At 40.1% G+C, this 60,948-nt stretch overlaps 4 protein-coding genes across 5 annotated transcripts; 2 read left to right on the top strand and 2 right to left on the bottom strand.

The window, feature by feature from the left end:
• Positions 1 to 1,511: 1,511 nt before the first annotated feature.
• On the bottom strand, positions 1,512 to 28,978 carry LOC309691003 (MAGUK p55 subfamily member 4-like). 2 transcript variants are annotated; one of them, XM_082508528.1, is made up of 21 exons: positions 27,606 to 28,978; positions 26,098 to 26,155; positions 25,027 to 25,148; positions 24,862 to 24,939; positions 23,969 to 24,052; positions 17,304 to 17,435; positions 13,647 to 13,728; positions 13,113 to 13,198; positions 12,729 to 12,800; positions 12,279 to 12,475; positions 11,915 to 11,973; positions 11,556 to 11,573; positions 10,718 to 10,759; positions 10,585 to 10,605; positions 5,547 to 5,585; positions 5,086 to 5,253; positions 4,465 to 4,545; positions 2,936 to 3,029; positions 2,648 to 2,756; positions 2,387 to 2,521; positions 1,512 to 2,246 (listed from the first exon to the last, which is right to left on the bottom strand). In XM_082508528.1, the coding sequence occupies exons 2-21, from the start codon at positions 26,117 to 26,119 to the stop codon at positions 2,061 to 2,063; spliced, it is 1,827 nt and encodes a 608-aa protein (XP_082364654.1). In that variant the 5' UTR covers positions 26,120 to 26,155; positions 27,606 to 28,978; the 3' UTR covers positions 1,512 to 2,060. The 2 variants fall into 2 exon arrangements, 1 of the variants encoding a protein (XP_082364654.1); XR_014271847.1 differs by lacking the exons at positions 1,512 to 2,246; positions 2,387 to 2,521; positions 2,648 to 2,756; ... (9 more) ...; positions 12,729 to 12,800; positions 13,113 to 13,198 and adding exons at positions 14,775 to 16,025; positions 16,472 to 16,766 and having other exon boundaries at positions 13,650 to 13,728.
• A 3,588-nt stretch (positions 28,979 to 32,566) lies between these two features.
• On the bottom strand, positions 32,567 to 33,496 carry LOC309691218 (olfactory receptor 52D1-like; the record flags this gene model as incomplete). Its single annotated transcript, XM_082508811.1, has 1 exon — positions 32,567 to 33,496. The coding sequence occupies one exon, from the start codon at positions 33,494 to 33,496 to the stop codon at positions 32,567 to 32,569; it is 930 nt and encodes a 309-aa protein (XP_082364937.1).
• A 9,540-nt stretch (positions 33,497 to 43,036) lies between these two features.
• On the top strand, positions 43,037 to 43,996 carry LOC309691216 (olfactory receptor 6N2-like; the record flags this gene model as incomplete). The annotated part of the gene is made up of 1 exon (XM_082508809.1): positions 43,037 to 43,996. The coding sequence occupies one exon, from the start codon at positions 43,037 to 43,039 to the stop codon at positions 43,994 to 43,996; it is 960 nt and encodes a 319-aa protein (XP_082364935.1).
• Positions 43,997 to 50,315: 6,319 nt separating this feature from the next.
• LOC309691215 (olfactory receptor 6N2-like) lies at positions 50,316 to 51,275 on the top strand (the record flags this gene model as incomplete). Its single annotated transcript, XM_082508808.1, has 1 exon — positions 50,316 to 51,275. The coding sequence occupies one exon, from the start codon at positions 50,316 to 50,318 to the stop codon at positions 51,273 to 51,275; it is 960 nt and encodes a 319-aa protein (XP_082364934.1).
• Positions 51,276 to 60,948: the final 9,673 nt, after the last annotated feature.

The following is a 60,948-nucleotide window of genomic DNA, read 5'->3' as shown; positions in this document are numbered from 1 at the left end:
ACCGATTGTGCAAGTTCCCCCACCTAAAATGATGACAGAGGTCAGTAATTTGCACCAGAGGTACACTTCAACTGTGAGAGACAGAATGTGAAAAAAAAATCCATGAATCCACATGGTAGGATTTGTAAAGAATTTATTCGTAAATCAGGGTGGAAAATAAGTATTTGGTCAATAACAAAAATACAACTCAATACTTTGTAACATAACCTTTGTTGGCAATAACAGAGGTCAAACGTTTACTATAGGTCTTTACCAGGTTTGCACACACAGTAGCTGGTATTTTGGCCCATTCCTCCATGCAGATCTTCTCGAGAGCAGTGATGTTTTGGGGCTGTCGCCGAGCAACACGGACTTTCAACTCCCGCCACAGATTTTCTATGGGGTTGAGGTCTGGAGACTGGCTAGGCCACTCCAGGACTTTCAAATGCTTCTTACGGAGCCACTCCTTTGTTGCCCGGGCGGTGTGTTTTGGATCATTGTCATGTTGGAAGACCCAGCCTCGTTTCATCTTCAAAGTTCTCACTGATGGAAGGAGGTTTTGGCTCAAAATCTCACGATACATGGCCCCATTCATTCTGTCCTTAACACGGATCAGTCGTCCTGTCCCCTTGGCAGAAAAACAGCCCCATAGCATGATGTTTCCACCCCCATGCTTCACAGTAGGTATGGTGTTCTTGGGATGCAACTCAGTATTCTTCTTCCTCCAAACACGACGAGTTGAGTTTATACCAAAAAGTTCTACTTTGGTTTCATCTGACCACATGACATTCTCCCAATCCTCTGCTGTATCATCCATGTGCTCTCTGGCAAACTTCAGACGGGCCTGGACATGCACTGGCTTCAGCAGCGGAACACGTCTGGCACTGCGGGATTTGATTCCCTGCCGTTGTAGTGTGTTACTGATGGTGACCTTTGTTACTTTGGTCCCAGCTCTCTGCAGGTCATTCACCAGGTCCCCCCGTGTGGTTCTGGGATCTTTGCTCACCGTTCTCATGATCATTTTGACCCCACGGGATGAGATCTTGCGTGGAGCCCCAGATCGAGGGAGATTATCAGTGGTCTTGTATGTCTTCCATTTTCTGATGATTGCTCCCACAGTTGATTTTTTCACACCAAGCTGCTTGCCTATTGTAGATTCACTCTTCCCAGTCTGGTGCAGGTCTACAATACTTTTCCTGGTGTCCTTCGAAAGCTCTTTGGTCTTGGCCATGGCGGAGTTTGGAGTCTGACTGTTTGAGGCTGTGGACAGGTGTCTTTTATACAGATGATGAGTTCAAACAGGTGCCATTCATACAGGTAACGAGTGGGGGACAGAAAAGCTTCTTACAGAAGACGTTACAGGTCTGTGAGAGCCAGAGATTTTCCTTGTTTGAGGTGACCAAATACTTATTTTCCACCCTAATTTACGAATAAATTCTTTACAAATCCTACCATGTGGATTCATGGATTTTTTTTTCACATTCTGTCTCTCACAGTTGAAGTGTACCTCTGGTGCAAATTACTGACCTCTGTCATAATTTTAAGTGGGGGAACTTGCACAATCGGTGGCTGACTACATACTTTTTTGCCCACTGTACATTTCAAATTAAAAATGCAGCCTACTTAGCCTCTAAACCACAACATACCAATAACATACCAATAAGATATCACTACAGCACAGAGAGGCAAAGACTGAAAGACTGAAAGTAAATACATTGAACAGCTGTCACTGAAAAAAACAGCATCAAAAGTGGGAGTGATTATATGAAATATAATTAAAGTGTAGTGTTCAACACCATGTAACAGCATGTAACATGAAACAACAAACTGTTGCTAGGGTTACCAACCACTGGATACAAATAAAGAGTTTTGTTCCCAAATTGCAAAGATATGACATCATGGATAGTGTCACATCATAATCATATGACTGATTATCTGTTCATCCCTTATAAATGTATTATCCTTATGTTCTGCTCTGAGGATTTCACCGTGTCTTTAAATACTTATTTCTGCCTGTTTCTTCTTATTTCACTTTCACGTTGTCATTTTGTATCTCTTTAGTATTTTATTCTTCCCCTGTGCTAATCCTCTGCTCTTCCCCAGCTTACAGGTATCCACTGTGGTTCATCCTGTGCCTGCTGAATGATGGAACAGAGCTCTATGCAAGCGTCCTGTAGGTCCTCGTTCACCAGGACACTGTCAAAAAACTGCTTGTACTTTGCTTCAATCGGCTTTGATGTCTCTTCAAGCTCTGCAAAGTCTTCCTCCTAAAACGACATTATTATTATTGTCAGTTTTAAATAACATTCATGCTTTTGCTTTTCTTTTTCATAAGCAGCTGCTCTCTCTCTCTCTCTCACTCACTCACACTCACACACACATATAATTTTTTTTTTTATGCTCTTACTGAGAAAACTCTGTTGATGGCATAATTGGTGATGATTCGAGCATCTCTGCGAGTTTCCCTGAGTCTGTCTGGGCTGGGTGGTTTGATGAAAATTACATAGGGTTTAAATTTCTTTGTTCGCAACAGCTGGATGCTCTGGAAATAAAATACTATATTAACACCAAAGCTTTTTCAATCATATGCAAACAAAAAGCTTCACAGAAAACTTAGAGACTGTTCAGAATACATGAAATAAGTGAATCTGTGTTACATGAGACTCACGTGGGGCTCGGCGTCAATGATACACATCCGCCCTCGTTTTAGCACCTCATCAATGGCATCAGTGCTAATTCCATACAGCTGACCTTTACTCTCCCCATATTCCAAAAATCTGAACACATGTACACACACACATTCATACATCCACACGTGCAAAAACAGCATACAATTATAGTTAAATAAATAATAAACTTATATAATTCCCTAAAATTTGAACAAAAAGCCCCAAAAATCATGACAATCAACACCAAGAACATTAGCAAAATTTATAGTAAAGGAATAAAATCTTGCCTGTGGTTGCAGACCATGTACTCAAACAGTTCTTTGGTAACAAAGTGGTACTCTCTACCGTTCTGCTCCCCTGCTCTGATTGAGCGAGTGGTGTCTAGAAGAACAGACCAATCAGAACGTTTATATTAATAATTAGTCACAGTGAAAACAGCAGTATAAATATTAGGGGTGCAACGATACTCGTATCGATATTGAACCGTTCGATACAGTGCTTTCAGTTCGGTACGCATATGTATCGAACAATACAAAATTATTTAATTTATTTTATCAACTTTTCTTCTGACGATGCTGTCTGTGTTGAGAGCTCAGTGGATCTGCGTTAGACTACTCCGCCTAGGTTGCACTGTTGAGCGCAGATCCACTGAGCGCTGCACAAGCTAGCAAGACAGAAGTTAAGCTCGTTGCAACATGGCAAATTTAACCTCCCCCACCCTCATTCATATCTGGCGTTTGGAACTATTTTGGTCTTCATGTGACGTATGACCCTGAAGGTAAGCGCGTCATGGACAAAAGTAAAACAGTATGTCGGATGTGCCACGCAATGCTCAATTACATGGGTGGGAACCACTGCGTTAGTGCAGTTTGCTTGTTAACGTGTTGACGCCGTCCAGCCCCACGCACGGGGCGATCCGCGGTAGCTCGTTAACGGAGATTTGGCGTGTTGTGACGTTAACGTCATTTCAGATTAACGCTGACAGCACTAGTGGGAACACAATGAATATGACTGCACATTTACTCCGACATCATCCTAGTGCAAAGACAAGTGGAAGCAGACAAAAACAACAAGCACGCATGCTACAAACTTTACCCGAGTCATTTAGACAGAAGTTAGCACATGATTCTCCTTATGGGGACCTGATATGTTTAATATGCTGCTGAGAATATAGCCCAGAAGAAGCGTATAGTATAGCTTTTATTTTGGAAAGAGCCATTCCTCTGTAATAAACTCTCTTTTCCAAAGATGAGTGATTTCTCGATCAGATAGATTTATTATTTTATCCCTTTGTTGTTCCAGTAACATTAAATTTAAAAACTGTACATTTGAGTTAAAATATATATTTATAATTTTAATAAATGACAAATTAAAAAAGCATGAACATTTTTTTGTATCGAAAAAATATCGAACCGTGAATTTTGTGTATCGTTGCACCCCTAATAATTATGTAAAGCAGGTAAAATCACTTTCATGACTTTACTACCTCCTCCGCTATTGAGCTAAATATTTTTTTTTCAAGAGTGTCAAAGCCAGTAAGTCATGCTTCTTATCTGGAAGTCACAGGACACTTCTCATAAGTAATTATACCAAACTGGGCTCAACTGCAAACCAACAGGTGACTTCAAATCTCACAACCATCCTCACACACAGTCCATGATAATATTCCAGATGTTTAAAAACAAACAAAACAAAAACATATATTTCTTTTTTTTTAAATGTAGAGCCCTCTTTTTATTGTCATTTAAAATGAGAAGAACAGGTTCATTTGATTTCATTAGGAAAACCTCACACGTGTTAAGTAAAAGGCACATACGAGGCACTGGTCCCTGGAATGTCGAAGGATTCAGTTTGATGAGTCTCTTCCTAAGTTCATTTACTCCAACTCCTGAAGCACCTGTGCAGAAGAACAAATAATGAACTGGTAGGAATCTCCTTCAGACTTCCAAAGATATACATACAGAGACGGACAAGAATGCTGGAGAATAAACTTTTTCAAACAAGGAGAAAACAGCAGGTGCTGTTACAGTAGAAGTGAAACGATTTCAAACATTCTCCTGATACAAGGATGAGACCAGTGTGTTGAACAGTACATAAAGTAAAGCATTATTTATTGTATGTATTATAATTAGATAAGTACTTAATTCAAAGGACTACTGTAGTTATGCCAGCAATTCAGTATTCAAGAAACCAGTGAAAAATCTAAGCATACAGAGAGGCTTCTAATACAGAGGGTCTCAAGATCAATTGATAATCTCAGATTTTGTTAATCTTTATTCTGTTCAGCAATTTTGTGCTGCAGTTGTCTTTTGACATGAGGTGGGAGGTCTATTTGAAACACTTTACCGACATTCCATAATTTCAGGGTCAGCTGGGAGGCAGTGATTGATTTCTCATGGAAGCATTCATGTGTTATTAATGCAGTTATTCATCTCACCAACGAGGATGATGAGGCGGTGGTTCTCCTGAGGAGGGCGCTGGTACAAAACCACTTCCTCATAGGGGGTGGACAAAGCATTGGTGTTGGGGGAGCAGGTGGTGCACGACTGTCGTCGCTTCCTGTAGGAAGTCCTCTTCCAGACACGGAAACTTCGACGGAAACCAGCTGGTGAGGTTAAAGAGCACTTTTAGTTTCACTTAATAAACTTGACACACTTCTCACACACACTTCTCCTTATAAGGTGAACGTTACCAAAGTTTAGAGACAGCAGTAAAATGATTTATTATTGATAATATATATTTTCTATAGATATGATTTCATTAGATTGTAGGAATTTATTATTAAATAATAACTTGTCTTATTAAATCCATCCTTCAGTATAGATTTTATTATCAGTGCTACCCACTTAATGACTACTTAAATACTACCTAATTATCTGAATAGCATATATGTCTTACCCAGGTAGATTCCATCAGTAACATCAGATTCAGCTTCATCTGAAGGAAAGAAACATTCAAACTCCTAGATTTATCACCAGGCAGTACATTTCTTCTTTTTATTAAGTACAGAAACAAGTAAGCATTTATTTTTATATGTATTTACTACATTTTATTTTTTGTTTGTAAGCCTGACCTTAATTTTCATGGTCATATTAAAAATGCACCTAAATTACCGCCATTTAAAATTTTCATTAAAATAATTTTATCGAATTATGACTCGGAATAAACAAGTACATATACAAAAAGAGTCTACGCTGTGGGACTGTTTTGATCATGCGGACTGGGAAATGTTTCACGTGGCTGCTAATGATATTGATGAGTACACAGATTCAGTCTGCGGATTCATCAGAAAATGCGTGGAAGATGTCGTCCCATCCAGAACAGTTAAATCCTTCCCAAATCAAAAACCCTGGAGATGTTCGTGCGAACACTATGTCTGAGGAGGATGTGCAGAAGTGCTTCAGGAGGGTGAACGCACGCAAAGCTACTGGTCCGGACGGGATTCCTGGCCGCGTCCTCAATAAGTTCCAGTAGTACAAGTTCAACAAGGTCCGCGTCAGGTGTTGAGGAACCAGGGCACCCTGACGAGAAGTGGGCTACTGGAACAAGAAGGCATCGGTGGGCAAGAGACAAAAACAAGGCGTTGTTGGAATGCTACTACGCAAGTAACCCTGGCGGAAGGGGTTAGATGAATAGGATGAGGGACCTATGGATTCTTCGATACCCAACATCCACAATGACGGCGAAACAACTAGTAGCTCAGTGTTCCAACATTCGAAAGAAGGGACTGCTCTCACAGCTAGAGATTGATGAGGTACAACATAAATGCTACGGCAAGGGGGAACCAGGACGCCAGGTCAGGGGGCCACTCGAGATTGGGTACCATGCCCCAAGTGCGATAGGAGAAGGATCGTTGAGTGCGAGATGAACTGACCTGAAAGATAGGATCATGGCCAAGCTTGAAACCTGGACCCCCCATAGCCGGTTACCAAGATTACGTGAAGTACCCTCAGAAGGTCTGCTAGATGATGTTAATGCAGCACTACGGACGATACCTACAGCCATGATTACCGACACTAACAAGCTGATCTACAATACGGCAGCAGTGATCAGCGAGATGCTTGGCTACAAGTTGAACAGCCACAAGGGGCAGTACCCTCCATGGAGAAGGAGGCTAGAGGCTAAGATCAAAGTAGCACGGAGGGAGGTTAGCCAACTATCGGAGATGCAGAAAGGCGCAATGAGGAAGGTGCCTAAGAAGTACAGGAAACTGTCCATACCGGAGGCCTTGGAAACTGCCAAGCAAAGACTCACAGCCTTGGCCAGCCACTTGAGGAGGTACACCAGAGAGATAGAAGGCAGGAGAATAAACCAGCTGTTCTCCACTAGAGATGGCACGATACCACTTTTTTATGTCCGATACCGATATCATAAATTTTGATATCTGCCGATACCGATATGAATCTGATATAGTGTTTTTTAATCAATAAAACTGTTTTTTTAATATCTTGCTGCATTTTGTATAAGTTCATACTCAAGTTTAAATAAACAACAACACTAAAGCTATTCTGTTATACCTGTATGTAAAAAATACAACAAAATATTTCATAGTTCAGCAATACTGATCAATCTAATAAACTTAAACCTACTCCATCCTCCCTATTCTGGTATTTTAAAGAGTACTTAGCAGAAATATTAAGCAACCTAACTAATAGGGTTCCAACTCCCAGCAAAAAAAATAGGGAACCACCCCCCACCCTCCATCTCATGATGCTTAATCGACGTAATCAACTTTAATTTGATGCAGGTTAGAAAAAAAATGCACAGAAATCAATTCTTTTTCAAGAATAATTAACTAGATTCAACATCTTTCTTCTACAGAATTGCAGACTGCACAAATGGTATCTTCCCAAAGGAAAAGGTAGTATAGCTTATTAGGGTATATTAGACTTAATAGTTACTATATACAGTAATGGACTTCTATATATTTTACACAAGATTACAACTTTGGGTGTAAGATTCAGATAATTATTCATTAAAAGGCAGTCGCTCCATATATCAGTTGTTAAGCTTAACACTGGAATGCTTTACAAACATTCAGAGACGAACTTACACACTTGCTTTACTTCTCTCTGGGATCACTTCATCGGAGATGAAATTCTGGTTTTGTAGCGAGGCTACAAATACACATAGCCGCTCTATCACGTGAACACACTGCTCCGACATGCTACGGTTATGAGTCGAGTTACGCCGTGTTGCAAGTTTTGTGAGGTGCTTTTCTGATATTTAATGGATCGGATTACATTTTTTATTTCTCTCCGATATCCGATCCAGTAATTTAGGTCAGTATCGGACTGATACCGATACTATCGGATCGGTCCATCTCTCTTCTCCACAGAACCAGCAAAGGTGTACTCTCAGTGGCAAGGGAACAATAAGAGAACAGCACCACCAAGTCTGGAGACGGAGCAATACTGGAAGAGCATATAGAAGAAGGACGCAACCCATAACGGCAATGCTCAGTGGCTAGTGGATCTGAAGGCAGACCACAGCGACCTCCCAGAACAGGTTCCAGTAACCATCACAGTGGCAGATATCCAAGAAAGGGTCTCCAGTATTAAGAGTTGGACAGCACCAGGCCCTGACATGGTTCACGCCTACTGGCTGAAGAAGCTGACTGCACTCCACAAGCGCCTGGCAGCACAAATGAACCAGCTGCTAGTTGACGAGAGACACCCGGAATGGCTAACTGAAGGCTGGACAGTCCTGATCCTCAAGGACCCCCAGAAGGCACCGGTCCCCTCCAACTACCGACCAATAACCTGCCTCAGCACCATGTGGAAGCTCCTGTCAGGCATCATAGTGGCTAAGATGAACAGGCACATGGGTCAACACATAAGCGGGGCACAGAAAGGGATGGACAAGAATACCAGAGGCACAAAACAACAGCTACTGGCAGACCAAGCAGTCAGCTGAGACTGCAGGACCAGACTGACCAACCTGTCCTGCCTGGATTGATTACAAGAAGGCCTATGACTCAATGCCCCACACCTGGATCCTGGAATGCCTAGAACTATATAAGATTAACCGGACCCTGAGAGCCTTCATCAGGAACTCAATGGGGATGTGGCGGACAACACTGGAGGCCAACCTCAAGCCCATAGCACAAGTCACCATCAAGTGCGGGATCTACCAAAGAGATGCTCTGTCCCCACTGTTGTTCTGCATAGGCCTGAACCCCCTCAGAGAGATAAATGACAAGACTGGCTATGGATACCGACTACGGAATGGAGCAGTTGTCAGCCACCTCCTGTACATGGATGACATCAAGCTGTATGCCAAGAGTGAACGAGACATTGATTCACTGATCCACACCACCAGGATATACAGCAATGACATCGGAATGTCGTTCGGCTGGAGAAGTGTAGTCGGATGGTAACAAAGAGAGGGAAGGTAGTCAGAATGGAGGGGATCAAACTACCAGAAGGCAACATTGCCGACATAGAGGACAGTTACAAGTACCTGGGGATCCCACAGGTGAATGGGAACCATGAAGAGGCCGCTAGGAAAGCTGCAACCACCAAGTACATGCAGAGGGTCAGGCAAGTCCTGAGGAATCAGCTGAATGGTAATAACAAGATCCGGGCTATCAACACCTACGCCCTGCCCGTGATCAGGTACCCTGCTGGCATAATAAGTTGGCCAAAGGTGGAGATAGAAGCCACTAACATCAAGACAAGAAAGCTCCTTACCATGCATGGAGGGTTTCACCCCAAGTCCAGCACCCTGAGGCTGTACGCTAAGCGGAAGGAAGGGGGCCGGGGACTGGTGAGTGTCAGCACCACAGTCCAGGATGAGACAAGGAACATCCACGAATACATCACGAAGATGGCCCCAACTGACCGAGTGCTCAATGAATACCTCAGGCAGCAGAAACCCAAGAAAGTGGAGGAAGGCGAGGAACCATCATGGAATGACAGGCCCTGCACGGTATGTACCACCGGCAGGTAGAGAAGGTGGCTGATATCCAGAAATCCTACCAGTGGCTGGACAAAGCTGGACTGAAAGACAGCACAGAGGCACTAATCATGGCAGCACAGGAACAAGCACTAAGCGCAAGATCCATTGAGGCTGGGGTCTATCACACCAGGCAAGACCCCAGGTGCGGGCTGTGTAAAGATGCTCCAGAGACAATCCAGCACATAACAGCAGGGTGTAAGATGCTAGCAGGCAAGGCATACATGGAACGCCATAACCAAGTGGCCGGCATAGTGTACAGGAACATCTGTGCCGAGTATAACCTGGAAGTCCCGAGGTCAAAATGGGAGATGCCCCCAAGGGTGATGGAGAATGACCAAGCTAAGATCCTGTGGGACTTCCAGATACAGACATAGTGGTGGTAGACAAACATGAGAAGACGGCCATAGTGATCGATGTAGCGGTTCCGAATGACAGCAACATCAGGAAGAAGGAACACGAGAAGCTCGAGAAATACCAAGGGCTCAGAGAAGAGCTCAAGAAGATGTGGAGGGTGAAGGTGACGGTGGTCCCCGTGGTAATCGGAGCACTAGGTGCGGTGACTCCCAAGCTAGGCGAGTGGCTCCAGCAGATCCCGGGAACAACATCGGAGATCTCTGTCCAGAAGAGCGCAGTCCTGGGAACAGCTAAGATACTGCGCAGGACCCTCAAGCTCCCAGGCCTCTGGTAGAGGACCCGAGCTTGAAGGATTGACTGCCCACAGGGGCGAGTGGGGATTTTTTTTTTTATATTATACATATATTTTTTTGTTTGTTTGTTTTAAATAATTTATCTTTTCAACTTCATGTGTAAAGAATTTGTTGTTTGGTTGTCTGTCACTCTAAAGTATTGATGAGAAACTCAATAGACATAAATATGAGAAAAACCCCCACTAAGAAATAGAAAGGAACAGCAATGAGTGTCATGCAATCAAAAGGTTGCACTTTTTACACATTCATCACTGGACAGACTTACCTACCAAAATTTATTTCCTCCAGATCTGAAAAAAAAAAAAAATAGTGACATTCAATGGGTTGTTGAATAATGCATAGCTTTCGTATATAAAAACTAAATATTTAAAATATATATGAATATGTATTTATTATGTTCACCTGTTATTGCATGTTTCTCATCAGAATTTGCAGGATTTTCCTCTGGAACAAAATAACAGAAAAGTTAGTTAAAGCTTATTTTCACATACATGTAGCTGGGTTTAAATACACCAACAAAGACAACATACTGTATGGCTGAAAGGCACAAAAAGCTATGTTTGGTTGAAAGTGTTAATGTGACAGACTGTAACACAACATAACACACTTCAGTTACTGTGAAAGGAGCAGCCTGGCATGATCTTAGCTCTTGTTTCTACCTTTGAGATCTCTCAGAAGATGAAATAAGCAGCTGCAGAAGCAGCTTAATTAACACTGTAGTTCAATTGGTGATTCATGTGTGCGAATGGTTGTATTTCTCTCTTTGGTAGATTGGTGACCTGTGGATAGATTTCTCATAGAATTCTCATCCTATGAAAGCTGTGATTGACTCTGGATAAGTATGCATGCATGGATAGCTGGTTTTGACTACAAGATATTCCCTAACATGACGAACAAGTGATGTTTGGGAGATATTGTATACCAGTAGTATAGATTATTGTTTCTGTTAATAGTCTCAGAGACCTCAATTATTATAGTTTTATTCAATGATTTAAAAAAAAGTCTTCTGTGGTTTCTTGTTTTTGTTATTGGTGGTTTGTTATTAGCCTAAGCGACACCTCTCTGTGTTAGGAATTGACTGACAGGTTAGTGCAGATAACAGTAATTAGTGCTGAATAATAATAATAAAAAAAGGTGTCATCAAAACAAGCTAACAAACAAGCACACTCAGAAAAATAAAATGAACTAAACTACGACATTAAATGACTATTATGGATGATGTTTCACATGTCACACCCACCGTTAGCAGTCAGGGTCACTAAGGGCAGCAGGGTTAACAGAAAAAATAAACAGCCGTTAAAAGCATTGCTCATTTTATGTCACAGCAGGTAGAGATTTACACACAGGTGAGAAAAAAAAACTTTTATGCACACACCGACTTAAAATAACAAATTATTTTTGTAGTGACTGACTTATCTTTCAAATATTTTAAAGACTAAAAAATACATTAAAAGTGCTTCATGTAATCACACTGGTTTGTAAAACTTTAGGCATTACTGAGAAATATCCAAGTTACAAACAACTCTGCAATAAATGTACATATAATATATAAACCATTAAATAAGCACATGTTTAATAATAACAACCATGATTCCTCACGTGGTCTGATGCAGGTATGAACCTGTAAAGGCTGACACCACCATTGTTCCCTCTGTTTACTGTAGAAAGAGAAATAAATTGTTAAATGCAACCAATGTATTAGAGTCTTAAGCTAAAATCATGGAGCCAAACTGCAAAGATATATTCTTTCTGACATTATTATAAGCTAACTTTACCTAACAGTGTTAAGGCTTTGCCATCAGTTAAATGTGCAGAATAAAAGTGATGTAGCCCTTTAAAGTTACTTAGAATTATGTTATAAATGTTTTCTTACTCTCATAATGTCAGATCTATAAACTAACCGCTTCCTCTGGCTGCGGCCTGTAAGTTCGTCACATCTTCACAGTATGTGAGTGCGTCTCACCTCTTCAGCATGCTGGCCGAGGGAATCAGACCAGCGCAGGATGTAGCACATGGCAGTTTCCTGGCTTGCCACCACTGTCCATCTGACTGGTCAACCACCTGAAGAAGGTCTCCTCTGCTGAATGCCATTCCTGCATCTGGACATGGGATGGAAAAATCCTGCAGAGGGCAGTAGTCTACCATTGCCCTCATACATACCTGGAAGACAGACAGATAAACTTTGTTTTATTGCAGATTAAAAAATAAATTAATCAAAAAGTGAAACATTCACAGATGTACTGAGGGAAATCATGTTTTTAAACCTGGAACACCAGCCTGGAAAATAACAATCAGTGAATCATGTCAGTAATTGTACAGGGATTTTCCTGCTCATAAGTAAGTTTAATGTCAACAAAATGTGCTTTTAATAAAGTGATACTGGAGGTAAAGTGATAAAGTGTGTGTTTCTTACTGGTGTCTGGCTGAGGATGGCCTGAGATGGATTTGGAATGATTTTAAACAGGATAGTGCCTTGGGAATTGGCCTGACAGGGAAAGTCATACACAAGAAGTATACATGGTGAGAATTATTTTTAATAATCAAATGTACACGCTTTCACCAAGCATGTTGTCATACTATCATTTATACATATTATTAATACTATAAAGCTTGTGTTTAACATTTTCGTTTTCTTTTTTTTTCGTTTTCTTTTTTTTTTTTTTTTTACTTTAAATGGCTTTTGAATGAGGTGGTAAAAACTGCCTTTAATATTTCTAAAATGTATACAATAGCATTGATAATAGTATTTTCTTTTAAATAATGTTTTTCTTATTTTTAGCAGATGCTGATAGCATACCAGTATATGGATGACCTGTTCTGGTTCCAGGCCCACCACTGGGTTTCCATTTACCTCCACTAATAGGTCTCCAGGATGTAGAAGTCCTGATACAGGCAAAAACCCATATTTATTAAGACATATTATTGCTAGGCGTGATGTTTTCATCTCTCACACACAGACATAAGCAAAAATGCACATGCAACACACACACACACACACACACACACACACACACACACACACACACACACACACACACACACACACACACACACACACATTTTCATATCTTAGTGAGGACATCTCATTGACATACTGCTTTCTTTAACCCTCAGCCTAAACCTGACCATAACCTAATTGTAACCCTGACACTAAAACCACATTCACCTTCAAACTCGGACGGACATTTTGTTATAAGCGACTGTATAAGTATAGTGGCATGTCAATTTTCTGTCCTCACAAAGCTGTCTAAACATGTAACACACACACACACACACACACACACACACACACACACACACACACACACACACACTTAAAATACTTGTATACCACTGCGGTCAGCCAATCCTCCATGAATCACCCGGGCAATAGAGATATCTCCCGTCGCCTCATCCTTTCTTATAGTTGCACCCTAACAGATAGAGAGTTGTTCAAAATTTAACAACAAAGTAAAAAGCAAGCAAAAATAGTGACAAGAGATCTTAAGGCAAAGGCAATATGTTTTCTAAGATTAGCAAATGGAAAATTTTGACTAAATTAATTTTTAAAAGTACACGATTTTAAAAGTAAATAATAAATACTTTGTTTAAACACATTTTCTCTTCATGAGATCCTCATTAAAAAATCAGCAAATTAAGTAAAAGCTCTTCTTGTACGCCAGTTATTATTATTATTTTTTTTATAAGGCCTTCCATTTTTGTGCCATTTTGTGAGGAATATCAATATACACACTAACATAATACACCCAGCAGCTGAACATACATTCAACTCAAAGCCACACAGTTTAGTGCTGGTGGTAGATCAAAGTTAAATAGATAACTAAAGGGTTTTTTTCTTTATATTTTAATGCTTGGGCATTTGATATTAACTCATTTTGCATTACATCAAAATATCATGGGGACTCTAAAGGTAAACACTATCAACACAATACCATGTCCACTACAGGCCATTGCTAGAAGCAAACTGGTAGCAAGGGATCATGAAAATTAAGGATAACTTTAGTAGTCCTGCAAATTTGCTACCATAGTTTTGGGAAATGAAAATGCTAAATTATTTAAAAAAATGCCAATTACATAAGCTCCAACCAGGCGCTAAAACAGTGCTCATGAAAATTAATTTTGATGTTTCTATATGTGGAATAATGTAAAACTTCTTAGGTGTTTCCACAGGGTTTTATTGCTGTATTTGATGTGCAATAGATACCACGTAAATATACAAACAATAAGTCAAGATGAATGCAGTTCGACATGTACAAAATAATCCATAACAAATATTATTAAAAATAAATTTAACCCTAAACACTTTCCTCCTTTTTTGCTCAATGTATATATTCAGACCATCATAGTCAAGAACCCAAAATAATAAATCAGAGCTGATGAAAAAAATGAAAGCTGTCATACTTTTTAAGAATAGTTGGACTAGATGACGAAAATAAGACAGAAAGAAATTGCTTTGTACCTTTATATTGTTTGCTTTTGTTCCTTTGAGTGATTGTTTGAAAAATCGAAAAAGTCTTCAAATTAAAAAAAAAAAGTCCATATGTTGTTGTAGCTGATATTTCTTTTTAGACTAAAACATTAGGTATTTTTGTCACTGTCACAGCTTTTCCAGTACAAATGCTGGAAAGAGATGAAAAGCTTTGTTTTTAGTCTAGTTACTCTTTCTTCTTCTTCTTCTTTGTTTTTAAGCAGCCTGTACTCTTACAGTCTTGTTGGTCCTCCAGAGGAGCTCTTGAAATGGTTCCAGTGTTGAACCTCACTTGTCCATTATTACCACCCCTACCTGCCCTCTGAGGAGCTGCCACCATCCTTTTGGATCCACCATTAATTTGTGTTGGACTCCTAGATGTTGTAAAGTCATCTGCACAAGAACTTGTGGATGAAGAAGAGGAGAAAGTAGTGGAAGAAGATGGTGAGAGTGGGCCTGGGTATGGTATTGGAGATTTGCGGACAAGTTTTGGAGATAATGAGGAGACCCTTGGAGGAGGTGAGGGTGGATATTGTTGTGTCTTTGTCTGTGAAGGAGATGACTCGAGGTGTTTTTTGGTTACGATTAGCCCCTGAAGCTTGTCCACCACCTCGGCAAGCAGGTTAAGTGCCTGGGCGTTCTCTTCCACGCTGTCTGTGATCATCTCTGATGCTGCCACCATCCTCTCACCAAGTTGGCGTACATCCTGACTATTGTGTTCAATACTGCTGGCCACCATCTGAACAGTGGACCTAAGCTCTTCCACACTGCACTGTTTCTTGAGTTCAGCAGGCTGATTATGGTGTCTTGATTGCTGCTGCTGCGCATTTTGTTTACGTTTTGATATGTTCTGGCATTCATTGTGACGAGGAGCTGTAGCGTAGTGGAACATTAATGGATGATTTAAAGACTCTTCCTGATGTGTGTTATGAGGTCTGGTTTGAGTGGTTTGACAACCATCTCTTCTGGAGATAGTGCTGACCCCTTGTTCCTGAGTACTCCTTCTAGCTGCAGGACTAGAAGGAGCAGTGCGAGATCTAAGAGGGTTCATGCCACGACAAGAGGAGGTCCTTCCAGGTGTGGGGATATTTTTTGACTGTCCTCCTGTAGAATTTTTTTTGTACAACACAGGAGAGTTGGGAAGGCTAAAACTGTAAGCTGGGATTGGAGGAGGTGGGTATGCGTAGTCATCACTGCTCTCTCTGGTTGAAGCACCATCTTTCCCATTGGGTTTGAGTTCCTCTGAAAATGAACCACCAAATAAATTTGCAGTTCAAGAGAACAGAAAGACATTAGCAAACTATGTCTGAAAAGAAATGTAATGGCAGGAAAGCCCAAAAGACTTATAGACTGCCAGATGATGGCAGGTTCATGAAGAAATGAACACTTAGTTGCACTGAGGAATGACACCAAGATAGATGAAGTGGTTGTTGCCTTTCATTGCCATTGCTAGACATATGAAAATATTTGCCCAGAAAGTACCAAATACTAGAATGATTAGATACAAGAAAGAATGAATCCTCGATTATGATTAGTGAAGGTACTGATGGATGGCCTGCGTTTCTATGATATGTTGCCATTGTTTTTTATATTTGATGGCTTAAATACAGACAAAGAATGATCAAATGAAAATGGTCAGATGATTGGTGATTGTATGGACTGTCATCATCTGTTCTTCCTCCTCTTACCAGTGCAGGTAGCAGGGTTCAAAACAGAGGGAGCTGACTGATTGAGTCCTTTGTTCCCAAGTTTTACAGTTGGTGAACACAAATAGCAACTTCCTGTGGATTCATAGCGAGGGAGAAAGGGGTGGGACCTGCCGTCTTTATGAACAAGGGGAAGCTTTGCTTCACTTTCGGGCACTCTGAGCTCCTCCCCTGACTGAGCTCTTCTTGCAGGGATGAGGCGTTCCAATGTAAAGCGGTGCAGGCTGCTCCAGCGGCTGTGAATTTCTCCTACACTCCTTCTACACTCTTCTCCACTCTTAATGAATGAAAGATGAGAAACTTTGAGTTTTTAGGGTTTATTAGAACATTTTAAAGTTAACATAATGTAATTTATATTTAAGCAATTTAAGACTTAACTACTTTATGACTAATCTGAGGGCACCTTGCAAGGCTACCTTCAGATTTGTCATCGAATCAATGAAGTCAACAAGCCATCTTGTTGACTTCATAGATTCTGTTTAACAAAAGTGATCATTTCTGCATCCCTATCTTACAGGAATATATTACTAATTTGTTTGGTTTGTTTGAAAATGTAATCACTCTCTGGATTGTGCTTATAAGCAATGTTTTTTGTCATTTTTCTTTCAGAGAGTTTTGGACGACATAGATATTGAGACTAATAACGCCATGTAAATAGAAAGCTAAGCTACCTTAGCTTATCTAAAACAAAAAACAAGGACAAAAAATGACAAAAACACATTTATGTATATTTATAGGTTTCTATAGCTGACACGAACGAAACTGTATTTCTGAGCAAAAGTTTACATTTATGAGGAAAATGCTTATGTCTTACCAGAGGCTGGTTGTTCTTTACAAGACACACAATCCTCATTGCCTCCTCATCCTCTGGTATTTCATCAGGCAGAGGGGGTAAGACAGGCTCATAGTCTGACTGTGCAACACTGTCATGAGATGACAAGAGAGCCTGATATACAGAGAGATAGATAATCAGTAATGGGTAACCAGAAACTTCAAATATAAGTTATAAGTTAACCTCTGGGTGGTCTTGGGTGTGACATTTTTCATTGTTCGTATACACGCCATTTGCACTGTGTTGAACGGAATATAGCCAACTTTTCCAAAAAAAAGTCTGGTTACATATATTTCAAAATTCCAGTCTGACTCCCTTAAATTAGCTTCAGTGGCTGAGCTACAGATAAACTTACACTATTGGTCCTAGTGGTCGATTTGTGCCCCATTGAAACCCATTATAAACGCTATTTCCCATTCCACGGTCATTACAACCAAATAATGGGCCATCTTCCGAATGTTGGTGGTACTCGGGAGTCCGGGCCTTGGAATTGTATCTTTTGGGAAATATTTGATTTCTTTGTTTTTTGGGGCTAAAAAAACAGTGCGGCCATGTGACGAAACCGGGATATAAAGGGTTAAAATCCGCGAAATGTAATTAAAACTTGATATGAATATTTCAAGGAGAAGTAGGTCTAAAAGATTGGCTAATTTAAAGTGGAAAAAAATATTAATATATAGATATTTTATGGCACTTTTCATGGCGTGGTCGATTTGTGGCTCTAAGCCCAATAGTGTATGCATTTTTCTAGGACCCCCCAGAGGTTAAGAAAGGCATGCCATGATGAACATGGATTCTAAAATGAATCTATAAAACGAATCTATATATATATATATATTAGGGGTGCAACGATATTCGTATCGATATTGAACCGTTCGATACAGTGCTTTCGGTTCGGTACGCATATGTATCGAACAATACAACATTTGTAATTTATTTTATCAATTTTCCTTCTGATGATGCTGTCTGTGTTGAGCGCTCAGTGAATCTGTGTTCGACTACTCCGCCTAGGCTGCACTGTCGAGCGCAGATCCACTGAGCGCTCAACACAGACAGCATAGTCAGAAGGAAGAGAGCAGGGCAAGCTAGCGAGACAGAAGTTAAGCTCTACTTGCAACAGGCAAATTGAACCTCATTCAGATCTGGCGTTTGGAATTATTTTGGTTTTCATGTGACGTATGACCCTGAAGGTAAGCGAGTCATGGACTAAAGTAAAACAGTATGTTGGATGTGCCATGCAATGCTCAATTACATTGGTGTGAACTAGTGTGTTAGCGCAGTTAGCTCGTTAACGTGTTTGCCGTCTAGCCCCATGCACGGAGCGATCGGCGGTAGCTCGTTAACGGAGATTTGCCGTGTTGTGGCGTTAAGGTCATTTCAACGAGATTAACCTGAAAGCACTAGTGGGAACACAACGAATATGACTGCACATTTACGCCGACATCATCCTAGTGCAAAGACAAAAACAACAAGCATGCTACTAACTTTAGCCGAGTCATTTAGACAGCTGTTAGCACGTGATTCTCCTTATGCTGCTGAGAATATAGCCCAGAAGAAGCGGATAGTATAGCTTTTATTTTGGAAAGAGCCATTTCTCTGTAATAAACTCTCTTTTCCAAAGATGAGTGATTCCTCAATCAGATACAGGGCTTGCAATATCGCTAGCCCGACGTCCCGGAGCTAGCGATTTTTTCAGTCGGGCTACCAAAATCTATCTCTTCCCTGCCCGTCAGGCTATTGTAGGAAAAATATATGTCAATGCTTTTGCATTCTTTCAGAAATGTAGCTGGGTAATTATGTCATTGGCATCGGTGAGTCACTGTCAATATGTGACATATTGAAGTTGCGTTTGAATTTGCGCTTGTTTTTTTGCTTTCACTTTGCAATCGTGCGAACTGTGTATAGAGAGCGACAGTACTGATTGGTGAGTGATGATAATTTGTGCACCAATTCCTCTGACATCGTCTTATTAATCGTTAGCTTACTATGCAAACATGACAAGTGAAATCTCCCGCAGCTTAAACATGTGAGAGGTTGATCGCGCAGAGAATCGCTGAGCTTACGTGAGTGAGCGTGTAAAAGCATTTCAGTTCTGCTGAGCCAAATAAGACAGGTCAGGGTGAAGAAGTGACAGCCAAAGAAAAGCTTACCACAAAACGGAGAAGTTATGACAAATCAGACTATAAGGCAAAAAGAAAGTGCAGCTTTATGGTTTCATGGACAAAAGAATTTCTGTGGCTGCAATATGATGAGCTAAATAACCAGGGCTGCACATAAGTGGTCCGCAGGTGCGCATTCGCTGTCAAAATAAAAAACACGCACAAGGGTTAGGGTTAAATTTAAAAACTGTACTTTTGAGTTAAAATATATATTTATAATTTTAATAAATGACAAATTAAAAAGGCATGAACATTTTTTTGTATCGAAAAAATATCGAACCGTGACACCAAAGTATCGAACCGAACCGAACCGTGAATTTTGTGTATCGTTGCACCCCTAATACAGTGGGGCAAAAAAGTATTTAGTCAGCCACCGATTGTGCAAGTTCCCCCACCTAAAATGATGACAGAGGTCAGTAATTTGCACCAGAGGTACACTTCAACTGTGAGAGACAGAATGTGAAAAAAAAATCCATGAATCCACATGGTAGGATTTGTAAAGAATTTATTCGTAAATTAGGGTGGAAAATAAGTATTTGGTCAATAACAAAAATACAACTCAATACTTTGTAACATAACCTTTGTTGGCAATAACAGAGGTCAAACGTTTACTATAGGTCTTTACCAGGTTTGCACACACAGTAGCTGGTATTTTGGCCCATTCCTCCATGCAGATCTTCTCGAGAGCAGTGATGTTTTGGGGCTGTCGCCGAGCAACACGGACTTTCAACTCCCGCCACAGATTTTCTATGGGGTTGAGGTCTGGAGACTGGCTAGGCCACTCCAGGACTTTCAAATGCTTCTTACGGAGCCACTCCTTTGTTGCCCGGGCGGTGTGTTTTGGATCATTGTCATGTTGGAAAACCCAGCCTCGTTTCATCTTCAAAGTTCTCACTGATGGAAGGAGGTTTTGGCTCAAAATCTCACGATACATGGCCCCATTCATTCTGTCCTTAACACGGATCAGTCGTCCTGTCCCCTTGGCAGAAAAACAGCCCCATAGCATGATGTTTCCACCCCCATGCTTCACAGTAGGTATGGTGTTCTTGGGATGCAACTCAGTATTCTTCTTCCTCCAAACACGACGAGTTGAGTTTATACCACAAAGTTCTACTTTGGTTTCATCTGACCACATGACATTCTCCCAATCCTCTGCTGTATCATCCATGTGCTCTCTGGCAAACTTCAGACGGGCCTGGACATGCACTGGCTTCAGCAGCGGAACACGTCTGGCACTGCGGGATTTGATTCCCTGCCGTTGTAGTGTGTTACTGATGGTGACCTTTGTTACTTTGGTCCCAGCTCTCTGCAGGTCATTCACCAGGTCCCCCCGTGTGGTTCTGGGATCTTTGCTCACCGTTCTCATGATCATTTTGACCCCACGGGATGAGATCTTGCGTGGAGCCCCAGATCGAGGGAGATTATCAGTGGTCTTGTATGTCTTCCATTTTCTGATGATTGCTCCCACAGTTGATTTTTTCACACCAAGCTGCTTGCCTATTGTAGATTCACTCTTCCCAGTCTGGTGCAGGTCTACAATACTTTTCCTGGTGTCCTTCGAAAGCTCTTTGGTCTTGGCCATGGCGGAGTTTGGAGTCTGACTGTTTGAGGCTGTGGACAGGTGTCTTTTATACAGATGATGAGTTCAAACAGGTGCCATTCATACAGGTAACGAGTGGGGGACAGAAAAGCTTCTTACAGAAGACGTTACAGGTCTGTGAGAGCCAGAGATTTTCCTTGTTTGAGGTGACCAAATACTTATTTTCCACCCTGATTTACGAATAAATTCTTTACAAATCCTACCATGTGGATTCATGGATTTTTTTTTCACATTCTGTCTCTCACAGTTGAAGTGTACCTCTGGTGCAAATTACTGACCTCTGTCATCATTTTAAATGGGGGAACTTGCACAATCGGTGGCTGACTAAATACTTTTTTGCCCCACTGTATATATATATATATCTATATATCTATATATCTATATATATATATATATATATATATATTAGAGATGGCACGATACCACTTTTTTATGTCCGATACCGATACCGATATCATAAATTTGGATATCTGCCGATACCGATATGAATCCGATATAGTGTTTTTTAATCAACAAAACTGTTTTTTAAATATCTTGCTGCATTTTGTATAAGTTCATACTCAAGTTTAAAACAACAACTACACTAAAGCTATTCTGTTATACCTGTATGCAAAAAAAAATATTTCATAGTTCAGCAATACTGATCAATTTAATAAACTTAAACCTACACCATCCTCCCTATTCTGGTATTTTAAAGAGTACTTAGCATAAATATTAAGCAACCTAACTAATAGGGTTCCAACTCCCAGCAACAACAAAAATAAATAAATAAAAAATAGGGAACCACCCCTCACGCTCCACCTCATGATGCTTAATCGCCGTAATCAACCTTAATTTGATGCAGTGTGAAAAAAAATGCACAGAAATCAATTATTTTTCAAGAAATATTAAATAGATTCAACATCTTTCTTCAACAGAATTGCAGACTGCACAGATGGTACCTTCCCAAAGGAAAAAGTACTATAGCTTACTAGGGTATATATATTAGACTTAATAGTCACTATATACAGTAATTGACTTCTATTCATTTTACATCAAATTAAAACTTTGGGTGTCAGATAATTATTTATTAAAAGCTAGACATTTTAAATGAGAATAAGAAAGAAAAGTATGTCTTTGTGCCCCCTTTTCCCTGTTAATGCCCTATCGGCCCCCCTGGCTAAACTTTGCTAGATCCGCCCCTGCACAGTTACCAGCGTCAGCTACGTAGAAAAAGATCCTCGAGTAGAAAGTAATATTAAATAAATTCTAACAACAGCTGATCAAGCTTAAACGTGCTGCTGTTGTTCAGCCGCTGGTTTCCTCTTTCTGGTGCAAAGTGGGCCAAAAGCAAACTAGAGTCACGGACTCGCGACAGAAAAGCCGATCAGCTGATCGTTAAGCAGTTTCATGATTGAAGTAGCAGCAAGAAGAGGCAGTCGTTTGTTAAGCTTAACGCAGGAATGCTTTACAAACATTCAGAGATGGACTTACACACTTGCTTTACTTCTCTCAGGATAACTTTGTCGGAGATGAAATGCCGGGTTGCTAGCGAAGCTCCAAATGCTATCCAGACCACCAACAGGTCCTGCATGCCACAGCCGCTCTATCACGTGATGCATACTGCTCCGACGTGCTAACGTTCTGAGGTGAGTTACGGCGTGTTGCAAGTTTTGTGAGGTGCTTTCGTGATATTTAATGGATCGGATTACATTTTTTATTTTTCTCCGATATCCGATCCAGTAATTTAGGTCAGTATCGGACCGATACCGATACGTAATATCGGATCGGTCCATCTCTAATATATATATATTAGGGGTGCAACAATACTCGTATCGATATTGAACCGTTCAATACAGTGCTTTCGGTTCGGTACGCATATGTATCAAACAATACAAAATTTTTAATTTATTTTATCAACTTTTCTTCTGACGATGCTGTCTGTGTTGAGCGCTCAGTGGATCTGCACTCAGCAGTGCAGCCTAGGCGGAGTAGTCGAACGCAGATTCACTGAGCCCAGGGCAAGCTCGCGAGACACAAGTTAAGCTCTCATTGCAACATAGCAAATTTAACCTCCCCCACCCTCATTCAGATCTGGCGTTTGGAACTATTTTGGTTTTCATGTGACGTATGACCCTGAAGGTAAGCGCGTCATGGACAAAAGTAAAATAGTATGTCGGATGTGCCACGCAATGCTCAATTACATTGGTGGGAACTACTGCGTTAGCGCAGTTAGCTCGTTAATGTGTTGGTTGTCCAGCCCCACGCACGGGGCGATCCGCGGTAGCTCGTTAACGGAGATTTGGTGTGTTGTGGCGTTAAGGTCATTTCAACGAGATTAACGCTGACAGCACTAGTAGGAACACAATGAATATGACTGCACATTTACACCGACATCATCCTAGTGCAAAGACAAGTGGAAGCAGACAAAAACAACAAGCACGCATGCTACAAACTTTACCCGAGTCATTTAGACAGAAGTTAGCATATGATTCTCCTTATGGGGACCTGATATGTTTAATATGCTGCTGAAAGTATACCCCAGAAGAAGTGTATAGAATCGCTTTTATTTTGGAAAGAGCCATTTCTCTGTAATAAACTCTCTTTTCCAAAGATGAGTGATTTCTCGATCAGATAGATTTATTTTTTTTATTACTTTGTTGTTTCAGCAACATTAAATTTAAAAACTGTACTTTTGAGTTAAAATATATATTTTTAATTTTAATAAATGACAAATTAAAAAAGCATGAACATTTTTTTTTGTATCAAGAAATATCGAACCGTGACACCAAAGTATCGAACCAAACCATGAATTTTGTGTATCATTGCACCCCTATATATATATATATATATATATATATATATATATATATATGTATATATATATATATGTGTGTGTGTGTATGTACCTGGATATGAGGTGAGCTCAGGAGGCTGCACAACTCTCTAGCTGGAGCTGAAGGCTTTTGAGCTGTCAGTATTGCAGTTATGACCTAATGAAAAATTAAGAAGATTCCTGAATCAGATGTTAAATTACATTATACTGGAAAGACAGAATACCAGACATATGTAAAAGGAAAGCAAGAGACCTAAAAACACTGATTTCTATGGAAATATTTCCAGAAGAAACTTTAGATCCAGACATAATTTTAATGACTTTAACCACCTACGACCCGAACTCTTCCAGAGCATGCATTTTAATTTCTCTTTGATATTTGGGCATATTGGGACCCGATGAATGTAAAAACAAAGGATTACCAGTTTTTTGTTTTACCCTATTTTTGTTTCTAAGAAAAATGAGAGCCACATATGAGGATATCCATTTAAAATTTCGTAAGAACAGTAGCAGCATAATGTCCTCATAAGTGGATATCAGGCCCTTGTAGAGCAAAATTGAGTATTTTGGTCTAAATAACCCAAAGTGTGATGTCCTAATATGTGGACGCCAGGTCCTAGGAGGTTAAAATGACTTATCACAGTCATCTGGTCACTTGATCCACATCCTCTAAAAACTTTTTCAAAAAGGAAAGGTTTAAATCTAAATGTAAATGTAGAGAGGGTGTCTCCTGTTGTGCTTTGTATTATTTACAGAAAGCAGACATGTTCTGGTTGGTTTCTGTATTGATTACATTATCAGGCTTACTTAGTTTTAATTTTGTTACCTTTTGCAAGATGCAGAATTAAAATTCCAATTGAATCAGCTGTGATAAGGTGATATTTTACAGAACACTAATGACTGATATTTAGGGATCTAAATATTTCGTCTATGGCTGCTTGTTTGTTGTGTTGTATATATACACACCTCATGTGAGAGTCCTGCAGCATAAGGCAAAACGGGGCTTGGTGTCAGTCTCTGGAACTTTAACAGGCACTCATAAATCTGGAGACAAAGCACCAAATGATAACTTTTAGTTTGCAGACAGATGGTAGGTGTGTGTCTTTTACTCAGGACCTTTGAATCATGTACCTTCAGCAGGGCACAAAGCCACGGTGCACTCAGTAGTTCATGCAAAAGCTGAGCACCATTAATGTTCCTGCTAACAGCTTGGTCAACATCCTTCACCACACTGGATAGTACCACACTGACACCTGAACAAATGATGACATAGGGAATTAGGGAAGACACAGGGAATTCTTGGTAAATGGACTGGTAGTTATGCACCACCTTTCTACACAGCTGAGCGCTCAAAGCACTTGCAACTAATTCATCAAATTACACACACAATCATATGGCACTTATGCCTATGTAGCAGTTCAGGAAGTGCAAACTGGACTCCAACCAGCTGCTGACCTTCTACCACTTCATTGAGAGCCTGCTGACATATATCACAGTATGGTACGGCAGCTGCACTAAGGCGGATAGAGTGAGGCTTTAGAGTGTAGTCAAGGCAGCACAGAAGATAAATAATCGTACAAATAAAATATTTGCTTAAACAAACTGGAGATACTGCTATCCAATACAGATGCTGAAGTGATCCATACATAGCTAATTCAAGTTGGTTAGCTTGGGGAACAAATTTGCATTGTCTGAAATGTTGACATTAAAATGTGGTTCGAGTGCTTAGAGTAAAACCTCATTTCCATATTACTTTATTTCACATTGGTACAATAATAGCAGTGGAGAAAGTTTTTTAGTAATTGAAAAATAAAAGTGCTCTCATATTGTCCAAATTTGGTTTGATTACTGTATTGTTCCAGTGTTTGCTTAACTGTCTCTTTATCTTTCACTTGGTATTGTCAGAAATAGTTAGAATTGGGGCATTAAAACTGGGGTACGCATGATTAATTACACTGTGACTGACAGATTCCAATGAATGTCTTTAATATAATTGCCTTTAATATCACAGCAGATGTTTGAGGTTTCACATTTCTCCTGAGCAGAAGGTGAAAAGCCGACAGAACCAGACAGGATTAACATTATAGAGAAGCCCTGACCCTTCTTTTATAATAAGTCTTTTCAAGTAAGCACCTACTCATGACTGAGACAGGTGAATTCAAGTCTACTGAATTTGTCTGTATACGTGTATGTGCTTCTCACCATCCTCCATTGCTTTTTTCATGGTAATTGTTCAGAAGAGAATGAAAGGGTTATTCCACTGAAAAGATATGGAGAAAGAAATAAAAAACAGATTTATGTAACAACATCATGTTTTACATATTAAAAATAAAACAAATCTAGATAATTTAACAATCTTTAGTTAGTACCCATGTCATTATTAAACATAATTCAATTCATGTTGTGTGTGACTATCATCTTGTTTTATTACAACAGACAAAGAAAGATGACACATTTACATTTTCATTCCAAAAGCATTTCACCTTAGGCAGAATATCAGGTTGATCTTCATGTTTTCAAGGCATGAAAACACTCAAAATTACTACTTGGTATGGATATAATCTTCAGAGTTTGGAAGTTATGGCTGATAACCATGATTTTCATTCAAAATTGATCAACAACAGATCTTGATGCCCTGGACAATTTGACTGCAGCTGGATAAAATGAGTAGTTTTTAAGTTAATTGTACTTCAAAGTTAAGAGTCTGTAACTTTTGAGAGATCATAGCAAAGTCTTACTATTATGATTAAATGTTATGGCTGTAGAAAATAGGTGTATCTTTATACCATGTTGTAATACACATTCTACCTCAAATGGTGTCCAAATAACTAACTTAAGTGATTGTTTTTATTTTTTATTTTTATTGTGTAGTTTTGGTCGTTATTAGGGGTTACTTTGAATAAATACATAAAATGAATATTTTACAAATAAAATGTTAATGTTAAAATTTATTTTTAAAAAAAGAACAACAAATGATCAAAATTGCAGAGCAATGTTTAAAAATTATGTTCCTTTGAACAGCAGAGAGGGAAACAATGAATGAAGTGAATGTTTTAAATGCAGCTTATCCTACTTTAGAACTTCCTGTTACAGCAGCAGGTTACTAAATGTGGACTAATTTCAGGTTACGGCTATTCTTCAGCTGCTTATCTCGGCTCAACTTCCGTTTCCACTTACACTGTCCGGGAAGAGCTTCCATTAGTCACGAAACCTTGGGTTCTGTGAAACTCGTTACACAGTTTCATGGAACTTCTTTTAGACTATTTCTGTTGGTGTCGCTTATCAATCATGTAAGATAAATATTATCATTTAAAAAATAAATTGAATCCAGACCTATATACACCAGGGAGAACTTTGTTGCTATGCTATTGTATATAAAATATGCAATATTTTATTGTGTCTACATTATCGCCAGGAGGGTCCCATAGTGGATGGCAGCATTTATTAGTATTTCTTTGTGATTATTCTGTATGTGCGTAAATCCTTCATCCCTCATCCCTCAAGTTCTTGGTATTTCAAATGCTGTGCTACTAAGCAAACACAAAAAGGCATATAAAAAGTACAGTGAGCAAATAGGCACTCAGCTTATTTGCTCATCAGCTGTAAGTAAAGCCCCATAGAGCAAGCAGGAAGGCTGTATATGCTTAGTCCGATTTTTTTTTAATCAATTGCACTACAAGAGTCAGAAGTGTCAAAAAAGGTAAACTCACATTCCCTTCCTGTGGTCCAATTGTTCAGTGTGGGATTTCTCAGTTGAAAGGAACCAGTAGGGCGAGTGTGTCAGAAGCAGTCAACGCCAACAACATGAATGTGAGTTTACTACCAAACCTGAACTGACACTAATCCTCTCTGACCCGACTTAATCCACCAACCACCAATCTCCCTCTCTCACTCCCTTGCGCTGTCTCCTGCTCCCCCTTCTCTCTTCCCTGTTTGCTGACTTTTGCAATATTTTAAAAAAACATTTCGTTATCAGCTTGAAGTTTTTATCGCTAACCCTGTCAGTGTTCCCATGTCCACTTTTATTCTAGTTCCTGCTTTCTCGTTGTATTCTTCAGCCATCCTCATCAACTCACTCTCTCATTCACTTTAAGTAAGTCATCAAATCACAAAGCTTCTTAACTCTTCACTGCTTTTAGCCCCCCCCCCCCCCCCCCCCCCCCCCCACACACACACAGTATAATCACACATGTTTGTATAGCTGTCTTTGTGAGAACCCTTTGTGGCATAATGCATTACCCTGCCCTTTATCTTAATCTTCCCTTAATTCCAAATCAAAGCCTAAGACAGAGCCCAAAGCCTCAAATAGCCGTGACAAGCGGCAGGTTTGTCACGATGTGAAGATCAACAAAATGATCCTTTATCTTTAATGTCCTCATAAGCGGAACATTGGTCTTGATTCTCACAATAACTGTTGGCACATACAAACAGCAGGTCAGCAAGCCAACCAGAATCAGAGTGGCAGCAAAGAATAACAGTACTTCTGGTGCATTAAATCCCACTGCAACATCTGGGTGAGGCCAGCCTGTGTCTGCTTTGTGTATGTGTGTGTTGGGGGTTATTGCAGGGTAATGGTCACTGGGTCACCTCCTCCAGGATTATTCTGCTTTCTGAAGGATCAGTGGTAGACAAAAACACAAAGAAAGAGAGAGAGGACATATAACAAAAACAGATGCAAGAAAACATGGAAAAGTAGTACCATGTTTTTCCAGCAATTCTTTCTCAATATCTGACCAGCTACAGTTCTTTGCAAAATTCACATAACAATATGTGATCAAGTGATAAATTAAGTGATAAATTAGGAATATAGATTTCGTGTCATGACTAGGATAAAGGGAGATTATTAGGGCCATATAAGGGCCTCTGTGATTTTGACTCAGTGGGTGTGGTCTTGCTGTCTTTCCAGTCTTAGACGCTGCCCTTCTTTACAGCTGATTCTATTTAGCAATTAGGCCGGAGTGCTTAAGTCCAAGGAGAAAAGCATTCCCGTACCAGAGGAACTTTTTGCTTTGCATGCTGTTAGGTGGATGTGTGACTGTTTATGCTTACTCTGTGAAAAGTTTGATCATTTAACCTTCTCAACTTACTCCATTGTTTAGTAGCTAACTTATGTGTTTTCTTGCTTTTGATGGTTTTGAAAACTCTGTTTTCAGATGTTTATAGAAAGGGAATGCTACACAGTAGTGAATATGGCCCTGTCCCAAATTCCTTGAGACTTGTTGCTGCCATCAAATTCAAAATGAGCTAATATTTTTCATGAAATTTTGGTTAGCACTGTTGCCTCACAGCTAGAATTTCCTGACTTCAATTCCAACATCAGGCCGGGGTCATTCTGTGTGGAGTTTGCATGTTCTTCCCGTGTTTATGAGGGTCCTCTCCGGGTATTCCGGCTTCCTTCCACAGTCCCAAGACATGCAGTTAGTGGGGTTAGGTTAATTGGAAACTCAAAATTAGGTGTGGGTGTGAATGGTTGTCTGTGTCTATTTGTTAGCACTGCATCTTGCCTTAAGACAGCTGGGATAGCCCCACCCCAATAAAAATATAGGGTTAATTTTGGGGGGGGGGTCTAATAAGCCTGTATCTTATTTTGAATAAAATATGGGGTTATTAGACTTACAAATCATTGCATTCTGTTTTATTTACATTGCCTTATAATTATTTTCATTTTGCATGAATGCTTGTGAATCTCCACAATATTTTTATAGTGGACAAAGATATTACTTTTGTTATTTCCTGAAAATGTATTGCTTATGTATTTTTAAAATAGTCATTATTAGCTAGAAACATTCAAGACGGATGGTCCAGATGGGCCTGGGCCCCCTTGCCCAGGTGGGTTCCAGGGTATGGGGGTGTCTACTGGGTCAGCCGGGGAGCTGGCCCCAGGGAGGGGCCTCCCTTCCTTCCCTCCCCATCTCCAGCTGCTTCCCTCTTCCCGCTCCACCACAATCACCCACACATGCAGGGCCTTGGGGTAAAGGTGTGTGGAGATGAGGGAAATATTTTACTGCTACTATTCATAACCATCATCATTTCATCAAAGCATTTATTGAAGCTGTTGGCATTATGTTAAAACTTGTATTACAGGTGTTATCATAATCACATATTAACATTTTCATTACAGGTGCAGTTATAATCATTTTATACACACATTGCAGGATTGTGCTTCTAGAGAGTTGATGTTCGGTCTATTAAAGTTCTTAAGCTTCGCGTGGCGTGACTGTCCAGGCGATCAATGGTGTAAGTGACTTGGAGCAATAGAAGGTTCAAAGCATGCACGCTTACAAGCACACATGAAAGTATTGATTCCAGGCCAAAGGCCTGAGATACATTTTGCTTCTAACTGCCTTTTAGCTTGCCTAGTAACAGGTGACAGAAGACAAGTCAAGAAAAGGACAAGCCCTCAGGGACCATTTAGGCTTGCAACTTATTGCCTTGTATGGAAGGTGTGATAGAAAAAGGAACTTCTTTGTCTAATTTTAGGGGTTTAAGATTGACCATTTACTATAACTGATGCATATTATGTTCATTTGTGACACATGAAGGGGCGTAACCCTGATGAATGAAACCATTGTGAATAGACCTTTTCGGGGAAGATCGATGCTGGTGTGGCAGTATACATCTTCCCACGCGTGTACTCAATAAATCATTGTTTGACTGAACTTTTCTGGGCCTCTGTTGGTTTGTTCCATTGCTCAACATTTTCGAACCCACAACAGGTATGTCACCAGGGTGCAGGGGAGGCATCCCCCCCTCTGTCCCCTTCTGGCTGCCTGTGCCTCAATTTTATCCCACAACTTAGACATTCACATTACTCACACTCTCATTACACATACATATAGGACCTTGGGGGTGGGCATCCAGAAGACCATCAGGATGTACAACCTCACCCCTGGCGTCGTTGCCCACCTTTCAATTTTTAAATACACGTATATATTGAGGGCTATCAGGAGGGGCTATGCGCTTACCTGCTGCTCTCTGGCAGGTAGCTCCATGCCCTCCTGGGTTTTAAATGCACCTTAGAACACACATGCATCAACACTACATATGAGCAGGCAGGCGGAGGGAGGTTTGGAGTCTTCTCACATCCCCGTTCTCTGTTGCCTGTTGGGACGGGGAGGCTGGGAGGAGTTGACCGTTTGATTGGGGTCTGGAATGTGGGGCCTCCCTGCTGCTGTCGGGGCGGTCTGCTTCTCTCCACCCCAGGGAAGAGGGTAACACTACCTGGGTCTGGGTGCAGTTTCCCCCTCTAGGGACAAGGGTACGTAGACCCAGGGCTTAGAGTACGCTTGGGGAGTGTGATTGTGTGTACAGTGTCTATTTATGTCTGTCTCCACGTTGGGTGAGTGCTGAGTAATCGCATATGAGAGCATGAGGGTGGGAATGGATGTTTGTATCTGTGTGTGCCTGTATGTCTGTGTCTTTATGTCAGGTTGGGTATCAGACGCCAGCTCTCTAGGGACATCTCAGGCCCTCCACGGTATGGAGGCCTATCTCCCCCCACCACTCCCCCTGCCAGTGGCAGACGCCCTCAGACATCGATGAATTGGTGGTTCTTTGTGTCCGGGAATGGGCGTCCAGGTACGCACGGGCTCACTCCTGGCTTGGCAGGGCCTGAAGCCTGGGGCTCGCTCGGGCCCCTTCGGGGGGTGGGGTGCCCTCGGCCTCTGGGCCTGGGGCTCGGTCACTCTGGCACAGCTGGCTGCCGGCGGAGCTCACGGGCCTCAAAGCACACTGTGTGCGCTGTCGATCCCACGTGCTGCACAATAATATTCATTATTTAGTATTTACTGTTATATTCACATAGATTATCACGATGATGTTGTTTATTATATTGCTCTTTTTTTTGTTGCTTGTTTTCTCTTTTTTCTTTCTCAACAGGTGATCCAGGTGATTGATATATGTATTTTTTGTCTGTTTGTTTTGTTGTTTTTTGCCCTTTATCACCGTTCCTCTTCCCTGCTGTTTTTCTTTCCCTACCTCTCTTTCTTTCTCCCTTTTATAAAATAATAATAAAAAAAGAAACATTCAAGACAATAAAAGTAGACAAAATAAATGAAAAAGGGAAAAGAAAATCAAAACCTTCTGCACTATAAAAGACCCACAAACACATTTTCTAAACACTAAAACCAAATTGTTTATTCTGCTAACAGTTTGGTTTCTGTCTTAAGATTTTCAGCTCTTCAGGTTTCATAGAGGTACAAACTCTTTGTAATTAACTTTAATCAATGAAATCAAAATGACCAAACAATAAAGGACAACAAGGAAAAAAGTTAAAGTGGGCATGTTTTGCAAAATAAAATTTAAATTTAAAAGCAATTGTTCACAAATTATGAAAATATATATGATATGTAAGGTACATTATGGCATAAAGATTAAATGTGACCTATATTAAGATAACTCAATGATAAAGGGTGGTACACGCAGGGTATGGCTTTGTTTTTTTGCATAAGTTTTCTGAAATCACACACACTTACTCTGAACCTCTTTTTTTCATGTAATTTAAGTCAAGTCAGAATCTTAAACTAAGCTATATACAATGGACTTACAAAGGCTGTTACCAGTGTCATGTAATACTAAACAGTGGTCTATTTACAATTTAAGAAAAATGTTTTAATAAAGCCTCCATAGCTTCCACTTATCACAAGTAACTGATAATGATTAAAAGAAAAAGTCAACATCTTTTGATATGAAGTGTAACAAGAATTCTGTTACGGATCTTTGATAGTTTGAATCCATAAAGTAAAGGATTCATAACTGGAGGAATAAAGAGAACAGCTATAGCGACAAAGTTTTGAAAACTTTGAGGTACATCATTTGATGCAAATCGCATGTGCATCAAATCAGAAATCACAATTACAAAAAAAGTAACCAAAGAGATCAAATGGGGCACACATGTCTGCATAAACTTTGCCTTGTCCTTTTTTGATTGCACACATGATTTAACAAGATAGATGTAAGTCCAAACAATAAAAATCCAGTGAAATATGTAAATTGAAAGCGTAGCATATGCAAAGGCACTATTGACAAGAGTGTCCATGCCAGGGCAGGCAACTTTAACAATCAGCCAATTAACACAGAAGAGTCTCTGAATGTCTGTACCACAGAATATCAGCCTGTCTGTCAGCATAATGTTAATGGAGAAAATGCAGAAAGGTGTTAACCAAGAGAAGCATACTAGTTTGGAGAGCTTCTTTTTTGTCATAACAGAGTGGTATTGAAGTGGTTGGCATATGGCCAAATACCTGTCATAAGCCATGACTGCAAGAATAGATGTGTCACTGCAAACAAAAGAGTACATTACAAATGCCTGACAAAGACATTCACTATAAGAGATGACCTGTGAAGATGAAAGGAGGTCAATGAGGAACTTGGGGTAGAAACCTGTGCTTCCATAAAGCCCATTAATGCAACACACACATACTAAAATATACATAGGTTCATGTAAGCTTTCATCTAAGACAATAATCATGATGACTGTGACATTAAGAAATACAATTGCAAAGTAACACACTAGAGTGGCAGAAAAGAAAGCAGCTCTGTAATTAGCTGTCTCATTGAATGCTAACAGATTAAAAATTCTCACTGTAGAAGCATTATCCATAATGTCAATTAAAAACTCTGCTTCTTAACTTGCCACAACGTAATACTATTCCGAGCTACCACCTAAAAAGTTAAAGTGGATCATTTGTCGTGTGTTGCGGCTGCATTCCTGAAACTATGTCTCCTTTCAGAACCACATATTAATATCCTAGCTGACACACTGGGGATTCTGATCATAGGCTTGTTTGTAGACTGCAGATTGCTAAGGGAGAGGCCAGCCACACTTCAGAGAAAGCTCATTCCCACTGCTAATATCCACAATCATGTTCTTTTGGTCATTTTCCCAAAATTTGTGACCATAGGTGAGGGTAGGGATGTAGATCAACTGGTAAATCGAGAGCTTCGCTTTTACGCTTAGCTTTCTCTTCACCACGACGGACCAGCAGAGCATTACTGCAACCAAAGCACCAAATCATCTGTCAATCTCCCGATCCCTTCGACTCTCTCTTGTGAACAAGACCCCGAGATACTTAAACTCCTCCACTTGGGGCAGCAACTTGGCACTGACCCAGACTGGGCTTTCCAACCTTTTCTGGCTGAGGACCATGGCCTTAGACTTGGACATGCTAATTCTCATTCCCACTACTTCACACTTGGTTGCAAATCGCTCCAGTGGAAGCTGAAGGCCACCACCTAGAGCCAGCAGAACCACATCATATGTAAATAGAAGTGACAAGGTTCTGAGACCACCCAAGCGGAAGCCTTTCACCACTTGGTTACGCCTAGAAATTACACCCATAAAAATTATGAACAGTATCTGTTAATTCCTCCTGTAGAGTGATGGGCCTACAGGACGAATTAATATTTTATTATTTATTATATTAGGATTCTTCCATGGTGTCGTTTCCGTTTTCTTCTTTTTGAGATTATGGTTTATACATTATTCTAAAATGTAGTTCATCTCCCTGGTTTTGGTTCTTGTTTTGTTTAGTATTTGTCGCGGTCCTGGGACGTTCATCCAGTTTCCTGGCTTTATTCATATCCTTGTGTTTAGTTTTAGTCATGGTAGTGTGCTGTGCCTCCACTGTGTCCCTGTTGCTTATGTAGTCTCTCTCTTGTGCATGTTAAGTTCTGTTTCTGTGTTAATTGATCTGTTTCCCTGTCGTGTCTCTCGCTCCCCCCTGTTCTTTGTATTTAGTCATTCCACATCTTAGAGTGTGTCTCTTGGTTCCTGTTTTATTTTCGTAGTCCTTTGTCCTGTGTTCATTGTATTTAGTTTAACTTCTTCCCTATGTTTTCTGGTCTGATTAGTCCCAACTGTGTTCCTGCCTGTCTCCCATCCCTTTGTTATCCTGCATGTGTATTTAAGTCTTCGGTCTCCCTCTGTTCATTGTTGCATTCTCCCTGTTAGCTGTATTTTCTGCCGAGGGCATCCCACCCCCCGAAGGGGCCCGAACAAGCCCCAGGCTCCAGGCCCTGACAAGCAGCCACCAGGAGTGAGCCAGTGCGTACCTGGACCCCCATCCCCAGACACAAAGAACCACCAATGCACCGATGACTGAGGGTGTCTGCCACTGGCAGGGGGAGTGGTGGAGGGAGATAGGCCTCCATACCATGGAGGGCCTGAGATGTCCCTAGAGAGCTGGCGTCTGATACCCAACCTGACATTTAGACACAGACAAACAGGCACACACAGATACAACCATCCATTCCCACCCTCATGCTCTCATATGCAATTACTCAGCACTCACCCAACGTGGAGACAGACATAAACAGACACTGTACACACAATCACACTCCCCAAGCGTACTTTATACCCCAGGTCTAGGTACCCTTGCCCCTAGAGGGGGAAACTGCACCCAGACTCAGGTGGTGTTACCCTCTTCCCTGGGGTGGAGAGAAGCAGACCTCCCCGACTCCGCAGCAGCAGGGAAGCCCCACATTCCAGACTCAATCGGACAGCAAACTCCCCCCCCCCCCCCCCCCCCACCAGGTAACAGAGAACGGGAGTGTGTGAAGACTCTGTGTTTTCTTCTGTTAGTTGTGTGTTCTCCCGGCATGTCATGCCATGTCATGTTATGTCATGTTATGTCACGTCCAGTTGTTAGTTCTAGTATCTTTTGTTAGTGTCCTTAGTGTTCACCTCTTTTTGTTTTAGTTTGTTTTTTCAACAATAAAGCTGTCGCTTTCAGTTACGTTTTTGTGTCCGAGACTTGCGTTTGGGTCCAACCCCTGCCTGTCACACAGCTCACCATAATACATGGCTGTTTTAAGGGAGTCCAGCAAAATAATAATTTTACTATACAGTATAAACCACATGTGTTTATTTACGATAAAACTACAGTGAAATTACTGCAATTTCCTGAGAATACTGGATCCTGATTCACATTTTAAAATCTCTTTGGGCATACATGAAGTGGTCAAGACTCGTTCAGACTTTTTTGACTATCATAATGATGTGACAAAACTCACATCTTCTCCCCTGATACTTTCTGGTTAAGTTAACATAATATTTTTCAGTTTTACTGATCTTTAGTATGAGGTTACCCTACCAGCACCAGCCCTCTAGAAAGGAACTGCAAGGTTCATGAGACTGAAAGTCATAAAAAACATGAAACGCTGAATGTAATTTATACACAACCTGTAAGAAGAATGATTTATTAATTCTGAAAGAGATGTTGGCTGTAGACCTGTGGAAAGTCTACATTTAAAATATAAGATTCACTCTCTTCTGAAAATCAGAAACATTTACTTGACTCCTTAAACTTTTGGTGCATTTGCATCATTACTTGTTTTATGAAAGAGAAAACTACTATTATAAACAGTACGTTTATTGTTGTTGTTGAAGAGCTTGTATTTGTGAGAGTTAATACCAAGCTGCATTTTAATTGCTCTCTAGAGGCAAAAGACATAATGACCTGTTGACCACCACAAATTCTCTGTTATAAAAACCCAAAGGTGTACTGAATGGTTATTATAAAATAACATATTAGATCAATACCACTGGATCCCTGTAATTACAGAGGTAAATGGGAGAACATCCCATGAGCTCACTGTTGCCACTGGGTCATAATTAGAGGTTTAGAGACTGGCTGTAGTCAGGCCACTCCTCTGAGGCCTGGCCTGTTGTTTTCCACAGTGCAAGTGAGATAGATGCAAAGGCACAGTATAGGTCATTAATGACTCATTAAGGTATGCTTACATCACCAGGGGGCAGCTTTGTGTAGCCAAATGTTAAAGTCATGAAGTCGCCTTAAGGGGGCATGTTGATATTATGAAGTAAATAATATTATTATGAGTAAGTAAGTATTATAAGTAAATTGCATCATACAGTTTGAAGTAACTTTTTTCATTCTCCTAAGGCGAGTGCGCATGTACACACACACACACACACACACACACACACACACACACACACACACACACACACACACACACACACACACACAAGAATGAATGAAAATATGAATATTTTGATTTCCTAAATGTCACAGTTGTACAGTAATAACTCCGATAGTGTTATCAGTTCATCAGTGGCAAACGGGGAAAGGAGAAGAAAGTAGTTGCGAAACAAATACATCAAAAGAGTATTGATTATTAATCGCGAATCTCTGAGAGCTTGGTAATATTCTACTTTGCTATGGATGTGTTTGAGGAGATTTTACAGGCAGAGATCCTTAACATCACTGTATCCACAGAATGGCCTACAGGTAAGACTTAATCACACAAGGAGAAAAATGAAAATGAAAGCCGTTGACACAATGACCTACTCGTGGATCGTGGAATACATAGAATGCTAAGAGCCTTCAATTCAGTGGGGATGTGGCAAACAACACTAAAGGCCAACTTCAAGCTAGAGCAAGTTCTGAATAGTCAGTTGAATGGGAAGAACAACATCTGGCCAATCAACACCTGCACCCTGCCGGCAGTGTTGGGGAGTAATGGAATACATGTACCGGCGTTACGTATTTAAGATACAAAATATGAGTAACTGTATTCCATTACAGTTACCGTTTAAAAAGGTGGTATTCAGAATACAGTTACCTTATTGAAATAAATGGATTACACGGCAGTCTTTCCCTGTTTCATATATTAGGCTATGCCCTCTCTATTTTTGGTAATTCCACGCCAGTGGAAACCCAAAGAAAGCACGCATTAAGAGGCTCTAATGCCTCTGAATCTCGCGCCCCATGTCACCTGTACTTGCGGCCGCCTAATGACTTGAAGAAATATTTTTTAAAATTATTATTCAAAATAATTTAATATGAAGGCAATAGGCAGAGTGTTGCAGACATAGCCCTAAAGAAGGTAGTCTCATGGGCAGTGTAGTCCATGCTGCAGGGAGAATGGACTGCCATACCTGTTATGTTTCTGTGAGCGAGGGAGGGAGAAGAAGGAGAGTCGAAAAGTACGAGTTGTCACCGACCAGAAACGGGAGATGGAGATGTGAATATAATAATAACCACTGCCACCAAAAGGTTTTTGGCTATGACCCCGACATGGAACCCGACATATTAGCCAGAGGTCCCTTTACTATGGTTTGGAGCTGCTGACCTGTTTTATATATGCGCGGAATAGTTTTATATACTAGATTGCTGCAAAAAGTGCAGCCTTACCTAATTTTACTCATTTTATATTGAGATTTGAAAATCTAGTTGGTATTGATATGGCGAGTAACCTTCAGTATTAGTAATAAATCACACAGCAATAGTACATTCGTGTAGTTGTAAAAAGCATGATAATATATTAAGTAATCCAAAGTATTCAGAATACGTTACTCTCGTTGAGTAACGTAACGGAATACGTTACAAAATACATTTTGGGCCATGTATTCTGTAATTTGTAGTGGAATACATTTTTAAAGTAACCTTCCCAACACTGTCTGCTGGTGATCAAATACCCTGCTGGGATAATAAGCTAGCCAAAAAAGGAAATAGAAGCCACTAACATCAAGACAAGAAAGCTCCTTCTCCTGATTTAATGTCCACAACTCACAGCTGCTTATTGAATACCTCAGGGAGCAGAAACCCAAGAAAGAAGAGGAGCAAGGAGAAGGACCATCATTGACGGACAGGCCCCTGCATGTTATGTATCTATTCATCTTCCTGACCAATGCAAGATCCTTCACAAAGAAAATGGAGGAGCTACAATCACAACCTACTATAACAGATTTGTCTATGAGTGTCGTTTACTGATTGTAACTGAATCCTGGATCCTGGCTCCATCCTGGCTCCATCAAAACATCCCAAATGCCTCAATGCCTCTGGTCCTATTCTGCCAGGACCAGAGGAAGAATAACCTGAACCAGAAGCTGCTGCTGGCCTTCTACCACCCCTCAGCAGAGTGCGTGGTCTCCTACTCCCTGGGTGTTTGGTACAAAGGGGCCACTACTGAGAACAGGAAAGCTGTGCAGAGGATAATTACACTGCAAAAACAGTTGTCCCACGTTATAGTGAGGGACAACTGTACACCCTTTAATGGAAACTGTATTCCCTGATAATGTGCAACATAATGTTCCCTGAATTACAGATATACTAGAAAACAATATAATAGAAAAAAAGAATAAGAAACATAAAAAAGACCAAGTACTATACTATGTACAGATGGTTACTTTATACAATAAAATACTCCAAGATTCTCCTTATCTCTTTATATTTTTCTGTGTCCGTAACAGCCTACTGATAAAGGAGGTGCTCTGGGCCTCCACAGTCTCATGCATGGGCTGAGTGTGCACAATGGGCAAAGCTTGGCTTCTCCTTTCACCCACCTCCTCTATGAGATCTATGGGAGTGGTCAGGACAGAGGTGGCGCTCTTTACCAGTCTATCAGTCTGTTTCCTGTCCCTCTCTGTGCTACCACCTCCAGGGCAGATAACAAAATAAAAGGTAGCAGAAGCCTTCAAAGTGTCATAAACGGTCCTCAGCAATGTCCTGCATAACTCAAAATACCTCAGCTTGCCCAGCAGATGGAACTTGTTAAGGTGAACACCCAGGAATTTGTATGTGTCGACCACATCAATATCCAAACTATGGATGTTCACTGGTGCGATGGATGGTGGTTGGTTGAGTTTACACCAGATGATGAAGTCGGTGATGATCTTCCTATACTCTAGATCGTTCCCCTCAGACATCCATCAATGACTGTATCATCAGAGAATTTCTGGAGGTGGCAGTTAGGAAGGGAGAAACAAAAACATGACTCTCACAGTGCTTCCAGTACTCTCCAGGTGTGACAGTGATCTGTGCAGGAGGTACATGACTGCATCATTCACCCCAATACTAGGATAGTAAGCGACCAGCAGGGGATCCAGCAGTTTACTCACCAGAGTTGTGAGATGTTTGAGAATTAACCTCTCCAGGTTCTTCAGGGTATACTACACGATTAACATACTATCTCCCTTTAAGAATTTCCACATTTCCATAAGACCTGGATTTGTAAGCAAGCCCATGGTACAGACGCCCATGGTGAATCTTCTATCAGGAGAATATCAATAGTGACACTATTCAGACAGTTCTTTATATAAAACAGGAGAGTGGTTGTGTAGTTCTCTATGTTTTCTTGTGTAAAGAGATCACAGTAATACCCCTTTTCAATCAGTACATACAGTACTCGGATCAGCTCAAGGCAACTCAACTTGACTCAGCTTGTTTAAATTTAAATTGAGTACCACCGAGTGGGGTCATAAAAGCGATGTCGCCAAATGTCCCCTGACATCATATATATGCGACACGAACGCCACAAGAAAAGAAGGAAGTCGAGCTGATGGTATACCTCGACTTCCAAACTGGATCTGCTGGGGATGAGTTGGAATCAAACAAATTCCAACTTATTTGTTTGATTTCTGAGCATTCTGGCACTTATGATGTAAATACTGGGCAGTGGTTGTTTATGGAGAGACTTCTTTAGTCTGTTTGTATTCTGACTCTGTAGCCCTGCTTCTGTTTCCTTGTCTCTAATAATGTTGGTCACTTTCATAAGTTATGTCAGAGTTTGATCCACCATGTTATATAATTTAGAAAATATCTAATTAGCAATGGCTTTCAATAACCTGGATTTAAAAAACAACAACAACGAAAAAAACAACAACACTGCTTAACACTGTCAGTCATGGACTGATGTCCACAGCACCAGGACCTCAATCTTACTGGTTTAGGATGCCCTTCAAGAAGCCTGGAGAACTATTCCTGAAGACTATTTAAAGAAATTCAGTAAAAATTGCTCAAAAGAGTTCAAGCTGTGTTGAACACATATTGACTTTCAAGCTTGTTAGAATTGTATTCAGTATTTTTTTGCCTTCAATTCATCATTCAACATAATCATTCTCCAGCAAGTCATTCACTAACTGGATCTGCTGGGGATCAGCACCTCACTCTTTAACTGGCTACTAAATTTTCTGACAGGAAGACAGGAGACAGTACAGGTCGACAGCAACACCTCATGCACTAGAATGCTGAACACGTGTGTTGAGACCCTTGTTTTCACTCTGGTGACCCATGACTGCACACCATCACACAGCTCCAACCTATTCATCAAATTTGCAAGTGACACAACTAAAACTCACACCTTGCACACCCCACTAACCATGAATGGTGCTGCTGTGGAGAGGGTTAGCGGCACAAAGTTCCTAGGTGTGCACATCTCAAAAGATCTCTCCTAGCCAAAAAACACAGCATCACTGGTTAGTAACGCCCAGCAGCGACTCTACTTTCTCCACAAACTGAGGAGAGCAAGAACTTCAACCCCCATGATCAAAACCTTCTAGAGAAAGAAAGCAGCAGAGAGGATCATGGGGGCTTCGCTGGAGCTCTACCATTGCCCTTTCACTGAATCCCCCGACCCACTTGCACACAAACTCTTGCCCACAAGCACTCAGACTGTGTTGGACACTTTTGTTTATATAAGATTGAGAGGCTGCCGGACACTGGCGCCACCGGGCCCTCTGACCACCACCCGTAGGCAACGGGTGAAGTGTCTTGCCCAAGGACACAACGACCAAGACTGTTCAAGCCAGGGCTCGAACTGGCAACCTTCCGATTACAAGACGAACTCCTAAATCTTGAGCCACAATCGCACGATAATAAGCATTATGAGGCGGAGGGTGGGGGTGGCTTTTGCTGGGTGTTTAATATTTCTGCTAAGTACTCTTTAAAATACCAGATTAGAGCGGATGGTGTAGGTTTAAGTTTATTAGACTGATCAGTATTGCTGAATAAAGAAATATTTTGGGTGCAGTGTATTTTTTAATAGCTTTAGTGTTTTGCTTTTTAAAACTTGAGTATGAACTTTCACAAAATGCAGCAAGATATAAAAAAAAACCTAAAACGTTTTATTGATTATAAAATACACTGCATCGTATTCATATCAGTATCGGCTGATATCCAAAATTATGATATCAGTATTGGACATAAAAAAAAGTGGTATCGTGCCATCTCTGAAACCCGCCACCTCTCACTGAGGGCAACTCCAGACTGAGACAGAGTCCAGCTCCTCTCCAGGAGAATGGTTCCAGAGCCCAAGCCATGCATTGAGGTGAGCTCAACTATATCTGATCAGTATCTCTCAGTCTTATGCACTAATTCAGGCTCCTTCCCCACCAGAGAAGTGACGTTACATATCCCAGTTGCTATTCTTGGAAGCTGGGGATCGCTACGCCAGGGCATTGCAATATTAGTTTCAGAATTTAGTTTTTCAAAATATGTCTTAGTAAGTCTAACAAATCAATTCAGTTAGTTGATCACTGGTAATTGTTATACTATATCAAATTTTTGAGAAAGTTATCAAAGATTTTTGTGGTTTGCAAGTTTTGTTGCTGGACGGAATTTGACTGCACTGAGTCTTTTAGACTCAGATGCAAAGACATTGCACTGTGGTTCACAATCTGATATCATATATTATAATCTGATATCATGATTTGTCTCTTTCCACTACAAGACACTTGCTTTATCCAAAACACAGTCATATTCAAAGTAATCCCAAATTGGACTCTGGCGCTTTCTCCCGACTTTTCCTGACATGATTCTGCGCGTGGACGGAGCAGCAACACAGACGACTAGAGTAACGTACTGCCACCTGCTGGCATAATTAGACAGCAAGGAAAAAATCTGGAAACTAAACTTCATTTTCACCCTTGACTATTGTATGACACGCACACATCAATGAAAACTAAACACACTTTTGCTATAAATTCAGTTACTTTTAGTTAGTTTTGTGAACACTCATTACAGTTTTCTTTAGTTTTCCTTTTTTTGTTTTTATTTTTATTTCCGTTAACGAAAATGTTTTTTCACTTCTAGTTTTCATTATTACGTTAGTTTTTGTTAACAATAATAACCTTGGTATGATGTATGATGACAGATCATACAGACAAAAATATCAACTGATAAAGTTTGGTGAAATTGTTTACATGTTCTTGAAGAACTTAATGAGTCCCATTGAGAATGGGAAGTTGTCTGATAAAACAAAGCCACAGAGCCAATTACTTCTTAGTTCGGTGCTGGAAAAGCATTACTACAATACATTAAGACTTGTCTTTTCATTTGATTTTTAATGAATACCATTTATGTCATCTAGTTGTATAGTAAATAACATTTTTTCTCATTGAATGGATGTTGAATTAAATGTAACATTGTTAACTCTAGGTGGGTTTGCAGAATTGCACAAATACAGGTATCTCTATTTTGTGATCATATTTACACTTTATATTCTGATACTCTGCTTTAATTCCACTATAGTTTTCCTTATCTGGACTCACAAAAACCTTCACGAGCCAATGTACATTTTTATTGCAGCTTTGTTAATCAACTCTGTTCTTTACAGCATGATTATCTATCCAAAGCTCTTATCTGATGTTTTGTCTGAAAAACAGATGATATCATATCCACTCTGTCTTTTCCAAGGTTTATCATATTGCACCTCGGTTGGTTCAGAATTTTTACTGTTGGCAGCAATGGCATATGACAGGTATGTGTCTATATGTAAACCCCTGCAATATCCAGTTATTATGAATAGAATAACTATATATGTATGTCTGATTTTAGCTTGGCTTATACCTGCTTTTGAAACCTCAGTGCTGGGTGTGTTGTATTCGAATGTCAAACTCTGTAGCTTTACCCTGACAGGAATTTTTTGTAACACTTCAGTTTACAAGCTTCAGTGTGTGCCCTCGGTCGCAATATCTATATATAGTATGGTCATGTTGATAAACATTGCCCTTCTACCTTTGCTTTTCATACTTTTTACATACATCAGGATTCTTAGAATATCTTACCATTGTTGTAGAGAAGTGAGGAAAAAAGCTGTAAAGACATGTTTACCCCACCTGCTGGTGTTAACCAACTTTTCCTGTTTTATTTTCCTTGATATAATTATAGTTCGACTGGATTCTGATCTATCCAAAACTCTTCGTTTGACATTGACGTTTCAGTCAATTTTATTCCATCCTCTTTTAAATCCAATCATATATGGACTCAAAATGAATGAAATTTTCAAACATATCAAAATATTGTTGTCAAGTTTAATAACACTGGTATTACTGCCCTATTATCAAATGTATGGCATATAATTTGAAATTGTAATGCAAACTAGATAATGGAGTACCTTTTCTCCGATTTTACATACTAGACAGAGGAAAAGAGATCAAATTTATAGAAATGTCATGACATTTATGTTAATTTTGATTTCTGTTCTTCTATTGATGACAACATAATGGTCATAAAACAAAGACAAACAATTTCTTAAACTGTTTCTGGTAATGTTTAAATTCTAAACAGCTTATATGCCTGCATTTCACATTTTCCCTTCTATATTGTCATAGATTATTATTTACTATTGTATATTCACATAAAAATAATTTAGCAGAATGAATCAATTAGTAGTCTCTCTTTGATGCTGACAAACATGTGAATATTCATCACAGTGTCTTCTATTTTCTCAGTTATATATATTTATGCAGCTAAATAAGCTAATTAAAATTTACACTTCTCTGGGTAAAAAATTTGATTTTTCTGTTGATCCTATCATCAGAACATTTTGAAGCCTTTAATTTGTCCATCTATCCATTTGGTGTATCTCTTCATGTAATGTGGTAGGTATTTGTAGAGAAAGGATAGACAGTCACTGACACACGCTCACGTTGTGGCTTGTGATGGTCGACGGCTGACCACATGACCAATTGCAAAGTCACCTCCATCAGCTACATGAAGTTTACAATAGTTTACAATAATTTTTTTTAACCCTTTGACTGCCTCACCAAGAAAAATACAATGAAAAAATTATTTGTTCATATTTTCTATTCCTTTAGGTCAATAATGATCACAATTAAAAAAAAAAATTATACACACCTTATAGTTTTTTAAATATTACCCTCTACCAAACGGTTGAGATGTCTCTCTATGGTACAACTACATAAAGTTCTACAGACATAACTAGTAGAAAAAAGTAAAGGTTATACTCATTTTGCAAAACAATAACTATCCAATTTTGTGTTTGACCCACTTTATTGTGGTAGTAAAACATCAAACATTGTTGGATTCCATTTCAACAGTGGGCGTTATAATAACAAACCACAAAATGTATAAAACACAAAAATATTGTAAATTTGATCAAAAACTTGATCTGCAATTACCGAAAATTCATAAACATACAAATTCACTTTTGACCTGTTGTTAACATAAACTTTTCACTGTAGTGTTGGAACAGCACTAACATTTTTTATTTTATCTTCCAGAAAATTCTGGTGGTATATTATATACCATTGCCATTTTGCACTGAAAAATTTGAGAACACACTGAAACAGTTCTGGCTCTTTTCTTTTGCCGTTCATGCAACTTCACCAATACCCCTTGATGATTAGATCTTCTGGTGGTACACTGCAAAGCATTCCTGACTGGCATTCAAGCACAAGAAAACATTGGATTTTTGGCATTTCCATCTTGAGACGCCCTTTGGACAGTAATTGCATCGGCCTCGCTTGTCACAGTGAAGTGGCCAATGCCCAAAGCAGTCATATCGCACATCTGGCTGTGGTTTCTTTGGTGGTGGTGAAGAGCTGGATGATGGTCGGCCAACTTTGGATGCTGGCTTGTTGACTTGTTTCAAGCTATGCGCAACTGCCAGGCAGAATCTTTTGAGTGTGATTGGTTTCTGGTTTAGTTGTCCACATTCCCTCTTGTAGACCAGCCAGGAATTTGCAATGGACAGATCAAGCATGTAACCAAAGAGTGGCAGGTACCATCTTGTAGACTTGGCTGGGGTCTTGTACAGGTGTACCAGCATGTCAGAGAGATCTATCACTCCCATATGCTCATTGTATGCAGGGATGAGTGATGGGCATGGGATCATAACTTTCGCCTTGGACTCTTTGCTCCAGCGTTTGACAGTTGAAAGTGGCATGATCCCAGAAGCATTACTTAGCAGGTTCACACATTTGTTGTCAAACCATTTAACTGCGATCACACCTTCAGCAGACCTGTAGTCAAAAGCTCCACGCCCTCTCTTCATCAGCTCTTTGTCTGTCATCAAAGTGGCTCCACCTGTGCGATTTGGTCGAACAGTGCCAATGCAAATCCAAATTTAAACATGTCATATTTACATGTATAGATCATTAAATTATTTATATTCAATAGTAAATAGTCAATTTCATATGTTAAAACAACAGTTCTAAACATTAGCTAAGTTTTGCTACTCTTACCATCAATTGACAAATCAACCGTTTGGTTGAGCATGTTTTTAAAAAAATATTATGGATTTATTACAGCTATTTTCTGGTATCAAATGACATAATCATGTTCAGTAAAGACTCTGAGATGTTTATACTGAAGAAAAATGTACTTACCTTTAAAATTTTTAGCCAAAACAGTCCATGTGTCCAGACATCCATCAATGACTGTATCATCAGAGAATTTCTGGAGGTGGCAGTTAGGAAGGGAGAAACAAAAACATGACTCTCACAGTGCTTCCAGTACTCTCCAGGTGTGACAGTGATCTGTGCAGGAGGTACATGACTGCATCATTCACCCCAATACTAGGATAGTAAGCGACCAGCAGGGGATCCAGCAGTTTACTCACCAGAGTTGTGAGATGTTTGAGAATTAACCTCTCCAGGTTCTTCAGGGTATACTACACGATTAACATACTATCTCCCTTTAAGAATTTCCACATTTCCATAAGACCTGGATTTGTAAGCAAGCCCATGGTACAGACGCCCATGGTGAATCTTCTATCAGGAGAATATCAATAGTGACACTATTCAGACAGTTCTTTATATAAAACAGGAGAGTGGTTGTGTAGTTCTCTATGTTTTCTTGTGTAAAGAGATCACAGTAATACCCCTTTTCAATCAGTACATACAGTACTCGGATCAGCTCAAGGCAACTCAACTTGACTCAGCTTGTTTAAATTTAAATTGAGTACCACCGAGTGGGGTCATAAAAGCGATGTCGCCAAATGTCCCCTGACATCATATATATGCGACACGAACGCCACAAGAAAAGAAGGAAGTCGAGCTGATGGTATACCTCGACTTCCAAACTGGATCTGCTGGGGATGAGTTGGAATCAAACAAATTCCAACTTATTTGTTTGATTTCTGAGCATTCTGGCACTTATGATGTAAATACTGGGCAGTGGTTGTTTATGGAGAGACTTCTTTAGTCTGTTTGTATTCTGACTCTGTAGCCCTGCTTCTGTTTCCTTGTCTCTAATAATGTTGGTCACTTTCATAAGTTATGTCAGAGTTTGATCCACCATGTTATATAATTTAGAAAATATCTAATTAGCAATGGCTTTCAATAACCTGGATTTAAAAAACAACAACAACGAAAAAAACAACAACACTGCTTAACACTGTCAGTCATGGACTGATGTCCACAGCACCAGGACCTCAATCTTACTGGTTTAGGATGCCCTTCAAGAAGCCTGGAGAACTATTCCTGAAGACTATTTAAAGAAATTCAGTAAAAATTGCTCAAAAGAGTTCAAGCTGTGTTGAACACATATTGACTTTCAAGCTTGTTAGAATTGTATTCAGTATTTTTTTGCCTTCAATTCATCATTCAACATAATCATTCTCCAGCAAGTCATTCACTAACTGGATCTGCTGGGGATCAGCACCTCACTCTTTAACTGGCTACTAAATTTTCTGACAGGAAGACAGGAGACAGTACAGGTCGACAGCAACACCTCATGCACTAGAATGCTGAACACGTGTGTTGAGACCCTTGTTTTCACTCTGGTGACCCATGACTGCACACCATCACACAGCTCCAACCTATTCATCAAATTTGCAAGTGACACAACTAAAACTCACACCTTGCACACCCCACTAACCATGAATGGTGCTGCTGTGGAGAGGGTTAGCGGCACAAAGTTCCTAGGTGTGCACATCTCAAAAGATCTCTCCTAGCCAAAAAACACAGCATCACTGGTTAGTAACGCCCAGCAGCGACTCTACTTTCTCCACAAACTGAGGAGAGCAAGAACTTCAACCCCCATGATCAAAACCTTCTAGAGAAAGAAAGCAGCAGAGAGGATCATGGGGGCTTCGCTGGAGCTCTACCATTGCCCTTTCACTGAATCCCCCAACCCACTTGCACACAAACTCTTGCCCACAAGCACTCAGATTGTGTTGGACACTTTTGTTTATATAAGATTGAGAGGCTGCCGGACACTGGCGCCACCGGGCCCTCTGACCACCACCCGTAGGCAACGGGTGAAGTGTCTTGCCCAAGGACACAACGACCAAGACTGTTCAAGCCAGGGCTCGAACTGGCAACCTTCCGATTACAAGACGAACTCCTAAATCTTGAGCCACAATCGCACGATAATAAGCATTATGAGGCGGAGGGTGGGGGTGGCTTTTGCTGGGTGTTTAATATTTCTGCTAAGTACTCTTTAAAATACCAGATTAGAGCGGATGGTGTAGGTTTAAGTTTATTAGACTGATCAGTATTGCTGAATAAAGAAATATTTTGGGTGCAGTGTATTTTTTAATAGCTTTAGTGTTTTGCTTTTTAAAACTTGAGTATGAACTTTCACAAAATGCAGCAAGATATAAAAAAAAACCTAAAACGTTTTATTGATTATAAAATACACTGCATCGTATTCATATCAGTATCGGCTGATATCCAAAATTATGATATCAGTATTGGACATAAAAAAAAGTGGTATCGTGCCATCTCTGAAACCCGCCACCTCTCACTGAGGGCAACTCCAGACTGAGACAGAGTCCAGCTCCTCTCCAGGAGAATGGTTCCAGAGCCCAAGCCATGCATTGAGGTGAGCTCAACTATATCTGATCAGTATCTCTCAGTCTTATGCACTAATTCAGGCTCCTTCCCCACCAGAGAAGTGACGTTACATATCCCAGTTGCTATTCTTGGAAGCTGGGGATCGCTACGCCAGGGCATTGCAATATTAGTTTCAGAATTTAGTTTTTCAAAATATGTCTTAGTAAGTCTAACAAATCAATTCAGTTAGTTGATCACTGGTAATTGTTATACTATATCAAATTTTTGAGAAAGTTATCAAAGATTTTTGTGGTTTGCAAGTTTTGTTGCTGGACGGAATTTGACTGCACTGAGTCTTTTAGACTCAGATGCAAAGAGCGGCTCTTAGTTTTTTGTAATGTGAAGAACAGGGAAAAGGCTTTGTCCAGAGAGTGAAATTCCCACTGAGCTGTTGACACAATAAAGCCCATGTAAGAAGTTCCAGGTACACCTTCCCTTTCAGTTGTTATCTGTCACTATTGTGGTGTGGTCATGCAACAATAACAGTTTTTCCACTGGAGAAAATCTGTGCAGCAGCATCCCAGACAACAACTTCTATATGTTCTGCCAGGTTCATGTGACCACAGGGCCCACGCCACTGTCTGACAGATAAGTTGCTGTTATGAGTCTTTCACATTGTTCAATGCCACTAGCAGTCAGAAGGGAATAACATGAAATGGAAATCTCAAAGATAACCACGGTTCTTTGTAACTTCAGACATCTGTGACAAAGTTGAGTGGATTGTTGCTTTGCCATTCTTTTGTGGCAAAAGCCCACACTTTTCTGCTAACTTTTTCAAGTGTTCCCCTCTCCACAGTAAAAAATGTAAGAAATATAATTCTCCTAAAATGCATTAATTATTGTTTTCTTTCCACATTGCACTGTGGTTCACAATCTGATATCATATATTATAATCTGATATCATGATTTGTCTCTTTCCACTACAAGACACTTGCTTTATCCAAAACACAGTCATATTCAAAGTAATCCCAAATTGGACTCTGGCGCTTTCTCCCGACTTTTCCTGACACGATTCTGCGCGTGGACGGAGCAGCAACACAGACGACTAGAGTAACGTACTGCCACCTGCTGGCATAATTAGACAGCAAGGAAAAAATCTGGAAACTAAACTTCATTTTCACCCTTGACTATTGTATGACACACACACATCAATGAAAACTAAACACACTTTTGCTATAAATTCAGTTACTTTTAGTTAGTTTTGTGAACACTCATTACAGTTTTAGTTAGTTTTCCTTTTTTTGTTTTTACTTTTATTTCCGTTAACGAAAATGTTTTTTCACTTCTAGTTTTCATTATTACGTTAGTTTTTGTTAACAATAATAACCTTGGTATGATGTATGATGACAGATCATACAGACAAAAATATCAACTGATAAAGTTTGGTGAAATTGTTTACATGTTCTTGAAGAACTTAATGAGTCCCATTGAGAATGGGAAGTTGTCTGATAAAACAAAGCCACAGAGCCAATTACTTCTTAGTTCGGTGCTGGAAAAGCATTACTACAATACATTAAGACTTGTCTTTTCATTTGATTTTTAATGAATACCATTTATGTCATCTAGTTGTATAGTAAATAACATTTTTTCTCATTGAATGGATGTTGAATTAAATGTAACATTGTTAACTCTAGGTGGGTTTGCAGAATTGCACAAATACAGGTATCTCTATTTTGTGATCATATTTACACTTTATATTCTGATACTCTGCTTTAATTCCACTATAGTTTTCCTTATCTGGACTCACGAAAACCTTCACGAGCCAATGTACATATTTATTGCAGCTTTGTTAATCAACTCTGTTCTTTACAGCATGATTATCTATCCAAAGCTCTTATCTGATGTTTTGTCTGAAAAACAGATGATATCATATCCACTCTGTCTTTTCCAAGGTTTATCATATTGCACCTCGGTTGGTTCAGAATTTTTACTGTTGGCAGCAATGGCATATGACAGGTATGTGTCTATATGTAAACCCCTGCAATATCCAGTTATTATGAATAGAATAACTATTTATGTATGTCTGATTTTAGCTTGGCTTATACCTGCTTTTGAAACCTCAGTGCTGGGTGTGTTGTATTCGAATGTCAAACTCTGTAGCTTTACCCTGACAGGAATTTTTTGTAACACTTCAGTTTACAAGCTTCAGTGTGTGCCCTCGGTCGCAATATCTATATATAGTATGGTCATGTTGATAAACATTGCCCTTCTACCTTTGCTTTTCATACTTTTTACATACATCAGGATTCTTAGAATATCTTACCATTGTTGTAGAGAAGTGAGGAAAAAAGCTGTAAAGACATGTTTACCCCACCTGCTGGTGTTAACCAACTTTTCCTGTTTTATTTTCTTTGATATAATTATAGTTCGACTGGATTCTGATCTATCCAAAACTCTTCGTTTGACATTGACGTTTCAGTCAATTTTATTCCATCCTCTTTTAAATCCAATCATATATGGACTCAAAATGAATGAAATTTTCAAACATATCAAAATATTGTTGTCAAGTTTAATAACACTGGTATTACTGCCCTATTATCAAATGTATGGCATATAATTTGAAATTGTAATGCAAACTAGATAATGGAGTACCTTTTCTCCGATTTTACATACTAGACAGAGGAAAAGAGATCAAATTTATAGAAATGTCATGACATTTATGTTAATTTTGATTTCTGTTCTTCTATTGATGACAACATAATGGTCATAAAACAAAGACAAACAATTTCTTAAACTGTTTCTGGTAATGTTTAAATTCTAAACAGCTTATATGCCTGCATTTCACATTTTCCCTTCTATATTGTCATAGATTATTATTTACTATTGTATATTCACATAAAAATAATTTAGCAGAATGAATCAATTAGTAGTCTCTCTTTGATGCTGACAAACATGTGAATATTCATCACAGTGTCTTCTATTTTCTCAGTTATATATATTTATGCAGCTAAATAAGCTAATTAAAATTTACACTTCTCTGGGTAAAAAATTTGATTTTTCTGTTGATCCTATCATCAGAACATTTTGAAGCCTTTAATTTGTCCATCTATCCATTTGGTGTATCTCTTCATGTAATGTGGTAGGTATTTGTAGAGAAAGGATAGACAGTCACTGACACACGCTCACGTTGTGGCTTGTGATGGTCGACGGCTGACCACATGACCAATTGCAAAGTCACCTCCATCAGCTACATGAAGTTTACAATACTTTAAAAAATAATAATAATAAATTTTTTTAACCCTTTGACTGCCTCACCAAGAAAAATACAATGAAAAAATTATTTGTTCATATTTTCTATTCCTTTAGGTCAATAATGATCACAATTAAAAAAAAAAATTATACACACCTTATAGTTTTTTAAATATTACCCTCTACCAAACGGTTGAGATGTCTCTCTATGGTACAACTACATAAAGTTCTACAGACATAACTAGTAGAAAAAAGTAAAGGTTATACTCATTTTGCAAAACAATAACTACCCAATTTTGTGTTTGACCCACTTTATTGTGGTAGTAAAACATCAAACATTGTTGGATTCCATTTCAACAGTGGGCGTTATAATAACAAACCACAAAATGTATAAAACACAAAAATATTGTAAATTTGATCAAAAACTTGATCTGCAATTACCGAAAATTCATAAACATACAAATTCACTTTTGACCTGTTGTTAACATAAACTTTTCACTGTAGTGTTGGAACAGCACTAACATTTTTTATTTTATCTTCCAGAAAATTCTGGTGGTATATTATATACCATTGCCATTTTGCACTGAAAAATTTGAGAACACACTGAAACAGTTCTGGCTCTTTTCTTTTGCCGTTCATGCAACTTCACCAATACCCCTTGATGATTAGATCTTCTGGTGGTACACTGCAAAGCATTCCTGACTGGCATTCAAGCACAAGAAAACATTGGATTTTTGGCATTTCCATCTTGAGACGCCCTTTGGACAGTAATTGCATCGGCCTCGCTTGTCACAGTGAAGTGGCCAATGCCCAAAGCAGTCATATCGCACATCTGGCTGTGGTTTCTTTGGTGGTGGTGAAGAGCTGGATGATGGTCGGCCAACTTTGGATGCTGGCTTGTTGACTTGTTTCAAGCTATGCGCAACTGCCAGGCAGAATCTTTTGAGTGTGATTGGTTTCTGGTTTAGTTGTCCACATTCCCTCTTGTAGACCAGCCGGGAATTTGCAATGGACAGATCAAGCATGTAACCAAAGAGTGGCAGGTACCATCTTGTAGACTTGGCTGGGGTCTTGTACAGGTGTACCAGCATGTCAGAGAGATCTATCACTCCCATATGCTCATTGTATGCAGGGATGAGTGATGGGCATGGGATCATAACTTTCGCCTTGGACTCTTTGCTCCAGCGTTTGACAGTTGAAAGTGGCATGATCCCAGAAGCATTACTTAGCAGGTTCACACATTTGTTGTCAAACCATTTAACTGCGATCACACCTTCAGCAGACCTGTAGTCAAAAGCTCCACGCCCTCTCTTCATCAGCTCTTTGTCTGTCATCAAAGTGGCTCCACCTGTGCGATTTGGTCGAACAGTGCCAATGCAAATCCAAATTTAAACATGTCATATTTACATGTATAGATCATTAAATTATTTATATTCAATAGTAAATAGTCAATTTCATATGTTAAAACAACAGTTCTAAACATTAGCTAAGTTTTGCTACTCTTACCATCAATTGACAAATCAACCGTTTGGTTGAGCATGTTTTTAAAAAAATATTATGGATTTATTACAGCTATTTTCTGGTATCAAATGACATAATCATGTTCAGTAAAGACTCTGAGATGTTTATACTGAAGAAAAATGTACTTACCTTTAAAATTTTTAGCCAAAACAGTCCATGTGTCCAGACATCCATCAATGACTGTATCATCAGAGAATTTCTGGAGGTGGCAGTTAGGAAGGGAGAAATAAAAACATGACTCTCACAGTGCTTCCAGTACTCTCCAGGTGTGACAGTGATCTGTGCAGGAGGTACATGACTGCATCATTCACCCCAATACTAGGATAGTAAGCGACCAGCAGGGGATCCAGCAGTTTACTCACCAGAGTTGTGAGATGTTTGAGAATTAACCTCTCCAGGTTCTTCAGGGTATACTACACGATTAACATACTATCTCCCTTTAAGAATTTCCACATTTCCATAAGACCTGGATTTGTAAGCAAGCCCATGGTACAGACGCCCATGGTGAATCTTCTATCAGGAGAATATCAATAGTGACACTATTCAGACAGTTCTTTATATAAAACAGGAGAGTGGTTGTGTAGTTCTCTATGTTTTCTTGTGTAAAGAGATCACAGTAATACCCCTTTTCAATCAGTACATACAGTACTCGGATCAGCTCAAGGCAACTCAACTTGACTCAGCTTGTTTAAATTTAAATTGAGTACCACCGAGTGGGGTCATAAAAGCGATGTCGCCAAATGTCCCCTGACATCATATATATGCGACACGAACGCCACAAGAAAAGAAGGAAGTCGAGCTGATGGTATACCTCGACTTCCAAACTGGATCTGCTGGGGATGAGTTGGAATCAAACAAATTCCAACTTATTTGTTTGATTTCTGAGCATTCTGGCACTTATGATGTAAATACTGGGCAGTGGTTGTTTATGGAGAGACTTCTTTAGTCTGTTTGTATTCTGACTCTGTAGCCCTGCTTCTGTTTCCTTGTCTCTAATAATGTTGGTCACTTTCATAAGTTATGTCAGAGTTTGATCCACCATGTTATATAATTTAGAAAATATCTAATTAGCAGTGGCTTTCAATAACCTGGATTTAAAAAACAACAACAACGAAAAAAACAACAACACTGCTTAACACTGTCAGTCATGGACTGATGTCCACAGCACCAGGACCTCAATCTTACTGGTTTAGGATGCCCTTCAAGAAGCCTGGAGAACTATTCCTGAAGACTATTTAAAGAAATTCAGTAAAAATTGCTCAAAAGAGTTCAAGCTGTGTTGAACACATATTGACTTTCAAGCTTGTTAGAATTGTATTCAGTATTTTTTTGCCTTCAATTCATCATTCAACATAATCATTCTCCAGCAAGTCATTCACTAACTGGATCTGCTGGGGATCAGCACCTCACTCTTTAACTGGCTACTAAATTTTCTGACAGGAAGACAGGAGACAGTACAGGTCGACAGCAACACCTCATGCACTAGAATGCTGAACACGTGTGTTGAGACCCTTGTTTTCACTCTGGTGACCCATGACTGCACACCATCACACAGCTCCAACCTATTCATCAAATTTGCAAGTGACACAACTAAAACTCACACCTTGCACACCCCACTAACTATGAATGGTGCTGCTGTGGAGAGGGTTAGCGGCACAAAGTTCCTAGGTGTGCACATCTCAAAAGATCTCTCCTAGCCAAAAAACACAGCATCACTGGTTAGTAACGCCCAGCAGCGACTCTACTTTCTCCACAAACTGAGGAGAGCAAGAACTTCAACCCCCATGATCAAAACCTTCTAGAGAAAGAAAGCAGCAGAGAGGATCATGGGGGATTCGCTGGAGCTCTACCATTGCCCTTTCACTGAATCCCCCAACCCACTTGCACACAAACTCTTGCCCACAAGCACTCAGATTGTGTTGGACACTTTTGTTTATATAAGATTGAGAGGCTGCCGGACACTGGCGCCACCGGGCCCTCTGACCACCACCCGTAGGCAACGGGTGAAGTGTCTTGCCCAAGGACACAACGACCAAGACTGTTCAAGCCAGGGCTCGAACTGGCAACCTTCCGATTACAAGACGAACTCCTAAATCTTGAGCCACAATCGCACGATAATAAGCATTATGAGGCGGAGGGTGGGGGTGGCTTTTGCTGGGTGTTTAATATTTCTGCTAAGTACTCTTTAAAATACCAGATTAGAGCGGATGGTGTAGGTTTAAGTTTATTAGACTGATCAGTATTGCTGAATAAAGAAATATTTTGGGTGCAGTGTATTTTTTAATAGCTTTAGTCTACCTAGCTCCTCCCCTTTGTGAGTGTGGACACTTCATCTCTTTGCTCTTGAATGCTTTGCTTCTTATATTGATTTTTATTGATTTTTATGCTGATTTTTTCCCTTTTTTCCGTGTGAGCTTACCTGCGATAACTTCTGGACACTTGTAGATCATTAGGACTAGAGTGTTCTTAACAGAAACAGCAACATTTTATGGTTACCTTGTCCTCAGCGCTCCGTGTGTCTGTGGCCTAGACACAGCTGAAGCCTGATTACAGCGTCTGGGCACCGAGCAGCCTCAATAGCCTGGAAAGGTGCTAACCGCTAGGCTAACTAGCAACAAGATGCCTTCCCTCTCCACAGATGACTACCACAGCCTCCTGCAGAAGATTGCAGTACTGGAGACAAAAATTCATCGCTTAGAAGTAAACGTGGAGGTAAATGGACTGTGTGGAAATGAAACAACCTTGCCTTTGATTCAAAACAATGGCGATGAGCAAGCTAGTACACAGCTAAGGAGCACAGATAACATGACCAAGAAAGTAGACTCTGTGCATTATTATAAATCCTCAAGTGATAATCCCCCCTTAGACTGTCTTGGTGCAAAACCAAGACATAAATCATGTCTCCTGGAAGGGGGAGGACGTATCACAGGCAGGGCACAGCGAGCTGAAATCTCTGAAATCGACTGGCCTTCACTTCCTACGAGACAGAGAAGCTCTTCTACCCCTATATACGGGAGGAAACAGGACTGGACAACCGTGAATAGGAAGGTTAACAACAAACCTCCAAAACAACTGAATGTGAAACTGCAGAACAGATTTGCTCCACTATCAAAGGACCCCGGATCTATATCGGACAACCATCCATCTAAAAGCAGCGAAATAAGGTCTGAAAATCTGTTGAAAAGTGAAAGGCCACAGGGAAAGCTAAAGGCTAGGCCTGAAACTCTGATTGTGGGTGACTCTGCCGTAAAGGATGTACAAAGGATGTGCGGTAAGAACACTAAAGTCCTCTGCTTTCCTAACGATATGGTCAACAACCTGAAGGAGAGAATTCTTCAAATTGCAGATGAATATCCAACTGTGACAAACATTGTTCTGCATACAGGGTCAAACGATGTGTCCAAACAACAGTCGGAGGTTCTGAAACGGGACTTTACTGGATTATTAAATACTGTAAACTCTCTGAATGCAGCTGTATTCATCAGTGGACCTGTACCGCCGGTCAGAGGAGGAGACGAGAGATTCAGCAGGTTGTTTACACTGAATAAATGGCTTATATCAGTATGTGCTGACCACTCAGTGCACTTTATCGACAACTTTAATATTTTTTGGGAACGCAGGCATCTGTTCAAAGCAAATGGATTTAATTTTAACAAGTCAGGGGTGAAACTGTTCACCTCCAACTTGTTTTATTCCATACGTCATCCATCCATGCTTGGTGCCAAGGCTGAGATAAACGAGGAGTTATCTCATAAAGAGGAACAAACAGTACTCCAAGAACAGACAAAGCCCAGCAGAAACCTTGAGGAGGAGCTCCATTTGCCCCCACCCGGGAAGAGCCTCAGAAAGGAGAGACATCCATGGCATCTGAGGAAGAGCCTCAGAAAGGAGAGACATCTAAGGCAAGAAGAGGGGTCCCTATTTGCCTCCAACTCTCTCAACAACACCAACGACCAGGACAAGGGACCACGACCTTCCCCAGTCCCCCAAACCCCTGACAGGCCATCACCCTCCTCCCCCTCCCTTTCTCCCTCCTCCCCACACCTGAAATTCACTGAGGAGATGATGGAGCGGGTCAATGCTGGGCTCAGATCTACCCCCCGTCCCAATCCCTTTTTGTCCCCCATAAACCCCCCACCAGAGCGGCCAAAGGTTCGCCATCGAGCCCCACCCTCAACAGAGCAATCGAAGTCACATTGCCCAGCCTCGCCCCCCTTAGTTCCTCTTCATGCCCTGTCTCCGCAGTCTGATGCGTGATGTGTGAAGGGTCCGGGCTGTGAGGATTATGGCAGTGATGACTTTTCCCAGGAGAAGCTGGGACCCTGTTTACTAGAAGGTTTTAAAATTTCTGTACTTTTAGGTGACAGGAGACATGTGGCCTGGTCAAAACACAGAGAGCTGCACTCTAAAAGATCTTTAAACATAGTAAACATACCTTGTGTGCCACAGACTGCTCCCAAACACGAGGGGACAAGTAATACCTCTAAAACACTTAAGTTGGCTTTATTAAACATTAGATCTCTAGCTGGGAAAACATTTTTAATTAATGATTTAATCACTGAGCACAGCCTTGATTTTATGTTTTTAACTGAAACTTGGTTGGACCAAAGTAACAGTGGAGCTGTTCTCATCGAGACGACCCCTCCTAACTACAGTTTTATCAGTGAGGTCAGGGCGAGCAGGAGAGGAGGAGGGGTTGCTGTCTTATTTAATGAATCATTTCAATGTAAGCAGCTATCTCCTGGAAGTTTTCAGTCTTTTGAATATGTGGCTTTACAGCTGAAGGCCCCATCCAAAGTTGTGTTTCTTAATGTTTACAGGCCTCCCAAATACTGCACAGACTTTTTTAATGACCTCAGTGAACTGCTGTCTGTGATCTGTGTTGATTTTGACTGTGTAATTATTGCTGGGGATTTTAACATTCATGTGGACAACCCTCAGGACAAAGGGACTAAAGACCTGAGTAACACTCTGGGCAACTTTGGGCTGACTCAGCATGTAACAGAGGCCACACATAATAGAGGACACACTCTTGACCTACTGATCTCCAAAGGCCTGAGCATTTCAAAGGTTACTGTGTCTGATGTGGGCCTGTCTGATCATTACTGTGTTTTCTTTGAAAGTAAAATCTCAGCCCACACAAATATATCAACAACAGTGATCACAAAACGGTGTATAACTGAACACAGTAGTGCAATTTTTAACCAGGTCTTCCCATTAACACCTGACCTGCCCAGAGGGTCAGTCAATGAGCTCGTCAATAGCTTCAATGCTAACATGTTAAATGTAATGGACACTATTGCTCCCATTAAGGTGAAGGTTATCTCTGGAAGGAAAAAGTCTCCATGGAGAAACTCCACACTGGTGAAAAAAGAAAAAAGAGAGTGTAGGAAAGCTGAGCGCAGATGGAGAAAAACAAACCTCCAGGTTCATTATGACATTTATAAAGAGAAACTTCACAATTATAATTTACAACTGAGGAATGCAAGGAGGTCCTACTTCTCTGACATCATCACTAAAAACAGCCATAATGCTCGGGTCTTATTTTCTACAGTTGACAGGCTAACAAACCCTCCTGTGTCAGTGGCAGCTGAACTTCATTCGACCATGGCCTGCAATGACTTTGCCAAATTCTTCACTGAAAAAATCCAAAAAATTAGACAAGCAATTGGTACATCAACAGCAGATCCAGGATATGTACTGTGTCCACCAAAAAACTGTTTAAACACCATGAAACAGTTTCAACCTATTAACAGCAAAGACCTGGAGGACATCTTAGGTCAACTGAACTCCTCCTCCTGCTGTTTAGATGTCCTGCCAACAAGTTTTTTCAAAAAGGTCTCAAAGACTTTAGAGTCAGACCTGTTACAGATCGTCAACTTTTCTTTATTATCAGGTGTGTTTCCAGAATCACTAAAAACTGCTGTAATCAAACCTATACTGAAAAAGGACAATCTTGACAAGACACAAATGAACAACTACAGGCCAATCTCAAATCTCCCGTTTTTAAGTAAGATCATTGAAAAAGCAGTTTCTCAACAGCTCAGTTACTTCTTAAAACAGAATAATTGCTACAATGCCTTCCAGTCAGGTTTTAGACAGAACCACAGCACTGAAACCGCTCTGACCAAAGTGTTTAATGACATATGTCTGAATACAGACAGTGGAAAAATGTCAGTCCTAGTTTTACTGGATCTCAGTGCAGCATTTGATACAGTTGACCACAACATATTACTCAAACGACTGGAGAACTGGGCAGGTCTTTCAGGAACTGTACTAAACTGGTTCAAAACATACGTAGAAAACAGGAAATACTTTGTATCAATAGGTAACTTCACATCTGAGCAGACAAGTATCACATGTGGAGTTCCCCAAGGTTCCATCTTGGGACCCCTTCTGTTTAACATCTACATGCTCCCACTGGCACAGATTATAAACAACAACAAAATAAACTATCACAGCTATGCAGATGACACACAAATATATATCACAATGTCACCAGGAGACCGAGGCCCTGTACAGGCTCTTGGTAAATGCATTGAGGAAATCAATGACTGGTTGTGCCACAATTTTCTCCAGCTAAACAAAAACAAAACTGAGGTAATAGTCTTTGGCGCCAAAGAAAAACGATTACAGGTCACCAGAGAACTTCAATCTATACATCTAAAAACCACAAACCAGGCGAGAAATTTGGGTGTAGTGATGGATGCGGACCTAAACTTAGAAAAACACATTAAGACGATAACAAAGTCAGCTTACTATCACCTCAAGAATATATCAAGGATAAAAGATCTGATGTCTCAACAGGACCTGGAAAAACTAGTCCATGCATTCATCTTTAGTAGGCTTGATTACTGTAACAGCATCTTTACAGGTCTACCTAAAAAATCAGTCAGACAACTACAGCTCATTCAGAACTCTGCTGCTCGAGTCCTCACTAAGACCAAAAAAGTGGACCACATCAGTCCAGCTCTGAGGTCCTTACACTGGCTGCCTGTCCGTCAGAGGATAGACTTTAAAGTTCTGATGCTGGCCTATAAAGCTCTGAATGGTTTAGGACCAAAATACATCAATGACCTCCTGACCCAGTATGAACCATCCAGATCCCTCAGGTCATCTGGATCCGGTCTTTTATCAGTTCCCAGAGTCAGAACCAGACACGGAGAAGCTGCATTCAGCTTTTATGCTCCTTATATCTGGAACAAACTCCCAGAAAGCCTCAGATCAGCTGAAACACTCAGTTTATTTAAATCCAGGTTGAAGACTCACCTGTTCTCAGCTGCATTTGAATAAAGCACCAAATCCACACTTTAAGCTTAAATTTCAAAACTTACATTTAACTACTGATTTTATCTACTGTTCTGATTTTATCTGTTTTGATTTTATATACTGTTTTGTTTGTTTGTTTGTTTGTTTGTTTGTTAATTAGTAGGTTAGTTTATTTGCTTGTTTTAATCAATTTTAAATCATGCTTTTTATTTGTTCTTGTTTCTAATGTCTCTGTAAAGCACTTTGAATCA

The sequence above is a fragment of the Aulonocara stuartgranti genome (genome assembly GCF_965226115.1).
Source record: "Aulonocara stuartgranti genome assembly, chromosome: 16".
Classification (NCBI taxonomy): Eukaryota; Metazoa; Chordata; class Actinopteri; order Cichliformes; family Cichlidae; genus Aulonocara; species Aulonocara stuartgranti.
Note: the sequence above shows the minus strand (reverse complement) of the source record. Positions and strands in the feature narration are given on the sequence as shown.

Excerpts from the sequence above, each read along its gene's own strand:
- LOC309691003 (XM_082508528.1), bottom strand. The coding sequence starts at position 26,119 with ATGAAAAAAGCAATGGAGGATG. Across the intron at positions 24,940-25,026 it reads GGCTTTGTGCCCTGCTGAAG|ATTTATGAGTGCCTGTTAAA; the intron begins GTACATGATTCA and ends CTTTGTCTCCAG. Across the intron at positions 11,974-12,278 it reads TCGGCCAGCATGCTGAAGAG|TAAACAGAGGGAACAATGGT; the intron begins GTGAGACGCACT and ends CTCTTTCTACAG.